Here is a 72089-nt window from a genome sequence, read left to right as displayed (position 1 = left end):
AAAAGATTCAAAAGTCTGAGGTCACATACCAACTGACTCAAGAACAGTTTCTTCCCTACTGCTGTCAGACCTTTGAATGGACCCACCTCATATTAAGTTGATCTTTCTCTACACCCTAGCTATGACTGTAACACTACATTCTGCGCTCTTTCCTTTCCTGCTCTATGTACAGTATGATTTGTCTGTGCAAGAAACAACACTTCTTAATGATCCCAATACATGTGCAAGTAATACAGAGCCTTCCAGAGCACAACATTGTTGTGAAGTACCTGATATGCTTCCTTAACATGGTGTCCCAGGACAGTATTTTTAATAAAATGAACCCTTCAAACCTGGCATGTGTCTTTGGAGTGAATCTGACTTGGCCCACAGAAGGACCTGCAACGCTGCACGCCCTCCCACCAATAAACATGTTTACTGAGCTAATAAATCAAACCAAAGAAAGCTCAGACAGAAGTCAAGCAAGCTTAGTGAGGTGCATACCCAGACAGTTACCATCATAGAGTGGGCACAGGGGTTTCGCATCCAACATTCTGTCCTCCAAATGATTACCAGGATGACTGATGTTAGCTTATGAGGAGAGATTAAATACACTGGGTCTGTACTTGTTAGAGTTTAGAAGGCTGAGGGGGATCTTATAGAGACTTACAAGGTAGTGAAGGGGCTAGATAGGGTAGAGGTAGAGAGATTCTTCCCGCTCAGAAAGAAAAACAGAACTAGAGGGCACGGCCTCAAAATAAGGGGGGGGGTGCAGTTTAGATCAGAGTTGAGGAGGAAGTTCTTCACTCAAAGGGTGGTGAATCTCTGGAATTCTCTGCCCATTGAGTGATGGAGGCTACCTCGTTGAATATATTTAAGTCACAGGTCGATAGGTTTCTGATAGACAGGGGAATTAAGGGTTATGGGGAGAAAGCAGGGAAGTGGAACTGATCCACTTCAGATCAGCCGTGATGTTATTGAATGGCGGGGCAGGCTCGAAGGGCTAGATGGCCTACTCCTGCTCCTATTTCTCATATTCTTATGTACTGCCTTAAGCCGGCAAAAGTGACTCCCTGGAACACAAACTCACTACCTTCTCTCAGGAAGACAACATTCACCCGGTTCCTCATTTGGCACCCTGGCTGCTTTCTGTCAGTCAGCCCAAAGTGCTGTTGCCATGCTGGGAGTTCCTGCAATGCATCGTGTAGATGGTACACGCAGCTGCTACTGGTCATCAGTGATGGAGGGAGTGAATGTTTGTAGAAGGGGTAGCAATCAAGCGGACTGCTTTGTCCACTAATTAGTCCATTTCATTTTCTGGTCAATGGTAACCCCCAGGATGTTGACAGTGGGAGATTCAGTGATGGTAATGCTATTGAATGTCAAGGGGAGATGGTAACACGATCTCTTGTTGGTGATGATCATTGCCTGGCATTTGTGTGGCGTGAATGTTATTTACCGTTTGTCAGCCGAAGCTTTGATATTGTCCAGGTTTCGCTGCATTTTGTTTACGTGGACTCCTTCGGGTTTGGAATGTTCATTTGAGGTTTTTAATTTTTGAAAATTGGCCGAACAGACACCGAGATGCTCAGTGACAGAGGGAAGGTGTGAAATGCAAAGTGAGGGAATCACTCAGCGGTGTTACGGAAGTTGGAGCCGGCTGTTAGCAGGTGCAGGATCTGAGTGTGGTTTGCGGCATGAGTGAGTACTTGAAAAAAAACACTGAATGCTCCATGTGCATGGAGGAAATCAGGAAGTTTATTGGATATTGTCTACTAAAAACGTCAAGGTTTCTGTACAGGTGATAAGGATGCAACTGAAGCATTGAACTGATGCTAATTCCAATTGGCTGAAAGTGTACACCAAACTATAGGGCTATTGATGCTTTAACTGGTATGTTCTCTCTTATTGGCTAAAAAGTGCAATAACTGGCACTACTTTGCAGAACTGTGTTAAAATATGATAGTGAGATTCACTGTATCTGTTCTCCTTGTGTGCAAGTAATAAAGCTTGGAAAGATTGAGTACTCAATGTACATTGTCTGGTTAACCCGCAACAGTGTGATTGTGCCAAGTTGGTCCTCACACTGTCCTGTGACAAGTTCCTACGTATAATACATTTGCATGCCATGAATACTCATCTTATTAAGATTTTTTGGAATGATATCCTGCCTTCATGATCAGTTAAACGAGAGAATCTCGTGACACCCTATTCATTTACAGATAGCATGCGATGTTTAGCTTTGTGTAATTGTACCTCCGTCCTGCTGCAGGAGCAGGGAATGAAATCAGGGGGCTTGCCCCTTATCTCCATACTCCTCCTCCCCCCCCCCACCAATATCTCCTTTTACCCTCCCCATCACTCATGGCTTCAGGTACCCGAAATTGGTACTTTTGCCACAGTGGAGTCAAACTGTCTCGTAAATCTTTAGCAAATCTTGGCTTTTGTACTCTATTCAGAAAACCCGTGGAAAGCTAAGCTTTCAGAATGGTACACTTCACAAACTTGGCTCGATCGGACAATTACACACAGCTTGGTCATTCATAACGACCTAACATAAGAAGTAGGAGCAGGAGTCGGCCATCTAGCCCTTCGAGCCTGCCCCGCCATTCAATAAGATCATGGCTGATCTGAAGTGGATCAGTTCCACTTTCCCACTTTTTCTCCCCATAACCCTTAATTACCCTGTCTACCAGAAACCTATCTACCCGTGACTTAAATATATTCAGCGAGGTAGCCTCCACCACTTCAATGGGCAGAGAATTCCAGAGATTCACCACCCTTTGAGTGAAGAAGTTCCTCCTCAACTCTGATGTAAACTGCCCCCCCCTTTTCTTGAGGCTGTGCCCCCTAGTTCTGCTATCCTTTCTAAACAGGAAGAATCTCTCTACCTCTACCCTCTCCATCCCCTTCGTTATCTTATCCGTCTCTATAAGATCCCCCTCATCCTTCTAAACTCCAACGAGTCGAGACCCAGTCTATTTCGACTCTCTTCATAGTCCAACCCCTCATCTCCAGTACCAGCCTAGTGAACCTCCTGTGCACTCCCTCCAAGGCCAAAATATCCTTGCGCAAGTGCGGCGGCCAAAACTGCACACAGTACTCCAGCTGCGGCCTCACCAATGCCCTATACAGTTGCAGCAAGACCTCCATACTTTTATATTCTATCCCCTTCGCTATGAAGGCCAACATTCCATTCCACCTGCAAGTTCCCCTCCAAACCACTCCCCATCCTGACTTGGAAATATCTTGTCATTCCTTTGCAGCCGCTGGGTCAAAATCCTGAAATTTCCTCCCTTCACGGCACTGTGGTCAACCCGCAGAGCGTGGAGCGATTCAAGGCTGAGCATTTCCAACATTTCCCGCCTCTACTGGAGCAGAGACAACCCTCTTCTCCAGCTCCTGCCAACAAAAAGCAATCAGACTTCCTTTGAGCCTCTCACCCCAGTGCTCCCCCAGCAAGAAACCCTGCCTGATGTTGAGCGCAACGTTAAACAGGAAGCTCAAAAATGCCAGCTGAAGATCTGGCCCACAGACAGCATCGTCAAGGGTCTGGACTGGGGAGGAGCTCGGGTCTCGGAACAGGTCAGGAGGGAAGGGCCTTCAGGGTGGGGGGCAGAGATGCTAATGCTCCAGCCACCTCCAGGCTCCTCATAAGGAAGAAAGCAGTAAATGAGTCTGGCAACACTCATATAGAAGTCCACTGACAGGTAGGCAGGGAAAGGAGGAACTGGGGAATCTGGAACACCCTGCTGAGCTAATGGTTGCTGCTGTTCAGAACAATAGCGATTATTACCCATCAATCAGAAAGGTCCACATGCCTGATTGGCTGAATATTAAGCAACCAATGAGCCTGCCCCCTACTAGGGCTCAGTTGATTCCTAATGTCGCCACCCCCAACCCTCTCTCAGGCCTTTGTCAGCAGTTTCCTTGTTGAACTCTGCAACACAGTAAAAAGTCTGACAACACCAGGTTTTAGTCCAACCGATTTATTTGATAATAGACTCACAAGCTTTCGAGGTTTCCCTCTTCGTCAGGTCTGACGAAGAGGGAAACCTCGAAAGCTTGTGAGTCTATTATCAAATAAATCGGTTGGACTAAAACCTGGCGTTGTCAGACTTTTTACTGTGTTTACGCCAGTCCAACGCCAGCATACCCACATCAGAACTCTGCAACACCAGGAAGGGTGCAGCTTGCATGGAGACTCAGGGCTGGGAGGGGTGTGTCAATGATGAGAAGTGGGTGTGGATTGGGGTTGGGGACATGGGGAGAGCAATCCAAGGGAGATCAGAAGGTGGGGTTGGGGGGCATGGGGAAGTGAAGTGGGAAGGTGGCCTGGGTCTGGTACACAGGAATGGCTGGGAACAGCCAGTCAAAGTAACTGCTTTTTCCTATGTTAGGCGTTTTCAAAAAAGGGGAAAAAAGATGGTTTGCATGCACAGATTCAAGCTAACAACAACAGATTTATTCTAGGACCTCTTATCTGTAGAGAGTACAAACTGAAACTAAAACAGCAGCTTGTACAACACCCTAGTGACACCACTATCATATCATGTGATCAGCTCTTAAATTAATCTGCAAACACTTAAAGTAAGAAAATGGAAGGGTCTAAAGTGTGGTGTCCATATGTGTGTCCAGAATGTTGGCTGGCGGATTCCTCATGGGGCTTTGAGTTCACTTTTAGTATTTTAATTATCCTCAGTGAGAATGATCTTGGCCAATGTCCTTTACAATGCAGAATAGAGAGCTGAATCTGCAAGTTCAGCCAATACCCACATAATGGTGAGTACAGCATGGGCACTAACACTAATGTTCAATGACGAGTGAATATAAAAACACAACATTGTATCTTCCACAATAAAGAATCTAACTCTCCTCTAACTATCAATGGCGTGCCAACCATGAGGTGTGTCAGTAAGTTTAACTCTCTGACTAAACTAGTCTCAATGTACAAATGAATAAATTGAAATCAATGTAATGTAGGATATTTGCAAGTGAAATTTGAATTTGAAAAGCTCCCTTTATACTCTGGTTGCCACAGTAGCACAGTGGTTAGCACTGCTGCCTCGTAGAGCCAAGGATCGGATTCGTTTCCTGCCTTGGGTCGCTGTCTGTGTGGAGTTTGCACCTTCTCCCCGTGTCTGCGTGGGTTTCTTCCGGGTGCTCCGGTTTCCCCTCTCAAGGTAGGCAGGTTCGATGGATTGACCATGCTAAATTAACCCTTAGTGTCCCAAGGTGTGCAGATGGTGGATTAGCCACGGGAAATGTGTGTGGGGTTACGGAGATAGAGCCTGGGTAAAGTACTCTGTCAGAGAGTCAGTGCAGACTCGATGGGCCAAAGGGCCATTTCCACACTGGAGGGATTCTATGACACTCTCAATAAGTCTGATGTTAATGAGAACAGAAAGATGTTACTGTGACAAAGAGCCTCCCTATTTGACCAGGTGACTCTTTTATAGCTCATGCCTGCTACATTGTCAGCTGATAGTGGGTTTGGTCACGAAAACATTTTATCCGCCATGTGATCATACGTGTTTCCAATGCACTCCACTGCCACTGTGAACTTCAATTGAAGTTGGCTGGGAACCGGCAAAAGGCAAGAGGTGTAAAACATCCTGTTGTGCCATGGGGAATGGGATACCCTGGGTGAAACCCTGCTCCATGTCGGAGTTATCATCCCAAAAGGACAGGTCAGCCTTGTTCTTCAGTCAAGGTGCGACATCTCCTGACCCAAACCCAAAGTCAGCTTCCTCCTTCCCCTTCTCACCTTCCACTTCCGACTCTTCCTGCTCTGTGTGTCCCCCTCTAGCTCGTTCTGTAATTTCCCTAGTTGGAATTCTTTGGTCTCAGCACACCCCGCTACCTCTGCCAGCGAGAACGGCGTTCGGCCAAATAGAACATAGAACATTACAGCGCAGTACAGGCCCTTCGGCCCTCGATGTTGCGCCGACCAGTGGAACCGATCTAATGACCCTCTAACCTGAACTATTCCAATGTTATCCATATGCCTATCCACTGACCATTTGAACGCCCTGAAAGTTGGCGAGTCCACAACTGCTGCAGGCAGGGCATTCCACGCCCTTACTACCCTCTGAGTAAAGAACCTACCTCTGACATCCGTCCTATAATTACCACCCCTTACTTTAAAGCTATGTCCCCTCGTGTTAGCCATCACCATCCGAGGTAAAAGGCTCTCACTGTCCACCCTATCCAATCCTCTGATCATCTTGTGTGCCTCAATCAGGTCACCTTGTAACCTCCTTCTCTCTAATGAAAATAACCTCAAGTCCCTCAGCCTTTGCTCATAAGACCTTCCCACCATACCAGGCAACATCCTGGTAAACCTCCTCTACACCCTTTCCAATGCCTCCACATCTTTCTTATAATGCGGCGACCAGAACTGTACGCAATACTCCAAGTGCGGCCGCACCAGAGTTTTGTACTGTTGTAACGTGACCTCACGGCTCCGAAATTCAATCTCTCTACCAATAAAAGCTAACACACCGTATGCCTTCTTAACAACCTTAACAACCTGGGTGCCAACTTTCAGGGAGTGATGCACATGTACCCTGAGATCTCTCTCCTCGTCAACACTACCTAGAGTCCTTCCATTAGCCCTATCCTCTGTACTCCTGTTATTCTTACCAAAGTGAATCACCTCACACTTTTCCGTATTAAACTCCATCTGCCACCTCTCGGCCCAGCTCTGCAGCTTATCTATGTCCCTCTGCAAACTGTAACATCCATCCTCACTGTCTGCAACTCCCCCGACTTTGGTGTCGTCAGCAAATTTACTAATCCATCCTTCTACACCCTCATCTAGGTCATTTATAAAAATGACAAACAGCAGTGGTCCCAAAACAGATCCTGGAGGTACACCACTTGTAACTGAAAATCTCTGTTCGCAGCAGCGGGACTGGAGAACCCTAATCACGGGCGATGTCGGAGAGTCCGATCCCCTGGTCTCTCAGCAGGTGCCAGGCTGCGAGGTAGAGAGTGACAGTGATTGCCAGCGGGAGGACAAGGAGATGGGTCCATCCCTCTCTTTCCTCTGCTGTCTTTGGGCATGCCTAATTGGAAAACAGGAAGAGATATTCAGGAAAACAGGAGGAGAGTTTCAGTAAAAGACGTACGCAAAGGTTTGCTCATATTGCTGGCTGCCATCAGAGAAAAGGGAAACAGAGGTTCAAGGCAAACTTACATTTGGCACCTGCCACCTAACCATTAATCTCACCCCTTCCAAGGAAAACCAAAAGAACTCATATTTATACAGCACCTGTAACAGGCTAGAATATCCAAGTCTCGTCACAGGAACATGACGTAACAACATGTGACATCCAGTCAAGTAGAGAGATATTGAGGGATGGATTTATGTTCGCAGGCCAGTTTATTTATCCATAGGATGTGGCTTGAATGTTACTTAGCACTTATCAGCCTGCGAGAGGTCAAAGATAAATTGAAGGACGTGGGATTGAAGGGGCTTACAGAGATATAGAGGGGTAAGGTCACGTTGGGAATTGAAAACAACCAGGAGAATTTTAAAACCAAAGTTAAAACCAAAGAGTGTGTGCAGTTTTGGTCCCCTCATTTGCAGAAGGATCTATTGGCCTTGGTGGGAGCACAGAGAAGGTTCACCAGGCTGATACCGGAGATGAGGGGGTTAGCTTATGAGGTGAGATTGAATAGACTGGGTCTGTACTCATTGGAGTTTAGAAGGCTGAGGGGGGGGATCTTATAGAGACTTACAAGATAATGAAGGGGCTAGGTTAGGTAGAGGTAGAGAGATTCTTCCCGCTTAGAAAGGAAAACACAGGCTCAAAATAAGGGGGGACAGTTTAGAACAGAGTTGAGGAGGAACTTCTTCACTCAAAGGGCAGTGAGTCTCTGGAATTCTCTGCCCATTAAAGTGGTGTTCTTACGTTGTTTGGACAGGCGGGCAAGGGGTGATAGGGGAATGGGATCTGCTGCAAACTAAGACACAGAGACTTGAATGATCTCCAGTTTAGGGAGGGTAGTACATGGGACGGCAGTCAGGGGTGTGCGTTGGAATGGTCAAGTCTAGAAATTATGAAGGCATGAATGGGGGTTACAGCAGGAGATGAGCAGAGTCAGGTGCAAAGTCGGGCAATAGAACCTGACTTACAGTGTTGGAAATAGGCAATGTTAGTGATGGTATGAAGATGTAGCTTAGAGGTTTACAGCATGGAAACAGGCCTTTCAGCCCAACTTGTCCATGCCACCCTTTTTGTTTAAAACATCTAAGTTAATTCCAATTGCCCGCATTTGGCCCATATCCCTCTATACCCATCTTACCCATGTAACTATCTAAATGCTTTTTAAAAGACAACATTGTACCCACTTCTCAGAGATCAAATGTGACACCAATGTTTCGATAAGGCCAGCTTCAGTTGCCACGGAACAGGATAGAGTTGGGAGCTATAAAGAACAGAGGTCAGAGCAGGGACCGAAAGCTAAGGAAATTCAGCATATCCAGTACGACTCTCACCAACTTTTACAGATGCACCACTGAAAGCATTCTTTCTGGTTGTATCACAGCTTGGTATGGCTCCTGCTCTGAATAAGACCACTAGAATCTACAAAGGGTTATTAATGTAACCCAATCCATCACACAAACCTATCCATTGACTCTATCTACATTTCCCTCTGCCTCAGAAACGCAGCCAGCATAATTAAGGACCCCACGCACCCTAGACATTCTCTCTTCCATCTTCTTCTGTCAGGAAAAAGATACCAAAGTCTGAGGTCACGTACCAACTGACTCAAGAACAGCCTCTTCCCTACTGCCATCAGACTTTTGAATAGATCTACCTCGTGCTAAGTTGATCTTTCTCTACACCCGAGCTATGACTACATTCTGCAGTCTCTCCTTTCCTTCTCTATGAAGGGTACGCTTTGTCTGTACAGCATGCAAGAAACAATACTTCTCACTGTGTACTGATGCATGTGATAACAATCAATCAAATCAATATTTAATGGATGGAAATTTCAGCTCATCCACTCTTGTCATTTGGATAAGCAGTCTGAGAATTTCACAATAGGGAAGGTGAGAGGGTTGGTGCAAAGCTAGATCTGGGTTTATCAACATACAAGTGCAAACCATTGCTGTACTTCCGGATGTTGGCATGTCAGGCTCATGGAGCTTTTATGCAGTTGGTCTGTGGATTTCCCGTCTGAGATTGTTTGTAAGTGTTTCTAAAATGATAAATTTCAGAAAGAAAATAGGGTGGCACGGTGGCTAACACTGCTGCCTGATAGGACCTGGGTTCGATTCCCAGCTTGGGCCACTGTCTATATGGAGTCTGTCCATTCTCCCCATGTCTGCGTGGGTTTCCTTCGGGTGCTCTGGTTTCCTCCCACAGTGTGAAAGATGTGCTGGTTAGGTGCATTGGCCATGCTAAATTCTCCCTCAGCGCACACCCGAAAAGGTGCAGAGTGTGGCGGCTAGGGGATATGCACAGTAACTTCAGTGCAGTGTTAATGCAAGCCTACTTGTAACACTAATAAGTAGTTTAAATTTCTTAGAAGGCTGACAGCTAAGGTCACCTCAGAACCTGATTTAGAAGCTTGTGACACTAATAAAAAAAACTTAAAACTGGCACTGAGGGGCAGTAGCTTGGTTTAGCTCAGTTGGTTCGATGGCTGGCTCATGCTACAGAGCAATGTCAACAGCACAGGTTCAATTCCCACCTCAGCTGAGGTTATCCATGAAGGGTCTGCCTTCTCAGCCTTGCCCCTTGCCTGAGGTGTAGTGACCCTCAGGTTAAATTGCCACCAGTTAACTCTCCTCCTCAAAGGGGAAAGCAGCCTGTGGTCATCTGGGAATCATGGAACTTTCTCCGAGATGAGAAAGTAAGATCAAGACCACATTTGCACAGTGTAACCGTTGAATATCCCTTTGTGATGCTGTGCATACTCAATTGCCCCGACCAATTCTGTACACCAGTCCTTCCACTTCCTGCCTTGTGTTGAGCTAATATCCAAGCAAATTAACATTTCCGATCAGTCCGACTGCCTGCAATTGCAAGCTGAAGGCTTACAAAAGCATAAAAGTGGTCTTTTTGTGTACTTAACAGTGGATTTCCTCGGGCGATTCTTCTATTCAGGTGCTGGGTTTTGACTGAAACAAGATATGATGTAAGCGTACAGTAATCATTGGGATGGCATCATTTGAATATGGAAGAATTCTCTCCCAAATGTGTGGCAACAGTTTATACTAAGCTCTATTTTTAGCTGGTGATCTGCTTGTATTACACTATCTGCTTTCATTAGAATGCTTCGGGGCAACAATTTTTGATTTTTTTACGCACCACCTAACTTAAAGGGGCAGCCTCAGTATTAGAACGCCTCTTTAGAATCAAGAGTCAAGACACTTTTATGTTTGATTTTAGCAGAGTTCCTGTTTATTGCAGGCGACAGTTTTGAGCTACTTTTTTTTATTTATCGAGTGGCGATTGATAAGAATCGCTGGGGAAATGCTCCTGAAATGTTTACAATGCAAGTGAGCTGAGTTCCCGTCTTGTGGGTGCAGCTGTTAAATCAGGGTGGTGGAGCCACCGTGCCTCCCCAAATCCGTTTGTTCGCCTAGCCGCCTCATTAAGTCCGTTCCCAAGTGATGCCGTCAGGACTTGTTCCTTTAAAGAAAAATATTTTTTTTACTCTAAATAATCAAGCAACCCCCACCCCCGTCCCCTCCACCCAAGAGACTTTAAAGTTAATTGCAGTTTTATTTTCTTCTCTAACAATTTGATTTTGTAAACATGGCAAGATGATCTAATTACACACATCTTAGGAAGCTGTTGGGTGCCTCCAATCCAATGATAAGGACACCAATACCACCTAGTTGGGATCACCTGATGAAGAGATTCAAATCCCACCAAGGCGGATGGTGAAATTTGAATTCAAAACAAAATTCTGGAATTAAAAGTCTGATGATGACCATGAAATCATTGTTGTAAAAATCCATCTAGTTTTCTAGTGTTTTTTAGGGAAGGAAATCCATCATTCTTACCCGGTCTGGCCTACATGTAGGGAGGTAAAAGTAGGGAGGTCTTGCTGCGGCTGTACAGGGCATTGGTGAGGCCGCAGCTGGAGTACTGTGTGCAGTTTTGGGCGCCGCACTTACGCAAGGATATTTTGTCCTTGGAGGAAGTGCAGAGGAGGTTTACTAGGCTGATACCGGAGTTGAGGGGGTTGAGCTATGAGGAGAGGCTGAATAAACTAGGCTTGTACTTGTTAGAGTTTAGAAGAATGAGGGGAGATCTCATTGAGACGTATAAGATGATGAATGGGATGGATAGGATAGAGGTGGAGAGGCTCTTCCCGCTCAGAAAGGACAGTAGGACTAGGGGGCACAACCTCAAGATCAAGGGGGGGTGGTTTAGAACGGAGTTGAGGAGGAACTTCTTCACTCAAAGGGTGGTGAAACTTTGGAATTCTCTGCCTGTTGAAGTGGTGGAGCTGCCTCGCTAAATATTTTTAAGACGTGGGTTGATAGGTTTTTGATAGGCAAGGGGATTAAGGGTTATGGGGAGAGGGTGGGAATGTGGAACTGAGCCAAGACAGATCAGCCATGATCTTATTGAATGGCGGGGCAGGCTCGAAGGGCTAGATGGCCGACTCCTGCTCCTATTTCTTATGTTCTCATGTTCTTAAGATGGCCGAGTGGTATTATCGCTAGACCGTTAATCCAAAAACTCAGTCAATGTTTTGGGGAAACGGGTTCAAATCCTGCGGAATTTGAGTTCAGTAAAATAATCTGGAATTAAGAATCTGCTGATGACCAGGAAACCATTGTTGATTGTCGGAAAAACCCATCTGGTTCATTTAGGGAAAGAAATCTGCCGTCCTTACTCGGTCTGGCTGACATGTGAGTCCAGAGCCACAGTGATGTGTTGGCTCTTAAACGCACCACTGAAAAGGCCGAACAAGCCCCTCTAGCAATAGTAATTAGGGATGGACAAGAAATGCTGGCCCAGCCAATGACGCCCACATCCCCTGAATGAATTTTATTTTTAAATGCAGTACATGGAATGCACTGGAAAGGAGGATGTATTAATCAGCATTACACACAGTAAAAATACAAAACAATCAAAGGCAGTATAGTGGCACAGTGGTTAGCACTGCTGCCTCAGTGCATCAGGGACCCCCGAGTGACTGTGTGGAGTTTGCGCATTCTCCCCATGTCTGTGTGGGTTTCCTCCGGGTGCTCCAGTTTCCTCCCACACTCCAAAGATGTGCAGGTTAAGTTGATTGTTCATGTTAAATTGCCCCTTAGTGTCAGGGGGTTTGGCAGGGTAAGTATGTGGGGTTACGGGGATAGGGCCTGGGTGCCGGCTCGATGGGTCAAATGGTCTCCTTCTGCACTGTAGGGATTCTATGATTCAAAATGGTTTTGATTTTAATTTTTATATATTGATTGTACTTTCTGTTAGTAATATATTACAAAAAAACTTATCTAGGAACTAGGATCGTCTAATTGCATCATTTTACACTTGTCTGTTGAAGGGTTATTTATTTATTAGTGCAACAAGTAGGCTGATATTAACACTGCAGTGAAGTTATTGTGAAAACCCCCAGTTTCCACACTCCGGCGCCCGTCGGGTCCACTGAGGGAGAATTTAGCCCCTCACGTAGACACAGGGAGAATGTGCAGACCCCACACAGACTGTGACCCAAGCAGGAAATCGAGTCCAGGTCCCTGACGCTGTGAGGCAGCAGTGCCACTGTGCTGTACATGATAACAATTCTTCACACAAATAACTGCATCCCCCCAACCCCAGCCCCAACCAGCCTGCAAGACAGGGTTCATGGGAATACCATCGCCTCCAATGTCCCCTCCACGGCGTCCACTGTTCGGATTACGACGTACGTCAATATTACTTCCTCATCGTTGGGTTGGAATGAACTCCAGTGGGTCCAGGAATTGGACTGTCCGGAACCTACTCAAGGGCAACTTGGGATGGGGAATAAATGTGAACCGTGTGGGTGCAGCTCATTCTTCGATATCAATCGTAAAATAACTTCAGAGCCAATGTGAAAGTTGCCACGAGCATGTAATAAAATGGAGCTCTTAATTACTTTTGCTGGAATATTTAAAGCTTTGACCTGGCCACAAAAAACCCTAAGGAAATAATGGGAGCAAAAAAGCCCTTGTTTTTGTTTTGCCTCCCTCGGTATCAGCCTCCACTGGGCGTGATCATTGCTAGGTGTTTTGCTCTCAGCCAGTTCGGCTGCACAGGTTAGAAAATATTTTGAATACAGGCAGCGCACAGCAAACAGTGCTTCCGCTCAGCAGCTTACAGCTTGTGGTGTTCAGATGCCTTGGGATGTTCGGGCAATAGTGCCAGCAGATTGAGGCTGAGATGGTTATCTGTAGCAAGAACGCTGCAGTCATTAAGAGCTGGAGAAGGAGCCAGTAGTTAAGGTAAGTTTCAGTCGCCAACAGTCACAGTTGCAAGTTCAGTATCTTCAGATGTGAGCGCCTTTTGGCTTTGATCAAGCCCAAGATGAGGTGCAATGCCTTTGCATGCCCCTCTTGTGGGGGTGATGTGGAGTTCGTAGAATCGTAGAACCCTCCAGTGCAGAAAGAGGCCCTTCGGCCCATCGAGTCTGCACTGAACACAATCCCACCCAGGCCCTACCCCCATATCCCTACATAGTATACCCACTCATCTCTCTAACCGACGCATCCCTGGACACTAAGGGGCAATTTCTTAGCATGGCCAATCAACCTAATCCGCACATCTTTGGACTGTGGGAGGAACCCGGAGTACCTGGAGGAAACCCACGCAGACACGAGGAGAATGTGCAAACTCCACACAGACAGTGACCCGAGTCGAGAATCGAACCCAGGATCCTGGAGCTGTGAAGCAGCAGTGCTAGCCACTGAGCTACTGTGCTGACATTGGACTGGGGCGGGCACAGTAAGAAGCCTCACAGCACCAGATTAAAGTCCAACAGGTTTATTTGGTAGTCCAACCTCATTGGGGAGCATGAATTGGATTCAATTTGAATTTGAATTGGTTATTGGAACAAGCAAGGAGATGGTTTGAGGGATTGCCCCATCCACTGTCTGCACATTAGCTTTGTAACTTTAACATTTTTTTTAAAGACTAAGAGGGAAAAATAGTTATTCTCACCATGGGATCTGGATAGAAGGCTTCAGGTAATCTTTGAAAATCAAAGCTGTTAGCGCAAGGACTTTTATTTAATTTTAATGAAGGTAATTTCACAGGCTATTTTTAACTATTTTCATTTTGAGTGTGCTTCCTCCCTTATGTTTACCTACATAAATATTGGCCTGGCATGTGGAATTAAAAATATGTGAATACTTCTTGACCTATAGCACTTTATTCAGGAATATTTTAAAATAGTTTATAATGTAACAGGATGCAATTAGATTTCTTTCTCTTTGAGATCATTCTCCTGCTCTTATCTCTATCACACTGTTATATGCTCATGCAAGTCACATTTCTGAGACCAAAGGCAGGATTTTCCAGCCACACTCACCCCAAAGCTGGAAAATGCCGTACGAGGTCAACGGACGTATCTGTGTCCCGTCTGCAACAATTCCCAGATGTTTTAGTAAAAGCAGAAATAGAAAATGTTGGAAAATCTCACACACTGGTCTGACAGCATCTGTGGGGAGAGAATAGAGTGAAAAGTCTGACAACACCAGGTTTTAGTCCAACCTATTTATTTGATAATATACTCACAAGCTTTCGGGGTTAGCCCCTTCGTCAGGTGAATGGAGAGTTCTGGCCTCAGACAGAGCATATAAAGCCCAGACAGTTTAGAGATTACTGATTAGAATGCGAATCCTTCAGCCACTTCAGGTCTTGAACAGCAGGTTAGGTGTAAGGATTCGCATTCTAATCAGTAATCTCTAAACTGTCTGTGCTTTATATGCTCTGTCTGAGGCCAGAACTCTCCATTCACCTGACGAAGGGGCTAACCCCGAAAGCTTGTGAGTATATTATCAAATAAATAGGTTGGACTAAAACCTGGTGTTGTCAGACTTTTCACTGTGTTTACGCCAGTCCAACGCCGGCATACCCACATCGGGAGAGAATAGAGCCAATGTTTCGAGTCTGGATGACTCTTCATCAGAGCTGCTGAGATTTTCCAGCATTTTCTGTTTTGTTCCAGCAACCGCAGAATTTTGCTTTTGGCTTTGTTTTGGTTAGAGTTAACTTTTAGATAAGAATACTATTGAGGGGTTTACTTAGGTGCTTGATTTGAGACCACACTGCATCCTGTACGTGGATTGGCTACCTAGCTGAGTCTACTGATTGGCCAGTTTCTCCTGGGCAGTTGCTATGACGCCGATGAGAGTACCCAAGGTGCCGCAGTCGGGCAAGTTCCTCTGTTTAATTCTGAGCCTTGATGCAGTAGGATGAGAATGGCCGGCTGTTCAGTCACGGTTGTGCCTGTTCGGGAAACGCTGTGACTCCAACTGCCCTCAGCGGCGACGTTAACTAAGTTCAAGTAGCTCGTCCTGGTGGACAAGCAGATCTAAGCTTTCCCTGACGTCACCTCCTGCCACCTTTATTTACTGTGCGTGTGAAGGGCGACTGCAATGGCGAGTTGGATGAGGGAGGGTGAGGGACGAGAGGGATAGAGGGTCCTTCAATACAAGAGGAACAACGACCCGGAAAACCCAGGCGGGACTTTGAACCAAGCTGTAGCACAGTGGTTAGCACTGCTGCCTCACAGCGCCAGGGATCCAGGTTCAATTCCCAGCTTGGATCACTGCCTGTGTGGAGTTTGTACATTCTCCCTGTGTCTGCGTGGGTTTCCTCCGGGTGCTCCGGTTTCCTCCCACAGTCTGAAAGACGTGCTGGTTAGGTGCATTGGCCGTGCCAAATTCTCCCTCAGTGTACCCGAACAGGCGCCTGAGTGTGGCAATTAGAGGATTTTCACAGTCAGTTCATTGCAGTGTTAATGTCAACCTACTTGTGACATTAATAAGTAAACTTTAAAGCAATCTGCTTTTCCCTCAGGCTCCATAGATGCTGCTTGCAGGGTTGGTGGGCCTGTCTCTATCCTGTAGCCACCTGCTTGCCTTAGTAGTGACGATCCAGCTTTCACTATCCCTCCAACAAACTTACAACCACACAGGTTTAGTCTTAGAACTTTCAGAGAGAACAGTTCATTGATGTTAATTTATTTGGAACAAGTGTAAATAATCAAAGTGTTGCTGACGGGGGGTGAGCCCAAACACTTCGACTGTGCATTCTGCAAATCGGAAATGCTCAAGGGCTTTCCCTCACGTTGCCAAATAGCACATTATCTGTGTGAAAGGCAGTTCTGAGAAATATTCTCATTACTTTTTAATATTGACATTGAATAAACGAAGAGGCATTTTTTTTAAATATCCAATTTGAAATTTTTAGTCTAAAGAGTCAGTGAGGAATTATCGGCTGCAGAGGAAACTGGAATGTTCACAGTTTGTACATTGTTCCTCCCTTCTCTCTTGTTACTATCTTCCTGAAGCCCCTTAAGTGTGACCGAGTGGCTTTCAACACGTTTGTGGTGAGTACTGAAGTTGACACTAAAGGTCAACCTTGAGTTTTTTCAGGACAACCCACAAAGGGTTGAGAATGTAGCCCAATCCCTCACGCAAAACAGCCTCCCATCCACTCACTCTGTCTACACTTCCCGCTGCCTCGGCAAAGCAGCCGGCATAATTAAGGACCCCACGCACCCCGGACATTCTCTCCTCCACCTTCTTCCGTCGAGAAAAAGATACAAAAGTCTGAGGCCAGGTACCAACCAATTCCAGAACGGCTTCTTCCCTGCTGCCATCAGACTTTAAACGGACCTATTTCACACTAAGTTGACCTTTCTCGGCACCCTAGCTTTGACTGTAACACTACGTGCTGCACTCTCTCCTTTCCTACTATATGAATGGCATGTTTTGTCTGTAGAGCATGCAAGAAACAAGACTTTTCACTGTATGTTCATACATATGACAATAATAAATCAAATACTTTAAAAAAAGTAAGACTTGGAGTCCCGTCAACCCCATGTTACATTTTCCCATGGAGACTCTTCTTTTGGAGAGGTATCTGTTGGAAATGTAATTTTCCAGGAGCTTTGCAAATCAGATTTGTAAGGCAGCATCGCAGCACACTCACATATTGCCCCAATGGTTTGAAGGAGAAGCAATTCTTGACAGCATGTGTCCTTCCCTAAGATGAGGTGCCATCTGAAGGAGGGTGTCTGAGTATTAGACATCCAGAAGTGCTCTCTTCACACATAAACCCAACATCCCAGTTGCACCAGCACCCTACACAGGAGCACAATCCTCAGTGGGTTAGTGGCTGCATGCTTTCAATCTGTAAAAGGCTTCTCAAGGAGTGGCACAGTGGTTAGCACTGCTGCCTCGCAGCGCCAGGGACCTGGGTTCGATTCCAGCCTTGGTCACTGTTTGTGGAGAGTTTGCATGTTCTCCCCATGTCTGCGTGGGTTTACTCCGGTTTCCGCCTACAGTCCAAAGATACGTAGGTTAGGTGGATGGGCCATACTAAATTGTCCCTTGGCGACTGAAGATGTGTAGGTTGGGGATGTGCGGGGTAAATACTTGTGGTTACAGGTTTAGGTGGGAGGCTCTATCAGAAAGTCAGTGCAGATCTGATGGCCTACCTCTGCACTGTAGAGATTCTGAGATCTATCAGAATCAATGCAGAGACGCACTCTGTGTTGACGTTGATGGTGAATTAGAAACACAACACTTGGCACAAGGCAGCCGATGTCATGCCACTCCCGTGACTGCACTTGGAGCTGACTCAGCCAGGTGTGGTACACCCCGCCCCCCACAATGACACTGACATCCGGCAGTTTAAAGTCAGGATCCCGAGCTGTATTTATCCAAACACTAATATGGAGGCAGATCACTAGGACATGACCAGGTCAGCCACTTGGCTCTCTGAGACTGAGATCCTTCCTGTTCTAGACAACTCAGTGTGTCCTCATGGCCAGCCCTGGCCCTTGCAAAGTCCAAGATGATCAGACAACGTGGAACCCCTCAAGGGCATGCATCATTGCTAATGAGGAGTACTGTTCATATACTCGTCACGTACTCCTTCCTATCCCAGTGCACCCCACCACACAGACTGAGGTGACGAGATTCTAGAGCGTGACGCAAAGCTGTTTTTGCCTCATAGAATCCCTCCAGCCCAGAAAGAGGCCATTCGGCCCATCGCGTCTGCACTGACTCTGACAGAGCATCCTTCCATCTTCCCTGCCCTATCCCATTGACAGCAAGAAGTCTCTCAACACCAGATTAAAGTCCAACAGTTATATTTGGTAGTAAAACCCACAAGCTTTCGGAACACTGTTCCTTCGTCAGATGAGTGTAGAACTCTCCACTCACCTACCGAAGGAACAGAGCTCCAAAAGCTTGTGGGTTTTATTACCCAATGAACCTGTTGGACTTTAACCTGGTGTTGTGAGACTTCTTACTGTGTTTACCCCAGTCCAATGCTGGCATCCCCACATCATAACTATCCCATTGACCACACATATGGCGCCTGGAGTTAGGGAGCACTGATATCATTGGCGGGGCAGCTGAATCAGATGTGGTGTGTTCGCCGTGGGTGACTAATTAAAACCGCCTGAAGAACCGACACGAAAACCCACCATTGCTGCTGGCAGGTGGAAAGTCATTTTATTTTTATGTCCACTAGTGCATTTCGCACAAAATCCAGCCATTGTCGCACAGTGGTTAGCACTGCTGCCTCACAGCGCCAGGGACCTGGGTTCGATTCCCGGCTCGGGTCACTGTCTGTGCAGAGTTTGCACGTAGAATCCCTGTAGTGCACAACAGACCATTCGGCCTGTCAACAACAATCCCATCCTAACCCCCGTAACCCCACATAGTTACCCTGCTAGTCCCCCTGACACTAAAGGTCAATTTAGCATGGCCAATCCGCATAACCCACACGTTGTAGGACTGTGGGAGGAAACTGGAGCACCGTGGGGAAACTCACGTAGACCTGGGGAGAATGTGCAAACTCCACACAGACAGTCACCTGAAGCCGCAATCGATCCCGGGTCCCTGGCGCTGTGAGGCAGCAGTGCTAACCACTGTGCCACCGTACCACCCCAAATTTCCAGCAGCTGCCATTGTGGGATTTGAACCTGCATCCCAAAAGCATAAGGTCTGTGCCTTCGGGTTTCTCGTGCGGTGGCCTTATCACTGCACTACATCTTCTCCAAATTCATTAATTATACCTGCACCTGTCCAAGCGACGCCACGTTATCATCATTTCCAAAAGCTTTCTCAGCACTGACTGGACGGGTGTTGGGTTTAACCGTATACCCACAAACCTGTAACATTTGCAATTCTCCAGTCTTCTGTCACCACCCCTGTATCTCTCGATGCCTAAATGATGTCACTCCTCAATACCCTCAGTTGCCTCAGATTCACCCATCCGATCTTGTTGACTTTTGTTTGGGGGAGGTGCTTTGAAAGCCATTCGCCAGCCCTTGCCTCCAACCCCCTTGATCCTTCCTACGTTGACCTTTGACCTACGGTCACTCTGAGTCTCTATTGGGTGCATTGCTGTCACCGCTCCTGGTGACACTGGGTGAACATGAGGAAGGTCTGGGCCCTGATGAGCCAGCAGCTCTTGCCTTGCAGGGACCTCCACTGCCAGCCTCCTGAATCCCAAGCAAGGTCTGATGGTGGTCATTTGTGGCATGGATGAGTTGGGCTAAAAGGCCTGTTTCCTTGCTGTATATCTCTCAGACTCCATGACCTAATACTGCCAGGCCTCACCCATGCATGGAACTGACTGGGGCTTCTGCCAATTCTCCAAAGGGTGAACAAGACCACTGCATGTGGGAGGTGTGTTCCTCTGTTGTCTCTCTCCCATCCACCCCCAAACTGGGCCAACAGAATCTCGCACTTGATCTCACACTTGCAAACACTAGAGTCTGCGCATCTACAAGGATAGCACAGCGGCGGAATCTGCGCAACGCACAACACTACTGCACCGACAGGGATGAAGTGGAAATGGTCGATACTTTTCTAAGTGTCCAGATCACCAAAAATCAGTCTTGGTCCCCCCCATCTGCTGATGCGGTTGAGAAAGCCCACCAACGCTTCAATTGCTTTGCAATCTTCGTCCTTGTACAGGAGCACCATAGAAAGCATTCTTACTGGTTGTATCACAGCTTGATTTGGCTCCTGCTCTGCCCAAGATCTCAAGAAATTACAAAGGATTGTGAACGTAGTCCAATCTACCACACAAACCAGCCTCCCGTCCATTGACTTTGTCTATACTTCCCACTGCCTGGGAAAAGTAGTCAGAATAATCAAGGACCCCACACATTCCAGACACACTCTCTTCCACCTTTTTCCATCGGGAAAAAGATGCAAAAGTCTGAGGTCACGTACCAACTGACTCAAGAACAGCTTCTTCCCTGCTGCCGTCAGACTTCTGAATGAGCCTACCTTGCATTAAGTTGATCTTTCTCTACACCTTAGCTATGACTGTAACACTACATCCTGCATCCTGTCCCTTCCTTCTCTGTGAACGGTATGCTTTGTCTGTACAGCGCGCAAAAGTAAGGTCTGAGGTACCTGAAGTTATAATCCAATGGAAAGTATAAAATATCTGACAACTTTGCAAAAACCATGCAATAAAAGTAAAGCGTAGTCTATTCCTACTTGAAACAATACTTTTCACTGTATACTAATACATGTGACAATCAAATCAAATCGCTAAGCATGTGTGGGCCACAGACAGCAGGCACTAGGATGATGCAGATGCCAGCTCGCGGGATGGTGAGGTGCCAAGTGCAGAGTATCCAGTTACTGGGGCAGTTCCCTTGGGTGTTGACGCCATGGGGAATTTCAAACACAGGTCCTGCCTGCTTAATCACCTCTCTCATCTTCAAAAACACTTTCTTAACTGTCATTAAAAATCCATTTTCTTGGTTTCATCTTGCAGGTTTGAGGCAAGCAGTAGGTTGGAAACGAATAAACTTGGGTCAAAGTGAACGTATTTGTGAATATCTTTTAATTTACTTTTTTTTTAAATTTCCACCTGCCCGGTAAAATAATCCGCTCCGTCTTTCAATAGACCCCACGTTAGAAAACCTTTTCTACTAACTAGAAAATATCCGGAGGTTATCCCTCCTCAGTAACAACAAGACTTGCAAAATTATTCTATTGTTACTGCTGCAAGTCTCCGAGGACTTAATTAGAAGGCTTTTTCTTCCTTTACACAGTAGATGGAAAATATTTTGTGCACACTTTTTATTTTAGTGTTTTTTTTTCTCTTGGATAGTTTTTTTCCGAAGGAGACCGCATCGTGTCTGCTTCCCACCCGTAGCCTCAAACCAGACGGACACACACGCAGATCTACATACACACGGAGCATTTCTCCATCCAGCTCCCTGCTGTTTGGCCAGGTTAGAGACTTGGTGTTTTCTAGCGGTGGAAAACATCATGAAATTGCATGATCCCTTTTGCAAAACTCTTTCCAGTTTTGGTGTGGGGGTGGCAAAGTGGTTAGCACTGGTGCCTCACAGCGTCAGGGACCCGGGTTAGATTCCAGCCTCAGGTGACAGTTTGGAGTTTGTATTTTCTCCCCTTGTCTGCCTGGGTTTCCTCCCACAGTCCAAAAATGTGCAGGTTAGGTGGTTTGGCATGCTAAGTTGTCCCTTAGTGTCCAAAGGTGTGTAGGTTAGTGGGATTGGCCATGCTAAGTTATCCCTTAGTGTCCAAAGATGTGTAGGTTGGATGGATTGGCCATGCTAAGTTACTCTTAGTGTCCAAAGATGTGTAGGTTAGTGGGATTAGCCATGCTAAGTTATCCCTTAGTGTCCAAAGATGTGTAGGTTAGTGGGATTGGCCATGCTAAGTTACCTCTTAGTGTCCAAAGATATGTAGGTTGGATGGATTGGCCATGCTAAGTTACTCTTAGTGTCCAAAGATGTGTAGGTTAGTGGGATTAGCCATGCTAAGTTATCCCTTAGTGTCCAAAGATGTGTAGGTTAGTGGGATTGGCCATGCTAAGTTACCTCTTAGTGTCCAAAGATATGTAGGTTGGATGGATTGGCCATGCTAAGTTACTCTTAGTGTCCAAAGATGTGTAGGTTAGTGGGATTGGCCATGCTAAGTTACTTCTTAGTGTCCAAAGATGTGTACGTTGGATGGATGGGCCTTGCTAAATTGCCCCTTAATGTTCCAAGGTGTGCAAGTTAGTTGGATTGGCCATGGTAAATGCATGGGGTTACACAGATAGAGTGGAGGATAGGCCAGAATGGAATTTGGAGAGTCGGTGCAGACTTGTTCCACGCAGCAGAATGGGAAAATCCCGCCAATGCAAAAGGCCATACCAGACCAGCCGCAATGTTTTGCCCTAAACCGGCGGTAACAAATTCCACAGGCTGACCACTCTCTGGGTTTTGTTTTATTTCAGGTTGGGAAAGCTGTGAAGTGTTGCTTTTATCTCAGAAGATGCTCCATTTTTGCAAGGGACTTAAAGCCTGTGTTGGGTGAGATTCCCCAAAAGAGGTGTAATTTTACAGGACCTCTCTCAGTCGCACCCAGTTAGGAGTTTGAGAGGGTTTGTGCCAGCAGTTTTAATTTTCCATTGACTTGCCGTGGTTTTTAAATTTCAAACCGAGACAGTGAGGCGAGGAATGAATCTCCAACAATGATTTGAACAATCTTTTTGTGAACCTCAGTGGAAAAAAATATCAGGAGTGATGCAAAATCAACTCGACATTCGATATGAAGCTGTTTTGCCCTGGTAGTGACTCATTTCACCCCTAATTGGTCTTAAATTAGACCAAATAATGATTCATTTAATTATTAGATGTACATTGACTAGCTAATAACATATATTACATTAATCATTCTAATGCACTGGTAAATTAGGATCCCAATGTCTGAGTATCTTTGAATTGAGTGGATCTGTATCAACTGGAGTTTTGGTCCTTTTACACTAGGGGCAAGCACAGTGACACAGTGGTTCGCGCTGCTGCCTCACAGCGCCAGGGATCCAGGTTCGACTCTGGGCTTGGGTGGAATCTGCAGGGGTTTCCTCTGGTTTTCTCCCACGGTCTGAGAGACGTGCTGGTGAGATGCATCAGCCGTGGTAAATTCTCCCTCAGTGTACCTGAACAGCCGTCAGAGTGTGGCAACTCGGGGATTTTCACAGTAACTTCATTGCAGTGTTAATGTAAGGCTGAGTGAGTGGGCGAGGACCTGACAGATGGAGTATAATGTTAGCAAATGTGAGGTTATCCACTTTGGTAGAAATAATAGTAGGATGGAATATTATTTAAATGGTGAAAAGTTGCAGCATGCGACGGTGCAGAGGGACCTGGGGGTCCTTGTGCATGAGTCGCAGAAACCCAGTCTGCAGGTGCAGCAGGTGATCAAGAAGGCGAATGGGATGCTGGCCTTTACAGCGAGGGGGATAGAATATAAAAGCAGAGAGGTCGTGCTGCAACTGTACAGGGCACTGGTGAGGCCGCAGCTGGAGTACTGTGTGCAGTTTTGGTCGCCGCACTTATGCAAGGATATATTGGCCTTGGAGGGAGTACAGAGAAGATCCACTAGGTTGATACCGGAGATGAGGGGGCTAGCCTATAAGGAGAGATTGAATAGACTGGGTCTGTACTCGTTGGAGTTTAGAAGGCTGAGGGGGGATCTTATAGAGACGTATAAGGTAATGAAGGGGATAAATAGAGTCGAGGTAGAGAGATTCTTCCTGCTCAGAAAGTACAGCAGAACTAGAGGGCACAGCCTCAAAATAAGGGGGGTGCAGTTTAGATCGGAGTTGAGGAGGAACTTCTTCACTCAAAGGGTGGTGAATCTCTGGAATTCTCTGCCCATTGAAGTGGTGGAGGCTACCTCGCTAAATATATTGAAGTCACGGGTAGATAGATTTCTGATAGACGAGGGAATTCAGGGTTATGGGGAGAAAGCGGGAAAGTGGAACTGATCCACTTCAGATCAGCCATGATCTTATTGAATGGTGGGGCAGGCTCGAAGGGCTAGATGGCCCACTCGTGCTCCTATTTCTTATGTTCTTATATACTAATAAATAAACTTTAAACAATTATTTAGAAGGCTGGCAGCTCATGTCCCTGTTTTCCCCTCAGACCTGATTTGGAAGCACTAATGCCCGGTTGATTCTTCTGTTGTTTGCTGTCTGTTGCATTTCCCAATTCCACAATTGGTCAATCCTTGATCATTTAGTGTGGTATTAGTACAACACCAGAGGAAGTTGGCATTATTCATTCCAATATGTTGGACATAATGTTATGACATTATACTTGGCTCTTAGCCTCAATACGGAAATGCATTTAAGGACCAGCTCTTCCAATCTCCCCAAGATACACCATTGGATGTTTCAGGAATGCCTATGCCCTGATTCCATGGGAATTGCCTGGGAAGTTTAAAGAACAGCCCTTTCCAAAAATAGCTCCCATTCAAGACTCAGAGATTTTGGATGCTTCCAATTTACTTACCGTGATAGTTACCCAGGAATTGTGAGACAAATTCAAACCCAGCCTACCACTTGGATATCTATACAGCTAACCCCAAGTCAATCATACTGAACCTCCCTGACCTCTCCAACTACCCCTGTCTGCCAACTCCCCCCAACACCATCTAACAAGCCCCCACCCTGACTCCCCCTCAAGCCCCTCACAACCGACCTGACCCAATCTCACCACTTGACATCCCCCCCCCCCACTCCCCGTTGCCCCAATTTCCCTCTGACCCTATTTGACCTGATGTCGCAACCCAACTCTCTCCCCGACACTGCAACTCCCTCCCACGATCTTCCATCTACTTCCAGACTCTCCGCATCACCTGCTGACTTGCTCCCTAACCCTCGAAACCTGAGCCGACCTCACCAGCTTGCCCAGTCAGCACCCTACCCCATCACCTCCTGACCTTACCCACCCTACCCCCTCACCTACTGACCTTACCCACCCTACCCCCTCACCTACTGACCTTACCCACCCTACCCCCTCACCTACTGACCTTACCCACCCTGTCCCCTCACCTACTGACCTTACCCACCCTACCCCCTCACCTACTGACCTTACCCACCCTACCCCCTCACCTACTGACCTTACCCGCCCTGTCCCCTCACCTACTGACCTTACCCACCCTACCCCCTCACCTACTGACCTTACCCACCCTATCCCCTCACCTACTGACCTTACCCACCCTGTCCCCTCACCTACTGACCTTACCCACCCTGTCCCCTCACCTACTGACCTTACCCACCCTGTCCCCTCACCTACTGACCTTACCCACCCTACCCCCTCACCTACTGACCTTACCCACCCTATCCCCTCACCTACTGACCTTACCCACCCTACCCCCTCACCTACTGACCTTACCCACCCTGTCCCCTCACCTACTGACCTTACCCACCCTGTCCCCTCACCTACTGACCTTACCCACCCTGTCCCCTCACCTACTGACCTTACCCATTCTGACTTCACCCACCTTGCCCCTTCACTTACCTTCTCACCCACCCTATCACCTTACTTACTGACCTTACCCACGCTGCCCCTTCACCCACCCTACCACCTTACCTTCTCTCCATAGCTTTTCAAAGAAGGTTTGGGACATTAAAATTCTTTCCTCACCAGTGGATGACAGCCCGTGCCTTTAAAAGGGGGCATGATTACCGATTAAATTCTCGCTACTGTTCCCTCCGTGGTTTCCTGCACTGACTGAGATCCGCAGGATCCTCCATCAGCCGTCCCGGAAAATCCCAGGAAGATAACTGTACTCCCACTTGGAGTACTGTGCTCAGTTCTGGTTGCCTCACTATAAGAAGGATGTGGAAGCTATTGAAAGGGTGCAGAGGAGATTTACAAGGATGTTGCCTGGATTGGGAGGCATGCCTTATGAGGATAGGTTGAGGGAGCTAGGTCTTTTCTCCCTGGAGAGACAAAGGTTGAGAGGCGACCTGATAGAGGTTTATAAAATGTTGAGAGGTATAGATAGGGTGGATTCTCGGAGGCTATTTCTCAGGGCTGAAATGGTCGCTACGAGAGGACACAGGTTTAAGGTGCTGGGGAGTAGGTACAGAGGAGATGTCAAGGGTAAGTTTTTCACTCAGAGGGTGGTGAGTGAGCGGAATCGGCTGCCGTCGGTGGTGATAGAGGCAAACTCGCTGGGATCTTTTAAAAGACTCCTGGATGAGTACATGGGATCTAATGGGATTGGGAGTTACAGATAGTTCTATGGCTTGGTAGGTATGGATGTGATTGGTGCAACTTATGGGCCGAAGGGCCTGTTTGTGCTGTAGTGTTCGATGTTCTATAAACATAAGAACATAAGAAATAGGAGCAGGAGTAGGCCATCTAGCCCTTCGAGCCTGCCCCGCCATTCAATAAGATCATGGCTGATCTGAAGTGGCTCAGTTCCACTTTCCCGCCTTCTCCCCATAACCCTTAATCCCCTTGCCTACCAAAAACCTATCTACCCGCGTCTTAAATATATTTAGCGAGTAAAGGTGAAGTTTATTTGTCCAGGGCTGGATCAGTCAAACACTGAAAGGATGATTCAACCCAACATTTCAAGGAAAGAGTATATTTTCAACTTATCACAGAAACCCTACAGAACATAGAGGCCATTTGGCCCATCAAGTCTGCACCGACCACAATCCCATCCAAGTCCTACCCCCATATCCCTACTCATTTACCCACTAACCTACACATTTCAGGACACTAAGGGACAATTTTAGCATGGCCAATCAACCTGACCCACACATCCTTGGACTGTGGGAGGAAACCCACACAGACACGGGGAGAATGTGTCAACTCCACACAGACAGTGACCCCGAGCCGGGAGTTGAACCCAGGTCCCTGGAGCTGTGAAGCAACAGTGCTAACCACTGTGCTGTAATGCCGCTTGCATCATATAACTTATTCTACTCCCCTTTCTGCAGGATCAGTTTGGGTTTCCATGTTGAGGCAAATCTAGGCCCAGGATATTTTGATTTGATTTATTATTGTTACATGTATGAAGGTACAGTGAATTTCTTGTACGCTATGCAGACAAAGCATAGCGTACATAGCAGAAAGGAGTGCGAAGTGCAGTGTTACAGTCATATCTAGGTGTAGAGAAAGATCAATTTAATGCCACGTAACTCCATTCAAAAGTCTGACAACAGCAGCAGAGAAGAAATCATTCTTGAGTCAGCTGGTACGTGACCTCAGACTTCTGTATCTTTTTCCCCGATGGAAGAAGGTGGAAGAGAGAATGTCCGGGGTGCGTGGAGTCCTTGATTCTGCTGGCTGCTTTTCCTAGGCAGTGGGAAGTGCAGACAATTGTGGGGGACATTAAGAGCACAATGTTAACACATTGAAACAAAGTCACATTGTGCGAGCTTTCCGTTTCAAACAGCGTTGCAACCAGTTTTCTTTCATTCGATATCCGTGGTGAGTGGTCAGGGGTCAGTTGCTATGTCTGTCCCATAATTGAAACACACACACACACACACACACACACACGTCAATCACGTGTGCTTTAATGAGCTAGAGTTTCCGCCCCAAATAGGCCCCTTCTCTGTCAGAGCTGAGACGCATTTTTCCCAGGAGTTGACCTGACTGGCAGAAGTAAACCATTTAAAGAATCTTAAAGCCCGGAATCCTTTTGGCCTGTAATGCCAGTTTGGCAACATCTTTTGGGAAATTATTTTCAGGTGTGGAGTGTTGCCACATTGCACTCCAGACTGCCCCGAGTGAGATTCCTTCCAGTCACCCGTACTTTATCCTCGGCACACAGGAAAGGAGATCATCCTACAGTTTGGCCCTCCCTGTGGAAAGACTGAGCGGGATTCTCCGGCCTTGTTCGCGTCCCGCTGCCAGCGAGAATTTGGCGCTCGGCCAAAACCCCATTCACTGCAGCGGGACTGGAGAATCCCAGCCGCGAGTGAGCTCAGGGGATTCTGGCCATCGTGTAGCTTTATTCAAGAAAGAGGCAAGCAGAGGAGCGCAAGGAAAATCCGATCACTGCAAAGGGGAAAAGAGAGCAAATTGTCGGGATGGTGAACATTAAAGAAGGCTTTGTAGTCTTCTGCATGTTAACAGCAAGTTTTCATTAACTACCTATGTCTGTATACATAGAGCTATCTCCAGTTCTTTGCCCAACATCACACTGACCCTAGTTCTGGGTCATGAGTCTTGTTATATTGCTGTGTGGGTGGGACTGTACTCAGTCCCACATTAACCCTGTATGTACCAGACAACTTACACTGCACAAATCATAATTAACTCCTACAATGAGGATATAAGAACAAAAGAACATAAGAAATAGGAGCAGGAGTTGGCCATCTAGCCCCTCGAGCCTGCCCCACCATTCAATAAGATCATGGCTGATCTGTCGTGTCTCAGTTCCACATTTCCGCCCTCTCCCCATAACCCTTAATTCCCTTGCCTGTCAAAAACCGATCTACCCGCATCTTAAATATGTTTGGCAAGGCAGCCTCCACCACTTCAACGGGCAAAGAATTCGAGATTCACCACCCTTTGAGTGAAGAAGTTCCTCCTCAACTCTGTTCTAAACTGCCCCCCCCCCCCCACTTATCTTGAGGCTGTGCCCCCTAGTCCTACTGTCCTTTCTGAGCGGGAAGAGTCTCTCCACCTCTATCCTATCCATCCCTTTCATCATCTTATACGTCTCAATGAGATCTCCCCTCATCCTTCTAAACTCTAATGAGTACAAGCCTAGTCTATTCAGCCTCTCCTCATAGTTCAACTCCGGTATCAGCCTAGTGAACCTCCTCTGCACTCCCTCCAAGGCCAAAATATCCTTGCGCAAGTGCGGCGACCAAAACTGCACACAGTACTCGAGCTGCGGCCTCACCAGTGCCCTGTACAGTTGCAGCAAGACCTCCCTACTTTTATATTCGGTCCCCCTCGCTATGAAGGCCAGTATCCCATTTGCCTTCTTGATCACCTGCTGCACCTGTAGGCTGGGTTTCTGCGACTCATGCACAAGGACCCCCAGGTCCCTCTGCACCGTAGCATGCTGCAGCTTTTCGTCCTTTAAATAGTAGTCCTTCCCACCATTATTCCTACCAAAGTGGATAACCTCACACTTGCCAACATTGTATTCCATCTGCCAGGTCCTCGCCCACTCGCTCAGCCTATCTAGATCCCTCTGCAGACTTTCCACACCCTCCGCACAATTTGCCGTTCCACCAATCTTTGTGTCATCAGCAAATTTCGACAACCTTACACTCGGTTCCCTCCTCCAGATCATCTATATAAATGGTAAATAGCTGAGGCCCCAGCACCGACCCCTGGGACACTCCACTAGTCACCAACCGCCAATCCGAATAGCACCCATTGACACCCACTCTCTGCCTCCTATTTGACAGCCAATCCCCTATCCACGCTAACACCCTACCCCCAACTCCATGCCCCCTTACCTTCTGTAAGGTTATCGGCCAATTGGGACGGTGGTGGAGGGGGTGGGGGATGGGGATCGTGGTGCTGAGTAAGGTAATGCTGCTGTTCGTGAGTTTACTTCGTTAGATGAAGAACTATACTGCCACCGGGTTCGATTCCCGGTCCCGGCTTGGGTCACTGTGTGGTGTCTGCGTAGGTTTCCCCCGGGTGTTCCAGTAAAGACGTGCTGGGTAGGTGCATCGGCCATGCTAACTTCTCCCTCAGTGTACCCGAACAGGTGCCGGAGTGTGGCGACTAGGGGATTTTCACAGAAACTTCACTGCGGTGTTATTGTGACACGAATAAATAAAAGTTAAACCTGCTCAAGGGCATTGTGGCCTTGGTCAGGTAACAGGTCTTGGTTCATTGTGCTGGAGAGTTTTTCAGCACAGAAAGAGGCCCTTTGGCCCATCTTGTCTGCGCCGGCCATCAAGCACCTATCTACACTAGGTTCAGGTCAACTCTTAACTTCTATGTCAAAGGGACACTGTCCAAGTTGTAACCAGAGTTTTACATAATAACAGATCTTGTGAATGACAGAAAACCAATATCACTTACAAGGCCTTTAGCAAGGTACTGCATGGTGGTTGTTGCATCAGGTTAAATCTCATGGGATCCAGGGTGAGGTAGCCAAAGGGATACAAAATTGCCTTGATGACAGAAGACAGAGGGTGGTTGTAGAGGGTTGTTTTTCAAACTGGAGGCCTGCGACCAGTGGTGTGCCTGAAGGATCAGTGTTGGAGCCCACTGTTCTTTGTCGTTTATATTAATGATTTGGATGAGAATTTAGGAGGCATGGTTAGTAAGTTTGCAGATGACACCAAGATTAGTGGCATAAGGGACAACAAAGAAGGTTATCCAGGATTGCAACCGAATCTTGATCAATTGGGCCAGTGGGCGGGTGAAAGTTTAATTTAGATAAATGTGAGATGATGCGTTTTGGGAAGATTGGACTTGCGCTGGCACGTACAAGTTAGACTGAAGGGCCTGTTTTCATGGTGCACACCTCTATTTTCCTCAGAGCTGGCGAATGAATCCATTTTGGGACACTGTTTCGTCAGATTATTCAGTTTTCACATGTTATTAGATTTACCAAAGTCCAGGTGACGATAACTGACTTACAAGCTCCGACTATGAAGCTACTGGGCTAACTAACCAATTAAGTAAAATTCATACAGATTTTCGAATGAGCGAACAATCGACTCCATCAGATTACTGCCCATGTGCCGAAAATGACCATTTATCCCATTGGATCTCCTGTCTGGAAGGGGTACCACTTCCTTGGTGTTCAAGTAGCACATAACCAACTATCCCAAATGCTGCAAGTTAATGCCAAATTTCCAGGGACTTGCCATCATGAATTTATTACGAGAGACTCTCCACTCACCTGACCAAGGGGCAGTGTCCCGAAAGCTTGTGAGGTTTACCACCAACTAAACCTGTTGCACTTTGACCTGGTGTTGTGAGACTTCTTACTGTGTTTACCCCAGTCCAACGCCAGCATCTCCACATCAAGCTTGAAGGAAGTCATAGAGGAGAGGGAATTGTTGTGAGTGCTGGGGAGCGGGTGATGGTGATGGTCTGGCATTTCATCTTTCAGATATAAACTTACGATTCTCTGCTTTTGAATGCGAGCTGGTCAATGCTCTTTCACCTAACCCAATCTCTGTCGCCTTCTCTTCCTTTCTTGTTCCTGCACCAATTGATATAATCACGGAATTGGTGGGAGGAACTGGGGGACAGATTGTGGGGGAATTACCCAGTCAGCTTGGTGGACCAGAGAATGGATTCTTGGTGCACCAGCCCAGTACTGGTAAAAAATCAAAATATTCAGTGGGTCGGGCAGCGTGTGTGGAGAGAGAAACAGAGTTAATGTTTCGTTCCAAAGAAGAGTCATAAGGAATTAAAAAGTTAACTCTTTATCTCTCTCCACAGATGCTGCCAGATCCATTTAGTACTTGCGGCACTTTCCGTTTTTATTTCAGTTTTCCAGCATTTGTAGTATTTCGCTTTTATTCTGATGAAGTGTTTGCCTGTTCCACCTGACTTCAGAACACAGAACAGTACAGCACAGTACAGGCCCTTCGGCCCTCGATGTTGTGCCGAGCTTTGTCCAAACCCAAGATCAAGCTATCCCGCTCCCTATCGTTCTGGAGTGCTCCTTGTGCCTATCCAATAACCGCTTGAAACTTCCTAAAGTGTCCGACTCCACTATCGCAGCTGGCGGTGCATTCCACACCCCAACCACTCTCTGAGTGAAGAATCTACCTCGGACATCCCTCCTCCCACCATGAACCTTATAGTTATGCCCCCTAGTAACAGCTACACCCACCCGAGGGAATAGTCTCTACACGTCCACTCTATCTATCTCCCTCATCATCTTATAAACCTGTATTACGTCACCTCTCATCCTCTTTCGCTCTAAAGAGAGAAGTCCCAGCTCCCTCAACCTTTCCTCATAAGACCTACTTCATTCGCCTCCCTTTAGGGGCCGGATTTCCCAAATCCTGGAAAATCTGGCTTGCCGTCCTTTATCAATGGCATGCCTGAAACATGAGGCATGCGATCTGTTAAAAATATTGAAATTCAGGAACGGCATCACTGTTCTCATGAGCAGGAGGGTCGATTGTAAATGATTGGTGAATGTGATAATTCTGTCAAGGTCAGTCTACCATCACCAAAAACCCTTTAATAATAATAATACAAGCAAGAACTGTACATGTGGCTTCCAGCTTGTGAGTCAATACCTGGGGACCAACAGGACGTGGGTTGAAACAATGGGTTTTAACCCCTCGCTGCTCATTTCGCATTGGGCAAGCCTCCAGTCACTCGATAAGGGACTTTGTACTTCACATAGCTCACAGTGGGGATTGTTTGACCGTCGTGGACTTTATATACGCAGCAAATCTGGAATGTGCTCCCTGAATGGATGGTGGAATGGAAACTTTCTAAAGGGAATTGGATAAATACTTGAAAATTTATAGGGCTATGGGGACAAAGCAAGGCAGTGGAACTAATTGCGCAGAGAACTGCTGAGGGCACAATGTACCAAATGGTCTCCTCCTGTGCACCAAATTCTTCTGGGCTGTGTGTGTGCTTCAATGATTCATTTCTATAAAGATTCTCATATTTGTCCACCTTAACTTTGGCAGAGTTTATCTATTATAAGTTTATTTATTTATTGGTCACTTACATTAATGCTGCAATGAAGTTACTGTGAAAATCCCCTAGTCGCCACATTCTAGCACCTGTTTGGGTACACTGAGGGAGAATTTAGCATGGCCAGTGCACCTAACCACACGTCGTTCGGACTGTGGGAGGAAACCGGAGCACCCAGAGGAAACCCACTCAGACACAGGGAGAAGGTGTGGACTCCGCTCAGACAGTGACCCAAGCAGGGAATCGAATCCAGGTCCCTGGCGCTGTGAGGCAGCAATGCTAACCGTGCCGCTGTGAGGATTCACAGAAATCTCGTCTTCTCAGAGTTTCCGCGGACGGAGTAACGGTGGGCACCTTGCGAAGAATAGCGCCACACCACACTGCCTGTACAACCGGTCTACGGAACCCTTGTACAGCCACTCCATTGTACATTTTGAATATTAATTTGCACGTAGCTACGAGAAGCCAACCCCGCCCCCGCAACGTGCAAAGTTCCAAATCTAGTGCACAAATCATTTTAAAAAATAGGAGAGAGAACAGATTCAGCTCCAGTTCACCCACAGCCGATTCAGGATCACAAATATTCTCTGGACGTAGAAAGACACAGGGACAGCGCACCACCCTTTCCCCAGATCATGAGTCAATAATCTTCAATAAATCCGCTACAGCTACGGTGAAGCCAAATAGGATAAGGGTAACATTATTCTACAGTATTTGCAATCAGCCATCTGCTGTAATATTGTATCGGTTGTTAAAATTACCTTGTTATTATCCTTCTGCAATGAAGCATGGTTTTTGTCTCCAGACAGAGAGAACCACAATGAACATAGCCAGAGAGCACATTATTGTACTCTATTTGCATAAGCATTCTGGAATATCAGATCAATGGCATTAATGTCGGCAGTTTATATTAAGCCACAGAAATTGTTCTATTGTACAGTATAAGTCGGAGGCAGCAGTTCCTTAATTATACTAATTTGGTCAGTGAATGTGTACCTGGAACAGTGTGGAAATAGAAATAAGTTTTAATTTCTTAAACTGTCAAAATTATGATAAATCTCAAGTTTCTCGCATATGTTTAACCGTAATGTAATGTTAATACATCCAGCCCCTATTGATATTTATTCCTAATGAAACCAAACTAATATACTCACTGACTGTGGCTTCAAAAGAACATTTCTAAGTAATGGCAATCAGCTGGAAATTGGAGCCAAATGCTTTTAAAACACAAGAGCTGAAAAGATAATCTTGCAGTAATGGGAAGACAAGTTGCCCCGAGGCTTCCTGCTGTTGTGAGTATCTCCCTGATAATTTGTACTGAAGGGGAAGATTTTAAACAAACTGATGAGAGGAGTTACCAACTGGGTGAATGCAGATATTCCAAACGCACAAATCCGAATAGCAATACCCACTGTAAAATTGGAGTACATTTCTAAACATTCCCTATGCACAGTCTGCGTCGGTTGTATGGGTTGATTTTTCCATAGATCAAAAGAAGCAACTGAGCTGTAAATTCTGCCCTTTGTTGCTTTTCATTCAGGTTTGTCACCTGGTTTTCCCAAATTCAACCCTAGTTAAATATGCAGGCAAACTCCTTGCCCAAATTAAGAAAGCCCACCAATGTCTCTACTTTCTCAGGAGAATAAGGAAATTTGGCATGTCCACGATGACTCACACTGATTTTTACAGATGCACCATAGAAAGCATCCTTTCCGGATGTATCACAGCTTTGTATGGCTCCTGCTCTGACCAAGACCGCAAAAAACTACAAAGACCCAGTCCACCATGCAAACCAGCCTCTCGTCCATTGAATCTGTTTACACTTCCCACTGCCTCTGAAAAGCAGCCAGTATAATCAAGGACCCCAGGTACCCCAGACATTCTCTCTTCCACCTTTTCCATTGGGAAAAAGATACAAAAGTCTGAGTTCACGTACGAACCGATTCAAGAACAGCTTCTTCTCTGATGCCATCAGACTTTTGAATGGATCTAACTCGCACTAAATTGATCTTTCTCTACATTTTAGCCGAGATGGTGACATTGCATTCTGCACTCTCTCCTTTCCTTCCCTACGAATGGTATGCTTTGTCTGTATAGTGCAAGAAACAATACTTCCGCCGTATACTAATACATGTTACAATAATAAATCAAATCAAATCAAATCAAACCATGCCACCCAGAACAGAATATATCATTACTTTATGAAGTGGGTACAATTTTAATTTGGTATGAAGGTGTAAACAGCCAAAAGAAAAGTTGGAAATGTGATTAAGAGGTGGCTAATTCAATATCGCTGAACCGCATCACCCACAGTTAAATTGACCCCGCGTTTCTTGTTACGAGAACCTGCCGTCTTTAGAAACGCACTCAAGCTGAATTTCAGTGGAACGCAGCAACAAGCTAAGTTAACCTGAAATGTACAAAGTTACATGACTATACAAATTGCCATCTTATCAGATTGTTGCACTAACGAATAAGGACCATTGACTAAGCATGCTTTCGAGATGTCAAGCTATTTCATACTTCATCCGATAGAAAGTCACCAGATAAATTCCCCACGTGCAGTTTCTTGGTTTCCCACAGCATTTCCCGTAATGCTGAATTTTTTAAAACACTTATTCCCAGAATGTGAGTGGCGCTGGCAAGATCGGCATTGCTAATATCCCCGAAGCTGTGAGCGAGTGATTTATTCTCATTCGTTCATTGGACATGGGGATCGTTGGCAGGGCCAGCAATTATTGCCCATCCCTAGTTGCCCGAGGGCAGTTGAGCGTCAACCACATTGCTGTGGCTCTGGGGTCACATGTAGGCCAGACCAGGTAAGGGCGGAAGACTCCCTCCCCTGAAAGACATGAGTGAACACAGTAAGAAGTCTCGCAACACCAGCTTAAAGTCCAACAGGTTTATTTGGTAGCAGAAGCCACTAGCTTTCGGGCCTCTGACCCTTCATCAGGTGAGTCGTGAGTCCGATGAAGGGTCAGAGGCCCTGAAAGCTAGTGGTTTCTGCTACCAAATAAACCTGTTGGACTTTAACCTGGTGTTGCGAGACTTCTTACTGTGTTTACCCCAGTCCAACGCCGGCATCTCCACATCAGGACATGAGTGAACCAGGTGGGTTTTTCGACAATGGTTTCATGGTCATCAGCAGATTCTTAATCCCAGATTTTTTTTATTGAATTCAAATTCCACCATCTGCCGTGGTGGGATTCGAACCCGGGTCCCCTGAACATTAGCTGAGTTTCTGGATTAGTAGTCTAGCGATTAAACCACAGTGTGTTGAAGGTGCTTCCGTAATACTGTTCGATAAGGAATTCCAGGATTGCGGCCCAGTAAAGATGATGGAGCAGGGATTATATGTCTAGCTCATATCTCCAGGGGACCTGGATTCGAATCCCGCCACGGCAGATGATGGGATTTGAATTCAATAAAGAAAATCTGGAATTAAGAATCTACTGATGACCATGAAACCATTGTCAATTGTCAGTAAAACCCATCTGGTTCACGAATGTCCTTTAGGGAAGGAAATCTGCCGTCCTTACTCAGTTTGGCCTACATGTGCCTACAGAGCCACAGCGACGTGGTTGAATCTCAACTGCCCTCCAAGGGCAACTAGGAATGGGCAAAAGGTGCTGGTCAGTCAACGACGCCCAAGTTCCACAAATGAAAAAAGTGGATGGGTTCTGAATGAGTTAAAATCCGTGTGAATTAAATTCCTTTTCCCAAACATCTCTTGGCAGCCAGCGCTCCATGTGATGCATGCAAATTTACCAAGTCATTGAAATGAAGATGTAACATGATGACTGCCATCAGTTAAACTTTCCTCGAGGAAATAGGTGTGAGTCTCTCCTGCGTACTTCCATCCTGAGAGTATTCCCTGGAACAGGTGTTAACTCTTCTGCATTTTGATGGCTGGAGGCCACGGTTTCAAGTCTTGCTTTGTTTTGTAGTCAAGTGTAAATAACACACTGTGGCAGACAAGAGAGAATTGTATCTCGTCTACTTGCAATAGAATCAGTTAAAGATCTCTGTGATTGAACCGTCAGACATCGATTTCAAGTTTATACTGCCCTGTGTATCATTTCCTTTTTGACAAATATTTCTCACAGTTTTCAACTATGGGATGGCACAGTGGCACAACGGTTAACACCACTGCCACACAGCACCAGGGACCGGGATTTCAGCCTTGGGTCACTGTCTGTGTGGAGTTTGCACATTCTCCCCGTGTCTGCATGGGTTTCCTGTGGGTGCTCCAGTTTCCTCCCACGCTCCAAAGATATTTAGGTTAGGTGACATGGGAGTAGTGATAGTGGTGCTCAGTGCCAACGTCCTGCAGAGGAGAACTGCCACCCAGTGCTGAAAGAGGATGAATGATCTCCTCTCTTCTGCCAGGGTAACGTCACTCACTTCAACACCCTCAACTCACACACCCATCACAAATCCACAGGGAGCTCACTCACTCCCAGCTCAATGGACACCACCACTCACTCTCCCACATGCATCTTCATCTCCCCTGTGGGTCATCTCCTCGTCGCCTCACCGTTCGCACTCACCATCCACGCAAGCCAGCCATCCTTACCATATACCCGGGCACGTGCCCTGCTTACACTCTTTCCACCTGTCTTCCTGCAGGACAAGCTGGCTCACAACATTAGGGAGTTGTTCGAGGTGGGTGGAGGGATATTAGAACTCAAGATCCTTATTGAGTTTGAAGACGGAGCCATCCAGCTGGCCAGGGGGGACACAGATTGCTCCTTTGGTGATGGTGAGGTCATAGTGTCACAGAGGTTTACAGCATGGAAACAGGCCCTTCGGCCCTCCTTGTCCATGCAGACCTTTTTTTTAAAACCCCTAAGCTAATCCCAATTGCCTGCATTTGGCCCATATCCTTCTATACCCACGTAAGATCTAAATGCTTTTGAAAAGTTAAAATTGTACACCCCTCTACTAATACCTCTGGCAGCTTGTTCCAGACACTCACCACCCTCTGTGTGAAACAGTTGCCCCTCTGGACACTTTTGTATCTCTCCCCTCTCACCTTAAACCTATGCCCTCGAGTTTTAGACTCCCCTATCTTTGGGAAAAGATATTGACTATCTACCTTGTCGATGTCCCTCATTATTTTATAGACCTCTATAAGGTCACCCCTCAGCCTCCTACACTCCAAACAGAAAAGTCCCAGTCTATTCAGCCACTCCTTATAACTCAATCCATCAAGTCCCGGTAGCATCCTAGTAAATCTTTTCTGCACTCCTTCTAGTTTAATAATATCCTTTCTATAATAGGGTGACAGTATTCCAAATGTGGCCTAACAAATGTCTTGTACAATTTCAACAAGACGTCCCAACTCCTGTATTAAATGTTCTGACTGACGAAACCAACCATGCCGAATGTCTTCTTCACCACTCTGTCCACCTGTGACTCCGCTTTCAAACAGCTACGAACATGTACCGCTAGATCTCTTTGTTTTGTAATTCTCCCCAATGCCCTACCATTAACTGAGTAACTCCTGCCCTGGTTCAACCTACCAAAATGCATCACCTCGCATTTATCTAAATTAAATTCCATCTGCCATTCGTCAGCCCACTGGCCCAATTGATCAAGATCCCGTTGTAATTAACTTTCTTCACCGTCCACTATGCCACCAATCTTGGCAAACTTACTAACCATGTTCCCCCCTATATTCTCATCCAAATCATTAATATAAATGACAAATAACAGTGGGCCCAGCACTGATCCCTCAGGCACACCGCTGGTCACAGGCCTCCAATTTAAAAAACAAATCTCTACAACCACCCTCTGGCTTCTGTCAAGAAGCCAATTTTGTATCCATTTAGCTACCTCACCCTGGATCCCGTGAGATTTAACTTTAAGGTTAGCAGGGATAAAGCAAGTGTGGATCCAGCACTGTAACGTCCATCAGGCAATAATACCATGAATCATGCCTTGTGTTTCCAAGCCCTGCCATGCACTAATGATCACTCCTTTCTGTCGCAGGCATATCTGGAAATTAGCCAGGTCCGCAAAACTACCTCCTATAATAGCTTAGAGGAGGGATTCATGGATTCGGAGATCAAAGAACCATCGCAATGCACACCAACACTCTCCACCACCAGCACACACTCAGTGGGACTGAATTCGAGAGAGAGGTCTGGGGGTAACAATGTGCTGAGTACCTCTCTCTGATCCACAGCAGGAGGAGGCAGGAATGGCCCGGGGATCCGGCACTCGGAGGAGAGCCGGAGACCAGGAATCTGCTGATGTCCAGTCAGGTGTCGGGCATCTGGACTTGGACCCAGTTGCTGGAGCTCCAAAGGCAAACTCGGGGACATCAGGAAGGGATGTCAGCTACACTCCTGGGACTGAAAGGTGGCACAGAGGAGTCCATCTGCCTTATGTCTGAGGTGATTGTGTTGACAGTCCAACGCAACAATGTCCGCACTAATTGGGTGGCAACTGCAATGGAGATTTCTGCCCTGCACTATTGCAGGACACGCACTCCATGCTCCAGGACACACGCTCCATGCTCCGGGACACACACTCCATGCTCCAGGACACGCACTCCATGCTCCGGGACACGCACTCCATGCTCCAGGACACGCACTCCACGCTCCAGGACACGCACTCCACGCTCCGGGACACGCACTCCACGCTCCGGGACACGCACTCCACGCTCCGGGACACGCACTCCACGCTCCGGGACACGCACTCCACGCTCCGGGACACGCACTCCACGCTCCGGGACACGCACTCCACGCTCCGGGACACGCACTCCACGCTCCGGGACACGCACTCCACGCTCCGGGACACGCACTCCACGCTCCGGGACACGCACTCCACGCTCCGGGACACGCACTCCACGCTCCGGGACACGCACTCCACGCTCCGGGACACGCACTCCACGCTCCGGGACACGCAGTCCACGCTCCGGGACACGCAGTCCACGCTGCGGGACACGCGCTCCACGGTGCGGGACACGTGCTGCACGCTGCAGGACACGCAGTCCATGGTGCAGGACATGTGCTCCATACTGTGGGACATACGCTCCATGCTGCCCACTTCTAGGCCTTGTGCTCAGATTAGTTTTTGCTGGGATACTTTTCAATCTGCACCTCAGCACAGCCAGGGATTAGGGTTGCTCTCCTCCAGCAATGTGATCATTGCCAACTCTCTAAGAGGAGGCTATAGTTACTTGCCCACCGGGCAATGGTACACCAATACCCTGGTAATGACCAATTTTAGAACTCTGGAGCTCATCATTTAACCCTTGGCGCACTATCAGTGGCACTCAGAAAAATGAATGGTGCTTAGGGGGGCATAATTCCATGATTCCTGATTCAACCTCCCACCATGTCAATCAGTCTCCCATAAGTTAACCTTCCACCCCTCCTGATCCCAGTCTCCCCCATGTCAATCCCCCGGTATCCCCCCATATCAATCCCCCGGTCCCTCCCCCATATCAATCCCCCGGTTCCGCACCCCCCCCCAAATATCAATCCCCCGGGTCGGTCCCCCCCCCCCCCGTATTGGTCCCCCCCAATATCAATCCCCTGTTCTCCCCCCCCCACCCCCCCCGATATCAATCCCCCCGGTCCCCCCCCCCCATGTCAATCCCCCGGTCTATCCCGAGTCAATCCCTTGATTTCACCCGAGTCGGCACCTTAGTCCCCCTCAAGTCCGCCCATGTCCCCATCCCAGACTTCCCCAATTAGGCCCCGGGCTCCTCCTGATAGCCTGAAGTCTTCGCTGGCCCCTCTCCCCCATCAGCGTGTCCCCCTGTAGCCCTGAGTCAAAGCCTGGTCATCCCCGAATCAAAGCAGGTATCCTCAAGCCAAAGCCAGTCGCCCCGAGTCAAAGCAGTGCCCTCGAAACCAAGCCGACAGCCTCAGGTCAGCTCCTTTAACACACGGAACTGCACCGTGAGTGCTGCGTCCGCCCTCCCAAGCTTCCCTCGGAGGGGTGCACACCATCTGAAGCCAGTCATGAGTTGCTGTCTGAACGTTCGCCACCGTGCTTGGATTTGCAGTGGGGCCGGGGGTTGATTCTGGCAACTAGGCCCAATAATGGAATGCAAGTATGTTATAATGAGGTTCCACCGAACAGTGGGGAACATGGCCCAGACTGAATGGAGGGGAGGGAACGCTCTCGGCAAACCTTCCCGCTGGCATAAAATGGCCTTCTCGTGATATTTTCTGTTCCTGTAGCTGAGCCCTCCCAACATTAACGTGAGGAGAAAATCCCAGCCCCTGAGTGATAAGTTGTGGAAAGCAGTCGGTCCCAGGGTTATTTGCTGCTCTGTGTTGCCTCGTTGAGCTCAGTTGGATTGAATGACTTTGGGCGGGATTTTCCAGGGAATTTTGGCTGGACTGAAACATCCCCCCCACCCGTTCCTGGAGGGACCCATCACATTCCCCGCCCCCGCCACATCTCCCGCCCCCAACCGGAGGGTCCCACCACATCTCCCGCCCCCACCCGGAGGGTCCCACCACATCTCCCGCCCCCAACCGGAGGGTCCCACCACATCTCCCGCCCCCACCCGGAGGGACCCATCACATTCCCCGCCCCCACCCGGAGGGTCCCACCACATCTCCCGCCCCCACCCGGAGGGTCCCACCACATCTCCCGCCCCCACCCGGAGGGTCCCACCACGTCTCCCGCCCCCACCCGGAGGGTCCCACCACGTCTCCCGCCCCCACCCGGAGGGTCCCACCACGTCTCCCGCCCCCACCCGGAGGGTCCCACCACGTCTCCCGCCCCCACCCGGAGGGTCCCACCACATCTCCCGCCCCCACCCGGAGGGTCCCACCACGTCTCCCGCCCCCACCGGGAGGGTCCCACCACATCTCCCGCCCCCATCCGGAGGGTCCCACCACATCTCCCGCCCCCACCGGGAGGGTCCCACCACATCCCCTCCCACCACAGCGAGGCTGGAAAATCCCAACCTCAGACTGAGGGTGTAAATTTAACTCGGGTTCCTGAGTGACTAACTTGAAGAAGAGACATTTGGCTGAAGCATCTAAAGAATGTGTATGACGGTAAACTGTGAACAAAAACCTTCACTTGAACATGTCCTAAGAAAGTATATTTCTAACAAATGAGGGTAATGACTCTTAGCAGCGTAGAGGATCAGAAGGACCTTGGGGTCCGGGTCCACAGGACTCTTAAATCGGCCTCGCAGGGAGAGGATGTGGTCAAGAAGGCGTATGGTGTTCTGGTCTTCATCAATCGAGGGATTGAGTTTAGGAGTCGGGAGATAAAGCTGCAGCTTTATAAGATCCTAGTCAGACCCCACTTGGAGTACTGTGTGCAGTTCTGGTCGCCTCATTACAGGAAGGATGTGGAAGCCATTGAAAGGATGCAGAGGAGATTTACAAGGATGTTGCCTGGATTGGGAGGCATGCCTCATGAGGATAGGTTGAGGGAGCTCGGTCTTTTCTACCTGGAGAGACGAAGGATGAGCGATGACCTGATAGAGGTGTATAAGATGTTGAGAGGTATAGATCGGGTGGATTCTCGGAGGCTATTTCTCAGGGCTGAAATGGTCGCTACGAGAGGACACAGGTTTAAGGTGCTGGGGAGCAGGTACAGAGGAGATGTCAGGGGTAAGTTTTTCACTCAGAGCAGGGTGGGTGAGTGGAATGGGCTGCCTTCGGTGGTGGTGGAGGTGAACTCATTGGGGTCTTTTAAGAGACGTCTGGATGAGTACATGGGATTTAATGGGATTGAGAGTGAAAGATAGGCCTGGTAGGTGGGGATATGATCGGCGCAACTTGTGGGCCGAAGGGCCTGTTTTAGTGCTGTCGAGTTCTATGTTTTTACGTTTCTATGATTTGCCCGAGTAGTTTATTGTAAAAAGTATCAGCATAATTCGACTTATCAGTATGTGAGAGTGTTGTTGAACTTCTTGTCTTTATAGAGAGTTGTATTTGAGTGGATTAACTCAATGTTTCCACATTTTAGGTTCTGGACCATATCCGCAAACGGATCAACAGATTCCGCTGCTGATCCAATGTGTCTGTCCGTGTGGGAGCTGAAACACGTCACCGTGTGAGCGTAAAGCTGGTATATTTCCATTGAAGTAAAATGTCCAAAGAGGAAGTGACCTGCAAGGTTAACACGTCTTATAAACACAAGGAGCGCAAGCCGAAGAAGCCTCACTATATCCCGAGACCATGGGGAAAACCGTACAACTACAAATGCTTTCAGTGTCCTTTTACCTGCATGGAGAAGTCCCACCTCTACAACCACATGAAGTACAGCCTGTGTAAGAACTCGCTCTCGTTGCTAATTGAGTCAGACTGGCCGTACAAGAAGAGCAGCGTCCTGAGTTCGGATCTGCGCCTGCTGCAAACCGCTGCGGAGCGCGGTCGAACCGGGAGAACCAGTGACGCGCTGGGGAGCAGCAACGCCAATCCTGCCGTCAAAGTCACCGACAGGTGGGACGCCTGTCGCACCGGCATTGAGCTAAGCGCGGATGTGACCGTCTTGGAAGGCTCCGGTCAACAGGCCCGCTCCACGAGGGAGAAGCCGCCCCAAGCAGAGGCAACCGAGGGCTGCGGGAAAGCATCGGAGCCGAGATGCTCGCCCGCCGCAGACGTGCCACCTCCCTCCAGGAACAAGCTGGGCAAAAAGACCGAGGCCGATTTCGTTATCACCGACGTGCTTTCCTTGAAGGATTCGGTCATGAGGGATAAGATTATGCCGGCTGAAGCACTGGAGGCGAAGGTGAAACATTATAAGCTTCCGAAGAGCTGTGTGAGCAGTAATGGCATCCTCATGGAACAGTGGAAGCTGGTCACATCTGGCCAGCGGAGAGACACAGCTGATGTTTCTCCACCGTGCACAAGTGCGAATGTGATTCCGTGCTACCCGCCACCAGCCTACCAGGAGCCGCAAGGATTAAATCTCTCTATGCTTGGGGTTAACTACCCAATGAACCACAATCTGTTCTCTTGCCTGAGCCCTGGGATCAGTTCGAACGCAGCACCACCACCTGCTCATCTGGCGCATCTGCCTTTCCTGGCCTCGTCTGCTCAGCTAATTCACCCTCGCTCCGAACACTTTCAATCCGCGCATCTCCCGGAAAGATCCCCAGTCCCATCGAGGTTCTTCTACCCCCTGTTGTTCGAGCACACGTTCAGCTCGCCGGAGAACGGGACGACGGCAGACAGGGAGGACCGTACGTCGACAAATCCGCCACCTTCGGACGTCCTTCCGTCCAGATCTCCCGACGTCCACAATAAAACCCGTTTGCGTAAAGTGCCCGCCCTGAGGCCTCAGCTGAGCCGTTGCTCTGGTCAGGTGGAAGTGTTCTTGGCCGATTCCAATCACAAGTCCTTCCTGTCGCACGGCAAGCAAGAGAAACACTCGACGCACTCCGGTGAAAACGCCGCAGTGCCTCACAAGAATAAACTGGTCTTCAAGTCACCGACAGAGGCTTGTAAAAACTCGAGGGATACCAAAGATGCGAGCGTTAAACCTCAAGCACTGAAAAGGCAAGGGGAGTGGGTGCCAGTTTCGTCCGCGGCAAGTACTACTTCAGTTAGCTTTGTGGAAAATATAACCCAGTCAGCAGCAATGGACACCAAGGCAAAGTCAAGCAAATCAAAGCTGTTATTTGTTCCTCTTACAGCAGAAAGGTTAAAGCGATCAAACAGGTCAGTTGGCAATTTAAACAAGCTAATCCGATCTCCATCCAAGCAACGTCTCAAGTGTTCTCAAGGTTTCATTTTACCTGAACGGGGTTATGTTCCTTCCTGCTCAATACACACGTGTGTTCTATTGCTAGTGAGGATCGTGATTTAAGAACTGAGTTGAAAAAGAGATTAGAGAACCAGCGTTTCATCAGCAAGTAGCAGGAGTAGGCCATGTAGCCCTTGGAGCCTACCCTACCATTCAATCTGATCACGGTTCATCCTCTACTTCCAACACTATTTTCCTTCGCTCTGCCTGTGTCCCTTGGGATGGGATTTTCCGGCCACGCTCATCCCAAAACTGGAAAATTCCATTTGAGGTCAATGGATCTTTCCATGGTTCCCCCACCCTACCCACTGCAATTCCCATGGCGGACAGGATGGGTAAAATCCCCCCGTTGATGTTTTTTAGTATATAGAAACCTATCAGTCTCTGTCTTGGGCACACCCAGTGACTCAGCTTCCATCGTCGTCTGGGGTAGGGAGTCCCAAAGATTTGCCACCCTCTGATTGAAGAAATAGCTCCTGATCTCAGTCCTAATTGTCTGGCCCTTATTCTAAGACTGCCCTCTCAGCCCCTGGTTTTAGTCCTTTCCCAACCCACTTCCCACCCCCCCATCAGCCAGGGGAAACATCCTTCTACATCGACCACGTCAAGCCCTTTAAGAGTTTTATACGTTTGAATGAAACCACCTCTCATTCTTCTAAAACCTTAGAGGAACAGCACGTGGCACAGTGCCAGGGATCCAGGCTCAATTCCGGCCTCAGGTGACAGTTTGCGTGGGGTTTGCACATTCTCCCTGTGTCTGCGTGGGTTTCCTCCGGCTGCTTTGGTTTCCTCCCTCAGACCAAAGGTATGCAGGTAGGTGGATAGGCCATGCTAAATTGACCCTTAGTATCAGGGAGATGTCAGGGAGATTAGCTGGGTAAATATGTGGAGTTATAGGGATAGGTCCTGGGTGAGATTGTGGTTGGTACAGGTTGGATGGGCTGAGTGGCCTCGTTCTGCACTAAGCAGATTCTAAGCAGGATGGAAAAAAAAGCCCACTTTTTAATCTTTCCTGATGGGACAATCCATCCTGATTTAGTTTGGTGAGCCTTTGTTACACTCCCTCTTTGGTAAGTATATTTTTCCTTCGATAAATAGACCAAAGCTACACTTAGTAGTCGAGGTGCAGTTTCACCAAGGTTCTATGTAATTGCAGTAAGACATCCTTACTCCAATACTCAAATCCTCCTGTAATAAAAGCCAATATACCATTCCCCTTCCCAACTGCTTGCTGTAACTGCATGATAGCTTGCAGAGATCCATGGGCAAGGCCATCCGAGTCTTTTTGAAGTTCAACACTTCCCAATCTCTCAGCATTTAGGAAATATTTTTGTTTTCTGTACCAACGTGGACAACCCCACATTTCTCCAAATTGCATTCGATCTGCAACTTGTTTCTCACTCGTTTAGCCTCTCCAGGTCTTCTTGAAGCATCTTTGCAACCTTCACACCACTCATGCTTGCACCTAGTTCTGTCTCAGAAAATAACACGAGTGAAAGTTCTTATTTCTGCTCTATCAAAGTCAGAAATAGTGGAGGCAAGCGGAAATGCAATCCACCTGAAGAATAATTGGAATATAAGGCAATCTTAATCACCGTGGGGTTCCCTTAGAGGGATAGGTGGAGCATAGTTGAATCGGATTATGAAGTAGTGAGCTCAGTAACAAAGGCAGAGGGAGGGAGTTCTGAAGGACAAGATGTTCATTGGAACCAGGCCGGCTTATGAAGCTGAAACCAAGACACTGAACTTTTCTTTATTGAGAGTTTATCGACTAGTTCAATCTCATGACAGCTATTGGGACGTCTTGTTTAAGTTGTACAAGACATTGGTAAGGCCACACTTGGAATACTGTGTACAGTTCTGATCACCCTATTACAGAAACGATATTATTAAACTAGAAAGAGTACAGAAAAGATTTACTAGGATGCTACCGGGACTTGATGGTTTGAGTTACAAGCAGAGGTTGAATAGACTGGGACTTTTTTCTCTGGAGCGCAGAAGGCTGAGGGGTGACCTTATGGAGATCTATAAAATAATGAGGGGCATAGACAAGATAGATAGTCAATATCTTTTCCCAAAGGTAGAGGAGTCTAAAACTAGGGGGCACAGGTTTGAGGTGAGAGGGGAGAGATACAAAATTGTCCAAAGGGGCAAATTTTTAACACAGAAGGTGGCGAGTGGCTGGAACAAGCTGCCAGAGGTAGTAGTAGAGGCGGGTACAATTTTATCTTTTAAGAAGTATTTAGATAGTTACATGGGTATGATGGGTATAGAGGAATATGGGCCAAACGCGGGCAATTGGGATTAGTTTAGGGGTTTTATGGACAAATTGGGCCGAAGGGCCTGTTTCCATCTGTAAACCTCTCTGACTCTGTCCCCCATTTATATATGCTCAAAGTCAAAAAATCCATATCACCTATTAACAAAGTAATTGATATGACATTAACACACATAACAAAAATATAATTGACGTGAGATCAAGACAAGACATTCCAATAATGGAGCAGATAGTCTGGCAAATGAAAAGCAGAATAATCGTGAAATTTACAAAGGAAATAAAATGGATGAAAGGAGACTGTTTAAAGTTTATTTATTAGTCTCAAGTAGTTTTATATTAACACTGCAATGAAGTTACTGTGAAAATCCCCTAGTCGCCACACTCCAGTGCCCTTTTGGGTACACTGAGGGAGAATTTAGCATGACCAATGCTCCCTATCCAATACATCTTTGAAACTGTGGGAGGAAATCAGATCACCCAGAGGGAACCCACACAGACATGGGGAGAACATGCAGACTCCACACAGACAGTGACCTAAGCCAGGAATCGAACCCGGGCTCCTTCCACTTTGAAGCAGCAGTGCTAACCACTGTGCCACTGTGCCATTGAAAACTATTCAGTTGTGAATGAAACTTTAACTTTGTCTTGGTAACTTGGAATTTGTTAGTTCAGCAGATGTTAATTTTTTAAGATGATTATATCTGAATAAACATCTTTAAATTGTGGTCGGTGCAGACTCGATGGGCCGAAGGGCCTTTTTCTGCACAGTAGGTTTCTATGATTCTAAATAGAAACAATTAATAAAAACTCACCTTGGATGTGTATATACTTAGACATTCAATATAAGATTGGCTGATGAAATTGGAGATGTTTACAGATGAAAAGCAGAAAGAGATAAAGAAGGAGAAATAGTTAATCCTTCCCATATTACACCGATAGCCAAATGTATCAGGAATGATATAGTTGCTTGTGCAGTGGGAGAGCAATTTGATTTGACTTCTCCCAGCCATTGAATGAGTGGTGGCTGTGAATATACTTCCAAAACAACCCCCATGATGACACTCGAGGACATGTGTATTTCTAAACTTGATCCTAGTCAATGGGAATGTATATAACGCTGTGATAATTTGCTACGGTGAACTCTGGCGGCACAGTGCCAGGGACCTGGGTTCGATCCCCGGCTTGGGTCAGTGCCTGTGTAGAGTTTGCACATTCTCCCCGTGTCTGCGTGGGCTTCCCCCAAGTGCTCCAGTTTCCTCCCACAGTCCGAAAGACATGCTGGTTGGGTACATTGGCCGTGCTAAACCCTCCCTCAGTGTACCCGAACAGGCGCCAGAGTGTGGCAACTTGGGGATTTTCACAAGTACCTCTATTGCAGCGTTAATGTAAGCCTACTCGTGACACTAATAAATAAGATTTAAACTTTATGAAACTTATTATGCGATAGCATCTTCCTCCTCTCCCCTTATCAAATGAGGACATTTTTTTTCTGTGACGTAAGACAGCAAACTGTACCAGGAAGAAAATTAGATTCCGAGACAATGGGGTAGATGTTTGCCTTCACCAGTCATCGAGTAATCACTTGTTTTACGTGTGTATCATCACTTCAGCCACTCTGGTAGAAAATAAGCCACGTGGATGGATGTAGCAACCCTACGCGTGGAAAATGGTCAACAAAATGTCTTGTGGGGCCACCGTCAGAACCCAACCCTGGGCCAAAGGTTACACACCGCTAATCCTGATTTTAATTCCATTGGACTCAATTATTGCAGGAAATATAACTTAATTCTTTTTCAAGGAAAGCTGCATAATTTTGCGTTACAAGTGCAAAAAACACACTGTAAAAAAAATCTATCTGCATTCATATAGCGCCGTTTCTCACGGTACCTCAAAGCAGTTAAGTCAATTAAATCCTTTCAAAGTGTCATCAATATTACAATATGAGCAACAAAAACAGGAATTGCTCAGCAGGTCTGGCAGTACTGGTGGAGAGAGAAACAGAATTCATGGGCAGGATTTTCCACCACGACGAACCCCAAAGCATTTCTCCCAACCAGATCTTACAGTCCCGTCACTGTCAGCGCGCTTTCCCATTGGTGGCATCCTCCAATGCCGGGAAGCCGTGGCAGGAGGTCACCATCAGCGGGACTGGAAGATCTGCTGGCAGGAGCGACTGGAAAATTTCAGCCAACGTCTCAAGTCCAAAGTAGATCTTAGAATCATCGAATCCTACAGTGCAGAAGGAGGCCATTCGGCCCATCGATTCTGCACCGACCCACAACCCCACCTAGGCCCGATCCCCGCAACCCCAAGCGTTTACCCAAACTAGTCACCCTGACACTAAGGGGGAATTTAATCTTCTTTGAAACAGTTGCATAGAAAGCAGCAATGAGAGTCTTCCCATGCTTTTTATATTCCAATTTTTTGTGAAACCATAACTGATTCATTTCTTCACAACAGAGGCCAGAATTTTACTGCCCCACCCTCCATTGGAATTGGAGCGGGTGAGGGGCAGACAGTGGGAATGCCCTTTGACCTCGGAGGAATTTTCAGGATGAGCAAGGGACATTTTGGGACAAGCGAGACTTTACAATCCTGCCCATAATATCAATGGGAATAAAGTTCAACATTGTCAGGAGCACAAAATAGGCGATGGATATTTCCACTATATACTTGGCCTAAAAAGGGAAAATTAAAACAGAACTGGTGGACACTCTGCCAGTTCATGGTGTCCATCAGTCCTACCTCTTTCAATGCACCTCCTTGGAAAGAATGTCAAAGCATTCACTTCCAGTGTCATCTGAAAATGCCAAAACTGGCAACATTTTGAAGCCAGGCCCTGCTCCCCAAGTTCTACTCTGACCCACCCAGATACTGCCAATGATACGTGACCGTCATTGAGAATTTCACAGGGACACTGGTGAAATATCATTTTGAAATGATGCACTGTTTAATCTGAAGTAACAACATGGCTATCCCCTGTGCAAGCACTTGTCTTACAACACAAATATGACTCTTCACAATAAGTGTAAAAACGAAAGACATACAGCTAAATTTATGAAGATGTTTTGTAGAAATTTGAAGTTCATTTATTAGTGTCACAAGTTTACATTAACGCTGCAATGAAGTTACTGTGAAAATCCCCTGGTTGTCACACTCTAGCACTGTTTGGGAGAATTTAGCACGGCCAATATACCCAACTAGCACGCATTCAGACTGCAGGGGGAAACCCACACAGACATGGGGAGAATGTGCAGGTGCCCCACAGACAGTGACCCAGGTCAGAATTGAACTGGGGTCCCTGATGCTATGAGGCAGCGCTGCTAACCACCATGCTGGCTTTTAAGTACACAGTGCACCTAAAATAGTTCATGGTCATCTTAAGTACTAGTGGGTTTTACCATAAACTGAACTATGCTCCTGAAGAAAATATTGATAAATAATAAAAGACGGTGCCCATTGCTGACATTTCGACTTGGCCAAAGGTTACATTTCTTGTGCATGACTCAAATTCCGACTTTTCTTTCCAGTTCACAACCCTGCATTGAGAGTTTCTCTTCACTTCACCGTTGGAGCACCGAGTCTGACAGAGCAGCCAAAGAAGACCACAGAAAGAGCCCAGAGTTTGGCCGCTCGCCCCCACCTGGGTCCTCGCCAGGAAGTCACAGCACCTCCAAACCTGGCAAAATGCCTCACTGCCTTCAGAAAGGAGCAGGGAAGAATGGCTCCGCCGTGCTTATCGAGGATCTCTGCAAAGTGATACATGAATATCGGGATGTGGAAGAGCAGCTTTGCCTCGTGGACAATGGAGACACACCTGGGCAGAAACAACTGAGGGGTCAGCTCACAAAGATCAGACAGGAACTGCTCCATATCCGACAGGCGTTGGAAAAGACCAACAAACAGAGCGAAGGACCTTTAGACCTCTCTGTCAAAAAGTCGCTTGATGGGATTGAAAAGTCCCACAAGCACGACAGCTCAGAAGAAATGTTTGAAAACTGTGCCCGGCAGAACAGGGAGTCAGACGAACTGGAGCTCGTGGAAAGTAAGTCTAAAGAAAGCGTGGTCAGTGAAGTCTGGGTGCCACAAACCTGTCTCGCAGACTCTGAGGACAAATCGTTAGATTTGTGCATTAAAATGCACAAGTTTGAGAGACCCAGGACTTGTTCTGACCTCAGCACAGGTACGGCCAGCAAGGCGGACCTCACTGAACCGCCCAGGAGCATTTCAACAGAGAGAAGCTTCGTGAACAGAACAACAAAATGCGAAGCAGATTCCAGCGTCCCCCTCAGCATTGACGGGAAGTACAGTTCACCAACTGGTCACCTGCTCGCAGTGGGAGAGGACGGCAAAGCCAGGTGCGAGGCCTTGAAAAGGCCACTACTTGGTCATAGCCAGGACAAGGGCGAGAAACTGTGCACGCTGAACCCTTCAGTCGCAGAGAGGTTAGGATCGATAAAACACAGCAGGATCATTTGAATGCAGTGATGTGAGAAAGAAGGCGCTGTGAATTGGTTCACGTTCAGACATATGGGACCAATTAACATGCAGCAACTGGAACTGATCTGTACAATATCTGAACTGAATTGCAAATATTGGTGAAGTTGCCATTCTATTTAAAACAAAAAGAGTGGAGTCCGATTTGACAATTGAAGTAACAGCTCTTATATACTGCATGACTGGATATGTCCCATCCATCCCATACCTCATCGACAATGTGTAGTCTATGTGTTCGTGTTTACAATGACTTGCTCTGACCTTCAACACGACTATATTTCTGATCTACTCATCTCTGAGAAACTTAATTCCAGTTTTGCTCTGATAATTACGCCCGTGTTGCTAAGCCATGTATTTCCGTGAACATTACAGGATAGAAACTGTGACGCCTCCCGCGCATTTTCAGGGTCCAAAATTAGCACCGCAAATTCAGGAGCAAAAGCACCAATAGGAGTTCCCCACCCCCCCCTCCTCCCCGCATCCCCCACATGGCCCGCCTGGAACAAACACAGACATCGTTTAAATATTGTCGTCAGGCTCCTTGAACTGGACCAGAGTCCAATTCCAAACTGAAGGCCCAGTGTCCCCCTGAAGTAGGATGCGGCACAGTGGTTAGCACTGCTGCCTCCCAGTGCCAGGGATCCTGATTCGATTCTCAGCTCAGGTCACTGTCTGTGTGGAGTTTGCACATTCTCCTCTTGTCTACATGGGTTTCCTCCGGGTGCTCCGGTTTCCTCCCACGCTCCAAAAATGTGCAGGTTCGGTTGATTGGCCATGCTAAATTGTCCCTTAGTATCAGGGGATTGGTAGGGTAAACAAGTGGAGTTCCAGGAATAGGGCCTGGGTGGGATTGTGGTTGGTGCAGACTCGATGGGCCAAATGGCCTCCTCCTGCACTGTAGGGATGCTATAATATAATACTTCCTTACCCTGGCTTGTATACCACGGCAGAAACAGATAGAACACTTTTATTTATTCTTACAGGGGATGTGGGCAACGCTGGCATTTTATTGTCCAAACTTAATCGAACTGAGGGGCAGGTTAAGAGTCAGCTGCAAAAGTCATGTGTAAACCAGACTGCGTCAGGATGGCAGATTTCCTTCCCTAAAGGATTTTATTGAACCAGATGGTTTTTATGACAGTCGGCAATGGTTTCATGGTCATTATTAGACTTCTAATTTCATTGAATTCAAATTTCACCATCGGCCATGTGGATTCAAACCTAGGTCCCCAGAGCAGAACTCTGGGATTACCTCTGCATCAGCTACGAATATTAATTAATGAGATCCTCCTCTTCATTCAGTGGTTGGTTGTTTTAGGTTTCTGATATGCATTGGGACAGGATTATGGCCCAAAGCATCCCGGAATTATGGCCAACTGTTTGGCTGTTAAATAGTTTTGAGGACATCATTTGAGGAAGGCTCCAACAGTCTCACTGAGTTTGCCAGTACTTCCTGTACCTACCATCGTCCACAATCCTCATTCAGAGCTACCAAAGTGAACCAACCTTTTCAGAGACACAGGCTATCATGTAAATCCATCAGGAATGAAAACTAATAACCCATACCCATCCCCATAAACCCCCAGTCAGTCCATCCCCACTTTTCCTCCAATCCATCCCAACATCCCCATCCTGCCATATCCATATACCTCATCATTCCCATCCCCCAATCCTCAAATCCCTCCCAATCCCCCCACCCTCATATTCTCCACCATCCCCAATCCTCCCGTCTCCCCATATCTCCGCACCCAAATCACCCATCCCCCCATTCCCTTCCATTCCCCATTCATCATTCCCTTTATTCCCCATTTCCTTCCAAAGAACAAAGAAAATTACAGCACAGGGACAGGCCCTTCGGCCCTCCAAGCCTGCACCAACCGTGCTGCCCATCTGAACGAAAACCACTGACCATTATGGGGACCGTATCCCTCTATTCCCATCCTGTTCGTGTACTTGTCAAGATGCCCCTTAAAAGTCACTAAAGTATCTGCTCCCACTACCTCCCCAGCAACGAGTTCCAGACACCCACCACCCTCTGTGTAAAAAAAACTTGCTTCCTATATCTCCTTCAAACCTTGCCCCTCGCACTTTAAACCTGTGCCCCCTAGTAATTGACTCTTCCACCCTGGGAAAAAGCTTCTGACTATCCACTCTGTCCATGATCCTCATAATCTTATCGACTTCTATCAGGTCACCTCCGTAGTTCCAGGGAGAACAAACCAAGTTTGCCTACTCTCTCTCACAACTAATGTCCTCCATACCAGGCAACTTCCTGGTAAATCTTTTCTGTACCTTCTCCAAAGCCTCCACAGCTTTCTGGGAATGTGGCGACCAGAATTGAACACTATATTCCAAGAAAGAACAAAAATTCCATTCACCATTCCCCACCCTCCATTCCTCATCCCCCACCTTCCACCACCCTCCCTCCATTCCCCCTCCATTCCCTTATATTTCCCCTCCATCCCCATCCCCCTCCATATTCCATCCCCCTTCATTCCCTATCCCTCCATTTCTCTCCATTCCCCATTCCCTTATATTTCCCTTCCATCCCCATCCCCCTCCATACTCCATCCTCCCTCCATTCCCTATCCCTCCATTCCCCATCCCCTACACTCTCCAGCCTCCTGCACCCCCCAGCCTGACCAAAGCATATCTCCCCCCAAATCTCATCATTCCACCCCCCACCCCACCCCACCCCACCCACACACCCACCCACACACACACAAAGCAGGCCAATGTCACCAGCACTGGCAGGTGGGCTATTTCACTTGAATTGATCCGTGAGATCAATCTGGGCCTTTTTGTGATCACGTGATCGAGTGAGTAGTCCAGGAAGATGCCCATTTTGCACACGAACGTGCACGCAGAGCAGTGTCTCCCCTTTGCAGCTGTACACATTGGAATGATAGTATTACAAACAAAGAACAACAACACAGCACAGGAGACAGGCCCTTCGGCCCTACAAGGCCGCGGCGCCATTTTAACATTCGGTGAGTGCCTCATTCCAATCCTCCTTCTACCCATGACTTTTGTCTACGCCTCCTGGACTCCACAATAAAGGGGGTGAAAATTTAGAGAATTCTAAGTGTGCCAGATCAAGGGAGGTCTAATTTAGGGACCATTTGTTAACACCAATCAGCCTAAAAGCACGTTTTTGGGGTGTGGGAGGAAACCGGAGCGCCCGGAGAAAACCTCCCTCTAACATCTGAATTATACCTCTCCCCTTTCACCCTAAGCCCCTGGCCCCTTGTGATTTTCCAAGTCTCCAGTATTTAATGCATGTTAAGGGATGTGAACAGGGTAGATATTTGTCAGTGGGGGCAGAGCCATCCCCACAGCAACATCATCCATTTCGGCACCCCATCAGTTTGTTCTGAGATCAACCTTGACCTTCCGTGTCGGCGATCCAAAACAAACTTCCACAGAAGGTTATCGAGGGCCAAGCGGTAACTAAGCCACTCTGCCCCTAGCGGGTGGGGAGGGGAGCCTGATGAAATGTTCTCTGTCTCTAATGGACCTTGTCTGGACCTTTCCATTCGATGTGGAGTTGCCGGCATTGGACTGGGGTAAACACAGTAAGAAGTCTCACAACACCAGGTTAAAGTCCAATAGACTTATTTGTAGCAAATGCCACTAGCTTTTGGTTCCTAAAGCTAGTGGTGTTTGCTCCAAATAAACCTGTTGGACTTTAACCTGGTGTTGTGAGACTTCTTACTTGTCTTTCCATTAGAAACAGAGAAGTGGTCATTTTGTTTCTAACCGCTACCTTTGGTGTATGTTACAAAGAACAGTACAGCACGGGAACAGGCCCTTTGGCCCTCCAAGTTTGTGCCGATCATAATGCCCGAATTAAACTCAAGAAAAAAACCTTCTGCCCTTCCTGGGTCTGTATCCCTCTATTCCCTCCCTAATCATGTACTCATCCAAATGCCTCTTAAATGCTGCTAATGTGCCTGCTACCACCAGCTCCTGTGGCAGCGCGTTCCAGACACCCACCACTCTCTGTGTGAAAAACTTTCTCTGCACACCTCCGTCAAACTTTCCCCCTCTCACCTTGAACCTGTGCCACCTTGTAATTACAGTGAGAAGGCTCACAACACCAGGTTGAAGTCCAACCAGTTTATTTGATAGTAATCCCACAAGCTTTCGGGGTTTGTCCCTTCGTCATTCACCTGACGAAGGGGCAAACCCCAAAAGCTTGTGGGTTTGCTATCAAACAAACTGGTTGACCTTCAATCTGGTGTTGAGAGATTTACTGTGTTTACCCCAGTCCAACGCCGGCATCTCCGTATCATGACCACTTTGTAATTGGCACCTCCACCCTGGGAAAAAGCCTCTGACTATCCACCCTCTTTAAGCTTCTCATAGTTTTGTCGACCTCCATCAGGTCCTCTCTCAGCCTCTGTCTTTCCAGTGAAAACAATCCTAGTTTATTCCACCTCTCCTCATAGTCAACACCCTCGAGACCAGGTAACATCCTGGTGAACGTTTTTTGTACTGTCTCCAAAGCTTCCACATCCAAGTGTTGCCACTTTTAGAAAATTTATTGCCAACAATAAGTTCATTTCTTAAACGGGATACATGACATCAAGGCAATAGTAACATTATCGCTAGACTATTAATCCACAAACTCATGTTTTGGGGATCCTAGTTTGAATCCTACCACAGTAGATGGTGGATTTTGAATTCAGTAAAAAATATCTGGAATTAAGAGTCGACTGATGACCATGAAACCATTGTCGATTGTTGGAAAAACCCATCTGGTTCACTGATGTCCTTTAGGGAAGGAAATAAAAGAACAAAAGAAATTGTGGCACAGGGACAGGCCCTATGGCCCTCCAAGCCTGCACCAACACTGCCTGTCTGAACTAAAGCCCCCTACCCTTTGGGCGATGATATCCCTCTATTCCCACCCTATTCATGTATTTGTCAAGTTGCCTCTTAAAAGTTACTGTTGTATCTGCTTCCACTACTTCCCCTGGCAGCAAGTTCCAGGCACCCACCACCTTTTGTGTAAAAAACTTGCCTCGTTCATCTCCTTTAAACCTTGCTCCCCGCACCTTAAACCTATGCCTCCTAGTAATTGACTCTTTCACCCTGGGAAAAAGCTTCTGACTGTATCCACTCTGTCCATGCCTCTCATAATCTTGTGGACTTCTATCAGGTCTCCCCTCAACTTCTGTCGCTCCAATGAGAACAAACCAAGTTCCTCCAGTCTCTCCTCATAGCTAATGCCCTCCATACCAGGCAACATCCTGGTAAATCTTTTCTATACCCTCCCCAAAGCCTCCATATCCTTCTCATAGTGTGGCGACCAGCATTGAACACCATATTCCAAGTGCACCCTAACTAAGGTTCTATAAAGTTACTTGCCATTAAACTCAATGCCCCATCCTTACCCGGTCTGGCCCACATGTAACTCCAGAGCTACAGCAATGCAGTTGACTCTCAATTGCCCTCCAAGGGCAACTGGGGATGGGCAACGAATGCTGGCCAGTATCTCCTGAGCTGCCCAGTGATAATTAGGCAATTATGAGAATATAAAAGCCATTCCCTGTCTCACTCTCAAAGTCGAATAGGAACAAAATGAGGAATGGAGAAAATCCCGACAGGACCAACATGTCTGAGCGAGTCTGTAATAGTTTATTTTATATATGTTGTATTTTATAATGCTTGTGAACTTCATTCACCTATTTTCTAATTGTGGAAAAATGGCTCTAATCGTAGGTGAAATTCCTCCCCTCTTTGCCCACTGGTGCAGAACTGGAACTTAAATTATTTATTCCCGCCATGAAAATTTATCATTTTGATATCGTAAATGCTACATAAAAACACTCCTGCGATATCATAATGAATATTTAAAGCTGAACGTATTCCAGGGACACGGGTTCGAGCTCCGCTATACAAATCATTAGGATATATCTCACGTAAAGTATGACACTTTGGAAATCAAAAAGGCACTTTAAGATTAAGTTGTATAAAAGGTTAATGTAATAACTATTTATTCATGTCGAGTGTATTAAACTTGATGATGATAGGTTGATTTCGGTAGATTAAGCATGCTGTGGGCATTTGCCACATAAGAATCTCAAATCATTTTCACATTGTTGATCAGTAGCAGTTGTTCCGTGAGTCTTTTTAATGCATAGTTACTTCTTACTTTTGTGATTTTAGCACTGGTAAATAAATTTGAGAAATGATGGTTAACAGTGCTTTCATCTGTGTATTTATACTACTTTTTATTCAGGGGAACTCCCTGGTGGGAAGCTCAGGGGATGCACACTCTCATTCCACATGGACACACACAAGGATGGACACGCACATGTATGGATGGACACACGCGCATATACACACACAAACAGACAGACAGACACACACACATACGGACGGACACACATGCATACACACACAAACAGACAACACACACACATATGGACGGACACATAGACACACACACACGTAGACACACACACACAGACGCATACAAACACACACTATGGGCACACATGGGACAGACAATGAATAAACACACACAGCCAAACACACAGACGCACATGCACACACACAGACACACACAAAGAGACACACAAACACGGACACAGACATGGGCACACATGCACAAAAAGACACACACACACAGATGCACACAGACACACAAACAGTCACGCACAAAGTGACACAGACACTAATGTACACACATGGACACACATGCAAACACAGACGCGCACACACAAACACAAACACACAGACAGACGTACAAACACACACACAAAAGGATGTTCAGAAAAAGGGCTCTAAATGCTCCAAATTTGATGATGCAGAAATGTTGTTGCATTTTGGCAGCTATGCTGAGTGTCTGGTTCTGCCCCTGATTTTACTCATCCATATTTAATTCAGGTTGATTGAGATCTTTCCACCTGCAGGAGGGGAGGGGAAATGCAGCCTCAGAACTTTGGCGAGGGTAGACGGGTCAATCGGCTGCTCTTCTTTAGATGCCCGAGCAAGCGGATTCCGGAATGGCAAAGGATGCCACCGAGTGTCACCCGGGAAGCTGCCCCTTGCCGACGAGTTGGGGTGACGGTTAAGGAGTTAGCAGATGATTCGAAGGGTGTTTGATAGTGAGGAAGGCGGCTGGGGGACGATATTAATGTGGCAGAAAAGTAGAAAGTGGGATTCAATCCAGAGAAATTGGCGATGGTGCATTTAGGCAGGGCACACAGGCACGGGAATACACAAAGGTAGGAGAAACATAGGCGAAGGGACCTTGGAAAGCACAATCACAGATCCCTGAAGTTAGCAGCACAAACAGCTAAAATGATGGGCAAATCACATGGGATGTTTTACTTCATTTATTAAATTTTTTAATTTTAATATTGTCACATATATTGGGATGCAGTGATAAGTATTGTTTCCTGCGCGCTGTACAGACAAAGCATACCATTCATAGAGAAGGAAAGGATGAGAGCAGAATGTAGTGTTACAGTCAAAGCTAGGGTGTAGAGAAAGATCAACTTAATGTGAGGTAGGTCCATTCGAAAGTCTGATGGCAGCAGGGAAGAAGCTGTTCTGGAGTTGGTTGGTCAGTGATCTCAGACTTTTGTATCTTTTTCCCGAAGGAAGAAGGTGGAAGAGAGAATGTCCAGGGTGCGTCATGTCCTTAATTATGCTGGCTGCTTTTCCGAGGCAATGGAAAGTATAGACAGGGTCACTGTCTGTGTGGAGTCTGCACGTTCTCCCAGTGTCTGCGTGGGTTTCCTCCAGTTGCTCCAGTTTCCTCCCACACTCCAAAGATGTGCAGGTTGGGTGGATTGGCCATGGTTAATGCACAGGGTTACAGGATGGAGGGGAGGATCTGGGTGGGATGCTCTTTCGGGGAGTTGGTGCAGACGCGATGGGCTGAATGGCCTCTTTCTGCATTGTAAGGAGTCTATGGAATGTGCAACAGTCCGTCAACATTCACAATGTCATCAGTTTGCAGCGCTTCATTATATCTGGCAGACTGAGCAGCTCATTCCAGGAGCCCAATCACCTTGACATCTTGGGCAGTGACACCAATGAGGAAGCTCCAAGTTCTTGTCAATAAGCACAGAGAGGTCATCTCTCCACCTGAACTCCAGTGGAAGTTACATGTAGGTTGGAACAGGTCAAACTGCACACTTTACCATAACCCCAAACAGATGTTGAAAAGCATCAACATCTGCTCTATCTTCATACAGCCGAGAAGGGAACCCTTTCGCCAGAGAGCATCAAACTGCAGCAAACGCAAAACAGGACAAAGCTGGACCAGGTAAGGTGGCTGGTTGGTAAAATCCATCACTGATTGATAAACACTCAATCTAAAAGCAATCCTTAGAGTCTTGCATCAACAGAGCTATGATCTTCAGAATGGATTGGTCCCATGAACAACAATGTTCTTTTATTCATTCAAGTTAAATTTTATTACTCAGAAGTAGGCTTACATTAACACTGCAGTTCGGTTACTGTGAAAATCCCCTAGTCACTGCACTCCGGCGCCTGTTCCAGTACACTGAGGGAGAATTTAGCATAGCCAATGCACCTAACTAGCACATCTTTCGCACTGTGGAAGGAATGAGGAAACCCACACAGACATGAGGAGAATGTGCAAACTCCGCACAGACAGTGACCTGAGCTGGGAATCGAACTCGGGTGCTTAGCGCTGTGAGGCAGCAGTGCTAACCACTGTGCCACCGTGCCGTGAGACAGGCATCATCTAGCCAGCATTTCTTGCCTGTCCCTAGTTTCCCTTGAGAAAGTGATGGTGAGCTGCCTTTTCAGAGGGCAGTTGAGAGTCAACCACATTGCTGTGGCTCTGGAGCCACAGGTAGGCCAGACAGGTAAGGACAGCAGATTTCCTTCCCTAAAAGGAAACCTTAGTGGACTCTGCCTGATCAGCAATACCTCTACTGCCATCTTGACTCATTCCTGGGATGGAGAGCTTATCTTACAGAGAAAGGTTGGAGTTTAGAAGAATAAAGAGGTGATCTTACTAAACATAAGATGCTGAGGGGATTTGAGAGGGGGTGCATACTGGGAGGATGTTTCCTCTTATGGGAGAGACTAGAAGGTGGGAAATGATTCTGGATATGTCAGCGTCATGGCAGTGTGCTCCAAACATTCATTAATTATATTTTTCAGGCAAATATTTGAGGCCTGAGATATATAGATCTGTGTCAGTAACAAAGGCAAAACACAAGGCAACTGAGTTTACAAATTCTGGGGAAACATCTGTCCGCACTTAAAGCAGAATGTCAGTGTTTATAGAAATTTGGGTGATTTATTGAAGGAACCGTGTGATTTAGCTTGCAATTGGGTGGACTCTGAGGTGCTGAAATATAAAAAATGATCAATACACATTACAATATGGCAAAATAACAGGGGTTCTTCACTCCAGAAGGAGACTTTATGGTTCCTAATCCATCAAAAACATTCCAGTCAATAGCTTCAGACAGACTGTTGTTCTAGAGTTTAGCACAAACTGTTGTAACACATAACAGATTCGACCACGTACAGTGGTTCAGGACCATGGCGACACTCAGCATGTCCCTCACATGTACCTTGTTGCATTTTCCACATTTGACTATAAAAAGAAATTTTTAAAAAATGAAGTATTTGTGATTATTTTATGCTCTGCTACTTTTTTACTAATTCCTAACATGCAGTGTGATTTCCATTGCCCTGCAGTTTGATTTCCACTATCCTGCAGTGTGATTTCCATTGTCCTGCAGTGTGATTTCCACTGCCCTGCAGTGTGATTTCCACTGTCCTGCAGTGTGATTTCCACTATCCTGCAGTGTGATTTCCACTATCCTGCAGTGTGATTTCCACTATCCTGCAGTGTGATTTCCACTACCCTGCAGTGTGATTTCCACTGCCCTGCAGTGTGATCCTGCAGTGTGATTTCCACTACCCTGCAGTGTGATTTCCACTGCCCTGCAGTGTGATTTCCACTATCCTGCAGTGTGATTTCCACTGCCCTGCAGTGTGATTTCCACTGCCCTGCAGTGTGATTTCCACTATTCTGCAGTGTGATTTCCACTATTCTGCAGTGTGATTTCCACTACCCTGCAGTGTGATTTCCATTATCCTGCAGTATGATTTCCACTACCCTGCAGTGTGATTTCCACTGCCCTGCAGTGTGATTTCCACAATCCTGCAGTGTGATTTCCACTACCCTGCAGTGTGATTTCCATTATCCTGCAGTATGATTTCCACTACCCTGCAGTGTGATTTCCACTGCCCTGCAGTGTGATTTCCACAATCCTGCAGTGTGATTTCCACTGCCCTGCAGTGTGATTTACACTGTCCTGCAGTGTGATTTCCACTACCCTGCAGTGTGATTTCTACTACCCTGCAGTGTGATTTCCACAGTCCTGCAGTGTGATTTCCGCTGTCCTGTAGTGTGATTTCCACTACCCTGCAGTGTGATTTCCACGATCCTGAAGTGTGATTTCCACTACCCTGCAGTGTGATTTCCACTATCCTGCAGTGTGATTTCCACTATCCTGCAGTGTGATTTCCACTGCCCTGCAGTATGATTTCCACTATCCTGCAGTGTGATTTCCACTACCCTGCAGTGTGATTTCCATTATCCTGCAGTGTGATTTCCACTACCCTGCAGTGTGATTTCCACGACCCTGAAGTGTGATTTCCACTACCCTGCAGTGTGATTTCCACAGTCCTGCAGTGTGATTTCCGCTGTCCTGTAGTGTGATTTCCACTACCCTGCAGTGTGATTTCCACGATCCTGAAGTGTGATTTCCACTACCCTGCAGTGTGATTTCCACTATCCTGCAGTGTGATTTCCACTACCCTGCAGTGTGATTTCCACTGCCCTGCAGTGTGATTTACACTGTCCTGCAGTGTGATTTCCACTACCCTGCAGTGTGATTTCCACGACCCTGAAGTGTGATTTCCATGATCCTGCAGTGTGATTTCCACTACCCTGCAGTGTGATTTCCATGATCCTGCACTGTGATTTCCATGATCCTCCAGTGTGATTTCCACTACCCTGCAGTGTCTTTTCCACTACCCTACAGTGTGATTTCCACTGTCCTGCAGTGTGATTTCCACTGCCCTGTATTGTGACCCAAGCCAGGAATTGAACCTGGGTCCCTGGTGCTGTGCTGCTGCCCTATGGTGGGCAGGATGGGAAAATCCCACCCCTTGGGCCAGTGATCGAGGTTGTGGTGCTGTGAGTGGGACCAGAGAAATGAATAAGAAGACGACTGTTTGGCATGTGGTCATGCAAATGGAAATTTGGTGTGTCAGCTATGACTCTCACCAATGTTAACAGATGCACCATAAAAGCATTATCTCTGGTTGTATCACAGCCTGGTATGGCTCCTGCTCTGACCAAGACCACAATGTCCTACGAAAGGTTGCGAATGTAGCCCAATCCATCACTCAAACCAGCCTCCCATCCATTGACTCTGTCTACGCTTCCCGCTGCGTCGGAAAAGCAGCCAGCATAATTAAGGACCCCACGGCACCCCGGACATTCTCTCTTCCACCGTCTTCTGTCAGGAAAAAGATACAAAAGTCTGAGATCATGTACCAACCGACTCAGGAACAGCTTCTTCCCTGCTGCTGTCAGAAGCTTTGAATGGACCTACCTTGCGTTAAGTTGATCTTTCTCTACACTCTAGCTATGACTGTAATACTACATTCTGCACTCTCTCCTTTCCTTCTCTATGAACGGTATGCTTTGTCTGTATAGCGCGCAAGAAGCAATACTTTTCACTGTATGTTAATACATGTGACAATAATAAATCAAATTAAATCAAAACATGCCCAAGATATTGGACAAACTGTTTTTGAAATGTAAGTTAGCTTAAAGCAGGATAAATGACTGGTGATTGGCATCCAGTCATAAATCGATCTGATCTGATTATTTAATCAACACCCAACTGAGTAGACATTGCTTTTTTAAAATATTCTGATTCAAACTCAAGGTCAAGTGTTTAAGAGAAAGCCCAAACTCAAATAGTTCAAACTGTTACCTCACCATTTAATTACATCTGTGGAAATATCTCAAATATTTGGCTAGCTATCTCTCTTGACTAATCGAACCGTATGATCAGATTTGGAGCAGGACGGACTAAGGAATTGTCAACAGTCAGTAATAATTGCATTTTTATTAACATGTGTGCGATAAGGATTATGATAGTCGCAGCTGGCTCTTATAAATGCTGAATTTGAAACTTTCCCAGTGCTTATGAGATACCAAGGAAAATACAGCTCTGACGAAGGGTCACCCAGACTGGAAACATTGGCTCTATTCTCTCTCGATGTGGAGATGCCGGTGTTGGACTGGGGTAAACACAGTAAGAAGTCTCACAACACCAGGTTAGGGAGTCCATGCTAAATTGCCCCTTAGACTCAGGGGCACTCGCTCGGGTCAATGCAAGGAGTTATGGGAACAGGACATGTGTGGGACTGGTGTCAGTGCAGACTTGATGGGCCGAATGGCCTGTTCTGCACTGTCGAATTCTGTGATTCTATGTCTCGGGGCCTTCAACTTAATCTGAAAAGCCCCAGTTGTGCCCTGTGAAATATTATACATCTGTTTCTTGAAGATAGATACTGGGTGTGGGGCTGGGCGAATGGCAATTGTAGACAGAGCTGATATTTTACCCACCTCCCCCCCATCTTACTCCCACCCTCCCTCCCAAATACTGCCGTTTGTAATACCAGGAAGCAAAGGGGCAGATGCCAGATAACCTGCCTGGAGCACCTGCCCCCGGCCTCCTGTCATCGAACCAAGTCATATTCTAGCACTTGAGACATTCTTGGTGCAACAAGGGAAACTTTTACGTCTCCGAATCCCTTTTTGTTCAAGGTGCTCTGTTATTTTGCTGTTGTTATTCCTCTCCTGCAGATGGCAGGCTCATCTCAGCTGTCGGCTGCCTCTAAAGTTCGATCTGAACTGAATGCAGTCCTTGCTCTCCTGGCAATACTGCTCTCCAAGGGGTCTGCAATCCATTGGAGATAAAACTGGCCTTACGTTGCTGGCTGGAATCCTCAACGTTGCCAAGTTAAAGCCAAATGCTGTCTTGCAGGGGGTTACCTAATGCTATATTACATATGTGGTGGAGTGTACAAGGAAGGCATATGTCCCTCAGGAACGTTTTATGCTACTGAGCTACAAATGTTTTACAGAGCCATAGAGGCCTACAGCACAGGAAAGACCCTACAGCCCTCCATCATTTAAAATTTTTGAGGGAAAGGGGGACAGACAGCTAATAACTTAAAAAGTAAAGTTAAAGTTTATTTACTCGTCTCACAAGTAGACTTACATTCACACTGCAATGTGAAAATCCCCTAGCCGCCACATTCCGGCGCCTGTTCGAGGGAGAATTTAGCACGGCCAATGCACCTAACCAGCACATCTTTGGACTGTGGAGGGAAACCGGAGCACCCGGAGGAAACCCACGCAGACACGGGGAGAATGTGCATACTCTACACACACAGTGAGCCAAGCCGCGACTTGAACCTGGATCCCTGGTGCTGTGAGACAGCAGTGCTAACCACTGTGCCCTGGTGCCACCCCCAAACAAAAGCAAGGAGTAGTTTTTAAATGTGGATATTAAAGCTGGATTGTCCTTTGTAATTGTGCCAGAAAATAGCAAAAAACAATGTTAAAATTAATCTTTTGAGATCTGGGTGTAACTGACCATGATGCACCTGAAACCAGAATCACCCTAACCCAAATATTTCCTGATAAAACAACTTCATCTTGATGGCAAGATTCATTAGCTTTCCCATTCTCTGAAGTTTGGTAGATATCAGAGCTCTTGGGGAAATTGTATCATTTCTATAAGCTTTCCAGAGGTGTCAAATATCTTTGAGAACAGTTACCATACACATGGAACACAGCATTATCAAGGACCCCACGCATCCTGACACACTGGGGTGAAGCTTACCGATCCGCCGTCATGGGAATTGTAGTGGGCGAGGGGTGGACCATGGAAAGATCCATTGGCCTCGAATGGGATTTTCCAGTTTCAGGGCAAGCGCAGCCGGAAAATCCCACCCACTCTCTTCCATCTTCAATCGGGAAAAAGATACAAAAGCCCAGAACACGTAGCAACCAACTCAGAAACAGCTTCTTCCCTGCTGCCATCGGATTCACTCACCTGACGAAGGAGCAGCGCTCCGAAAGTTCGTGATTCCAAATGAACCTGTTGGGCTTTAACCTGGTGTTGAGAGATTTCTTACTGTGCCCACCCCACTCCAATGCTGGCATCTCATCATCAGAATGGACCTACATTGTGTTAAGTTGATCTCTCTCTGCACCCTAGCTATGACTGTAACACTACATTCTGCACTCTCTCCTTTCCTGCTCTATGAATGGTATGTTTTGTCTGTATAGCGCGGAAGAAACAATATTTTTCACTGTATCCCAACACATGTGACAATAATAAATCAAATCATAGAATCTCTACAGTGAAGAAGGAGGCCATTCAGCCCATCAAGTCTGCACTGACAACAATCCCACACAGCCCCTACCCCCTTATTTACCCTGCTAATCTCCCTGACATCCCCGTAACACTGAGGAACAATTTATCCTATCAATCTAACCCACACATTTTTTGGCCTGTGGGAGGAAACCAGAGCACCTGGAGGAAACCCACACAGAGACAGGAATAACATGCAAACTCCACATAGACACTGACACAAGCTGGAAATCGAACCCAGTTCCCTGGTGCCGTGAGACAGCAGTGCCAAACAATGTGCCACCGTGACGCCTAGATTTGTGGCTGAATATCATTAAACGTAATGTTCACTTTGCTCCCTCTCTGTCGCTAGCTGATCTTCACATAAATTGTTCGTCAATGCCCCATGCTGCCAAGTTCCTCAGGAAGATGCCTGAAAGACTTCTGTCCGTTTTGTTAACAGCTTCCTTGCAATTGATTAAGCCTTGGTGTCTGACCATTTTTATTCTGATGTACACATTCTCAGCAACTAAAATTTGTCACTCAGTTGAAAACATCTGTTGTACCATCAGCTATTGGACTGCAGAAAAATGTGGCATCTTTTTGTTTCCTTTCTAATGTTCTCCATTCGATCTGTCGTTTCGACAACTCGATTAATTAATGTTCCACAAGGCACAGAAACAGACTGTTTGTTCTGGTCTGTCGTGACGTGGATACACATCTCCTTAACCTATGCTTAATGCTATCTCCACTCACATTGTCTTCACCTTTAAGACTCGATTAGCTGTAATTCTAATCAGTATTCTGTAAACTGTGTGCACCTTTTATATGCTCTGTTTGTAACCAGAACTCTCCACTCACCTGACGGAGGGGCAAACCCCGAAAGCTAGTGGGTTTACTATCAAATAAACTTGTTGGACTTTAACCCGGTGTTGTGAGACTTCTTACTGATCTGTCCTGGCATTCATGCTCGATATGTGCCTCCTCCAAATCTACAGACTATCATCATATCCTTCTCGTCCTTTCTCCCTCATGTATCTATCTGTCTTTTACTTAAAGGCATCAACACTATGCGGTACGGTTATTCCATATGATAGAAAGTTCCACATCCTTTCTGAGGGAAGAGCTTTATCCTGAATTCCACACTGGAGTTATCTGTCAACTTCGGCCTGGATTCCCCACAGCTGGAAACACCAGGTGAGATTTCCAGCCACAAGTTCCTGCCAGCGGGAGGGTAGCTAGTGGTGGGATTCTCCGGTTCCGCCACTGCCGATGGGAATTCCCGTTGATGTCACTCCGTGCCAGTGGGAAACCCGCGGGCCGGGCTGCGTTGCCGGCGGGACTGGAGAATCGCACTGGCGTGAACTGCTGGAAAATCCCAGTCATTATCTCTGCATCTGCCCCATTCAAAATATAGAAAAGAATCCCAGAAATCCGACAGTACAGAAAGAGGCCATTCGGCCCATCGAGTCTGCACCGACACCCGGGCCCTACCCCCATATCCCTACATATTTACCCACTAATCCCTCTAAGCTAAGCATCTCAGGACACTAAGGGCAATTTTAGCATGGCCAATGAACCGATGTGCGGGTTAGGTTGATTGGCCATGCTAAAATTGCCCTTCGTAATTTTAAAGATCTTTAGAATTATAATTCAATATAAATTGATCCTTTTTCCAGCACTCGAATGTCAGCTCTTGCTTGGTTGGCGTCAATGAAACCAGGGGCAGGAGAAGGCCATTCAGCCCTTCAAGCTTGTTCCTTATGACCAGGCTAATTATCAAATTCAATATCCTGGTTTCCCCCCACCACCCTTGTCCCATATCCCTCGATCCCTTTAGCCCCAAGAGCTCTATCTAATTTCCTCTTGATAGAAACATCAAGATTCTGGGTTCAAGTCCCATTTGAGTTGACATTCCAGCGCAGTACTGTGGGAGTGCTGCACTGTCAGAGATTCCGGCGGGATTTCTCCATCCTGCCCACCACGGGAATCATAGTGGGCGGGGTGGGGGGGGGAGTGGACCGCGCAAAGGTCCATTGACCTCAGGTGGGATTCTCCGGTTTTGGGGGCGAGTGTGGCCAGAGAATCCCACCCTCTATCTTTCAGTTGAGACGTTAAACCCAGACTCCATCTGCCTCTTGGTTGGAGGTAAAATAACCGATGGCACAATTTCGAAGAGTAGAGGAGCTCTCCCCCTGTGTCCAGGTCAATATTTATTCCTCAATCAACATGATTACCTGGTTATTATTACACTATTGCTGTGGGAGCTTGCTGTGCACAAATTGGCTGCTGTGTTCACATCGTTGCAATAGTGAGTGGAGTTCGATAAGTGTTTCACTGGCACTTTGCGACCCAATGGTCATAAGATGTGCGGTAAAAATCCATGCCTTTCTTTTTTCTTCAAGGTGATATCTAACAATGGCGTATAATGGCCAGGAAGGTAATTAGGACTCTAACCCGGCTCTCATCAGCCCCTCATCAGCTGACTCAATTCCAGATCAGGGCCGGGTATACCATCCAAGTATCCAATTTCTGCAGGAAAGGAGGATTGGTACGGAGTGGGGAATGTGACCGTCCACCTAACGGCCATTTAGACAATTCCTTTGGTCACCTTACACTCTCCACCAGTTGACTCCCATTCCCCTCCTTGTTCGATTGCCTGTTCATGCCTTTGGACCCTCATCACTCCCTTCCCCCATTCGCAAAGACGTCTTGTCACAGGCCTATGATTTAGCGATGCTGACTTACACTGGGAATGGTGGGAAGAGGTTGCTCCTTCTCTGGGTTAGGAATAGGAAACCCTCTTGCTTGGCTGAGGTGGCCTGGATGGGGGAGGTGAGCAGCCATGGGATCGACCCAAAATCCTGCATCCAAAGACACAAACGGGGTGAATGGCCTCCCCCGATCAATCGGGCTAAGTGGCAATGTGGCATTGCATCAAAGGGCCTCTCAAACCAAGGGATTTGTGAAACAGGGGCGATGTCAGGTTGGGAAATGTGCCACTTGCCAAAGTAGGTCGGACTGTGACAGTTGTACATGATAAAGCGATGGGTACCAGTTAGATTGTGGAGCCAATACATAGTATGGGAATGCTTGGAGACAAGGGGAGGGGACGCAACTTTAGGAGAAAAATTCAGCTAGCTTGAACACGTAAGAGTTTTAGATCTGTTCTTTGAGCAAATCTTTACTCTCAATCTTTTGAACCCAAACTATAAAAAAGGGGGCTTGATGGTTTCCAGCCACTTGAAGCAGTGGGTGGAGATTAAATCCCTAGCTCTAGCAGCACAGTGAGCTATTGCGCACGTGCAGACCCCTGTGGCTGCACATGCAGATTTGCAATAGCAGAGGCCGAACAGAGAGAGAGAGATCTGTCAGGCCTCTGCTGTTGCAGCCAGCCCCAAAAAAAACCATTCCCTCTTCCCATCATCGCTATTGTGAGGCCCACAGATGAGCATGAGCCTAACACCATCCAGAAATAAAGTCCCCCCGCCCGTTCTCCCACTGTGCAGACTAATTGCGACCCCCCCACTCCCACGATCTCCTGCAGAATGATGGCAAGTCCCCCTACAGTCCCCCTACTTGTTGCGATGCAGAGTGGCAGCGAGCCACCCCCCACCCAACTTTGCATGGCCCCAGCCTGGCCCTGCCCCCTTAGAACCCACCTGTAGGACCTGCCCCCTTTGGGCACTGCCCCCATAGGCCAGCCCAGCTCCGATGGGCAGCACCAAGGTACCCAGTGGGCAACGCTAAGGTGCCAGGCTGGCTGTGCCAAGGTGCCAGGCTGGCAATGGCCAAGGGGCACTCCCCTCCTTGCCCTCAAACTCTCTGGGCAGTCTCAGTAGGCTCCAACTCTATAGTGAGAGCACACAACTGTCTCTCAATCATGGGAGCAAGTGTTTTCCTGACTGGAGAGAATCTCTCCCAGCGAGACATTAAGACAGAGGAGCCTTTCCCCCCTGGGTGCTTTTCCCAGTCCAAATGTATTTACTTTTTAATAAACGCCAATCAAACTAGGTTTTCTTGAGTCAAAGAAAGAGTAAGCTTATTTAAATCCATAGAATCCCTGCAATGCAGAAGGAGGCCATTTGGTCCATCAAGTCTTCACTACCCCTCCGAAAGAGACCCACACCCCACCCCTTTCCCATAACCCCGTGCGTTGATCCTAACCCACGTGCACATCTTTTTGACGTTACCAATTTACCAATCCACCGAACACGCACATCTTTGGATTGTGGGAGGAAACCGGAGCACCTGGAGGAAATCCACGCAGACACGGGGAGAACATGCAAACTCCACGCACACTCAGTTACCCGAGGCCAGGAATCGAACCCGGACCCGGGTCCCTGGCGCTGTGAGGCAGCTCTGTAGAGAATCTGATGAATTTGGTGGCCCTTCGGAACAGAGCATTGGTCATCTCCCATTTTCTCCAAAGGCCCAGATCTTTTACTCTCCGTGGGGATTGCACAGGAAGTTTAAACTCCCACTGGGCAGTTCCATTCTGAAGGAGTATAACATCAAGGGTAAGACTCTTAGCAGTGTAGAGGATCAGAAGGACCTTGGGGTCCGGGTCCACAGGACTCTTAAATCGGCCTTGCAGGGAGAGGATGTGGTCAAGAAGGCATATGGTGTTCTGGCCTTCATCAATCAAGGGATTGAGTTTAGGAGTCGGGAGGTAATGCTGCAGCTTTATAAGACCCTAGTCAGACCCCACTTGGAATACTGTGCGCAGTTCTGGTCGCCTCATTACAAGAAGGGTGTGGAAGCTATTGAAAGGGTGCAGAGGAGATTTACAAGGATGTTGCCTGGATTGGGTGGCATGCCTCATGAGGATAGGTTGAGGGAGCTCGGTCTTTTCTCCCTGGAGAGACGAAGGGTGAGAGGTGACCTGATAGAGGTTTATAAGATGTTGAGGGGTATAGATCGGGTGGATTCTCGGAGGCTATTTCCCAGGGCCGAAATGGTCACTATGAGAGGACACAGGTTTAAGGTGCTGGGGAGCAGGTACAGAGGAGATGTCAGGGGTAAGTTTTTCACTCAGAGGGTGGTGGGTGAGTGGAATCGGCTGCCGTCGGTGGTGGTGGAGGCGAACTTGTTGGGTTCTTTTAAGAGACTTCTGGATGAGTGCATGGGATTTAATGGGATTGAGGGTTATAGATAGGGCTGGTAGGTAGGGATATGATCGGCACAAGTTGTGGGCTGAAGGGCCTGTTTGTGCTGTAATGTTCTATGTTCCGAAGGACCCTCTGAAACATTCTCCCAATACAGTTAGCTGCATAATTACCCAGGAAATGTTTGGCAGATTTGAGGTGATTGTCCCTTTAAGGATCTAGCTGCAGGGTAAAAGTCACATGACCTGGGGAACCAATCAGGCAGAAGAACGGGGCATCACCCTGTTTGAGATCTGGTTTTTGTTGGAGAACCTTTGCATGAGGTTACTGGTAGGCATGAGGTTGCAAGCCTCTGTATTATAGTCATATGTCAATTAATAATGCTGCAGTTGTTATTTAACTAACTGGTGAACAGGGATTAAAATCTAGTCTAACATCCAGGTGATTATACAACTGACTATTCACACTGAACCCCTCCAACTCACCCCCAGGGCCTTGACTCCCACCTGACACTCCTATCTCCCCACCCTCCCATGACCTTTCACACTGAACCCCTCCAACTCACCCCCAGGGCCTTGACTCCCACCTGACACTCCTATCTCCCCACCCTCCCATGACCTTTCACACTGAACCCCTCCAACTCACCCCCAGGGCCTTGACTCCCACCTGACACTCCTTTCTCCCCACCCTCCCATGACCTTTCACACTGAACCCCTCCAACTCACCCCCAGGGCCTTGACTCCCACCTGACACTCCTATCTCCCCTCCCTCCCATGACCTTTCACACTGAACCCCTCCAACTCACCCCCAGGGCCCTTGACTCCCACCTGACACTCCTATCTCCCCACCCTCTCATGACCTTTTGTCTCCTCCCTGACCTAACCTATTACACCCCCCCCCCCGGCAAAAACCCTTTAACTCCCTCCCCCCCCGACCTGAACTGATCGTGACCAGATTCCCCCCTGACCCCCGAGTCCCCCACAACTCTCCAACCTGACCTCGCCACCTTCTCCACCTACTACCCTACCCCTTACTCACTGACTGACTCTATCCCTCACCCATGTACCCCCATGACCCACTTCACCCACCATACTGCGCCCCCTTCCCACACTTGCTTTCTCTCTGCAGCTTTTCTAAGAAACTTTTTCCTCATTGGAACATGGCCACCTGTGCCATTACAGTGAGATGTGCTTTCTGGGTGAATTCTCTCCACTGCTCCCTCCGAGGTTTCCTGCACTGATGGATAGTGGATCCTGCAGGATCTTTCATTGGAAAAAGGCCCGGAAAAATCTGAAGAAGGTACGTGAGTATTCTTTTGTCCGTTGAGGGTTGGAAACGGGAGCTGGGATTCTTACCCATCCTGCCCGCCACTGGAATTTTAGCCTGGGTCCCCAGAACATG

The sequence above is a fragment of the Carcharhinus amblyrhynchos genome, chromosome 18, assembly GCF_965287045.1.
Source record: "Carcharhinus amblyrhynchos chromosome 18, sCarAmb.v2.hapA, whole genome shotgun sequence".
Taxonomy (NCBI): domain Eukaryota; kingdom Metazoa; phylum Chordata; class Chondrichthyes; order Carcharhiniformes; family Carcharhinidae; genus Carcharhinus; species Carcharhinus amblyrhynchos.
Note: the sequence above shows the minus strand (reverse complement) of the source record.